The sequence below is a fragment of the Arachis hypogaea genome, chromosome 3 (assembly GCF_003086295.3).
Source record: "Arachis hypogaea cultivar Tifrunner chromosome 3, arahy.Tifrunner.gnm2.J5K5, whole genome shotgun sequence".
Classification (NCBI taxonomy): Eukaryota; Viridiplantae; Streptophyta; class Magnoliopsida; order Fabales; family Fabaceae; genus Arachis; species Arachis hypogaea.
The window spans coordinates 132,093,262-132,156,698 of NC_092038.1; the positions used below are offsets into that span (position 1 = coordinate 132,093,262).

Consider the following 63,437-nt stretch of genomic DNA (forward strand, 5'->3'; position numbering starts at 1 on the left):
TAATTATTATTATAAATATTTTATAAAGTTATAATTAAAATTTAATTTTTAAAATTTTTAATATTAAAATATTAAAAATAATTAGTATTTGTTTTAATCAATTTGAGTTTGTTAAGTGATCATTTCATTCGTCCGCTTAAACAATTATTAGGAGTTAGAATCTCGCCTCGTGTATATAATAATTCATTGGCTAGCGATAAACCCTTAATAAATGGAGTATCAATACGTGGTTAGACTTGGCAGGAGTTTTCGAATACGCGGGTATCCGACCCGTCTATACCCGGATGAAAAGGGTAATAACTTGATCCGAATCGGGACAGATTTTGTTCAAGACAGGGTATGGTCGGATTTAGGGTGTACCCGTCCCAAATATATACATATAAACACTTTTTAGGAATTAGGATTTGCCTCACATCACACATGATTCATAACTTCAGTCTATACTCTATAGCCATGCAAGATAAACTCAGTAACCCTCACCTAAAATCTTCTTCTTCTCTTCTCGACTTCTTCACAAAAAAATCACATAGCTCCCGTCATGTTGTTGTTGAGTCCATTGCCACTTACCTATTCATAACTCCCATCTTCCTTCACAGCCAGAGACGGACCCACGTTTAATATAGCGGGGGCATTTGCCCCCACAATTTTTAAAAAAAAAGTAATACTTATATACATATATACCACTTATTATATTATATTTGTCTCAAAATAAAATATAAATAGTTCTTTTGTATTTTATGTTAAAAAATATTTTGTTAAACTTAACACATAATAATAATTATATTGTTAAATTTGATTTAGTATGAAAAATAAATAAATACACTAAAAAATTAGTGATAATTAATTATATTATATTAGTTAATTAATTAATAATTAAATTAAAACTTAGTTTTCTAATTAAATACAATTTAAATTATTAGTGATTTTTTAAAAATTGTTTAAGATAAAAAATATATTATCTATGTATTAATATATTGTAATTATTTTGGTTAAAAAATTTATTTATACTATAAAAATTATAATAAGTAGATTTGACAATTAAGTAAAATAATTATTTAAAAAATATATAAAAAATAATATTTAATCATGTTAAAAATTAAAAAGTCCTTATAAATATTTTTTGTTATTTTAAATATTATACTATGTGTATAAAATTATATTTTATTATTTTAAATATTATAATACTGATTGTGTGTATATTTTTAGTTCTTATCAATATGTATTAGATAGTTCTAATTTTAAATTTTGAATATATCTAAACCAATTTAGATTGATCAAGTGATCAACTTAGTCGTCCGCTTAAGTAAGTATTGAGGGTTTAAATTCTGTCTCGTATGTATAGCAATTCGTTGCCGACCAATTGTAGGTTCTTAAATGGAATTCAAATTCATGACGGATTAATCCTTAACTTGTTGAATATCGTAGGAAGCAAAAAAAATATCTATACCTAAATTTTATTATATTTTTTATCCCCATTACTAAATTTTTCTGGATCTGTCATTGTTCACACCTTATGTCATCATCGCTGCTCATCCCGTTACCGTCATTGTTGAGCCCGTCGCCACCATTCTCCTGCCGAGTTTCTTTTCTCTAGGTAAATTTTTCTATTTTTCTCTCTCATTGTGAGTCTGTTAAGTTCTTCTCTTCTTCTTCCACAGACTCATCACTTAGTCGCCTTCGCTATGAGCCCGGAAGTTGCCGTTGCAGTTTCATCTGAGTCTGTCACTGAATAAAATAGAATTTTTATTCAAGTTAAAAATAGACATGTATGAGATCATTTTTGCATTTAATTTATAAATTTTCTCATCCAAATTTGATCTATGTGGTTGAGTATTTTAGTATGGGAACATCGTAGTTTTGTTGTGACACTAATGTGATAAAAGTTTCGGTAATTTTATAACTAATATATGAGATAGACCAGATTATTAAAGTAATAAGAGAAATAACATTCAGATTTACGCATAAAATTTATAAGAGGTTATCTCAGGAAAATATATATTTATAACCCAAGTAGAAGATTGTTAGGAAATTATTATTTCTTAATATATTTATAGATAATACATATATTAATTATAATCGTAAATTAAGTAATTTCACATTAAATGATTTATATGACGGTGATGTCATTTATTGTCGTAAATGTTAAATTAAATAAATCATTATTACTTTTGATTTAGATAAATGAGATTAAAATCATAGATACTATTTTATTTGAGTTTTAGGATTTAATGAGTGTCACACTCAAATATAAATAATAACTTTAGAATTTTGGTTTTCAACACATCAAACTCGCCTTCGTAATTCTTTTCCCACAGTAAAATTGTGATTCAGCCCTATCAAAAATACAGAAGATTTTAGTTGACGAAGATCAAAGAACCACAAAAGCAAAGCTCTCTGATCTCAATCATACTCTCGAATGAAGAAACACTTCTGTGCTCTTAGTTATATTTTTTAATGATTTAACATGGATGATATTGAGACTGAGAAATCCTAAACTTTTCAGCTAAAATAAAAATTTTATTCTATCAAATGATAATAAATAATTTTATTGAATTAAATTATATTAATATGATCATTAGATGATAAAGAATGCTAGAAAAATAAATAAAATAATATTTTAAGAGTATAGAATATTAAATTGTCATTTCAATTTACTTTTTTAATCAACGATAATAAATATCTTAAATTAATTAAATTTTTACAAAAATTATACACCTAAAACTATTTCATTTTTTCAAAAATCTTTTGAAAATACAATGGTTCAATAAGAGGTTGACTATTGAGAATTGAATATAATATTTTTAAATTCATATTTTCAATAAAAAGATGTACTTAGTTCTATCCATCCTAAATAATTCTATATTCACTATTACTTATCCATCTAAATAATTCTAATATTGATAGAATATTATTTTTAGATGCAAAAAATTTAAATATATTTATTCTATTTCAAAAATTAATATTCATATTTAACTTAGAATTCCAACAAATATGACAAAAAATATTATATTTTTTAGTTATTAAAAAATTAAAGTAAAATATCTATAAATATATTTTTGTGCTTTAGCTTTACATTTTTCAAAAAAAATTGGCAAATTAATGGAATCAAATCATATTTCTATAACATATATAAGAATGTATATTACACATAAATAAAAAAATTAGGTATAGTAAGAATAAATACATAAATTAAAATAAAATTTAGAAAAATAAGAACCAATAAAATATTAAAAGAAAGAAATATAAATAGAACCAATAAATTTTACTTTTATCTTTTTTATCTAATATAAATTATTTTTGACAAAAAATAAAGAAAAAATTTATTAGACTAAAAAAAATATCCGATCAAAAAATTATTATAAGAAGATTTATAATTAGAGAAGAAAAGAATAAAAGTATTAATAATAATTAAGAAAAAGAAACGAAGCTTGTATTAAAGAATGTTAGAAAAGAAATAATAAAATTCATATTAATAATAATGTTGAGGAATGATGTTGCTGCTTTAGGTTTCTAACCTTCGTCTTTGGCCATCTTTTTTTTTTGTTCTTTGCCTTTTTTTTAAATTATCAAGTCATAAAAAAATAAAGAACAATTCAAGAAAACAAAAGCAGCAAGATCGAAAACAGCAAGATCAATAGTAACTATACAACTCAAAATACGTAGGAGAAAAATAAACTATTATATGATAGAATTAACATAAGTATATTTCATAATTAAATAAACAAAGTTAATGCACAACAAAATTACATGTAAAGAGAAAAAAAAGAAAAAAGAGTTAAAATATCCAAAGTGATAAAAAGATTATTTTATAGAAGACTATAAAATAATAAACTTCTAACTAAATTAATTTGTACTTATTATTATTAGAAAGGGTAAGAGAGAGTAGTAGAAAAAAGGTTTGTGTGTATTCAAGTTGTGTAAAATGATACAATATAGAAGGGTATTTATAGGTACTAAGAGAATTGAAATAATAAAGACGTAATATTCTATAATAAATATTTAGATATGTTAAATAATGCTTTTTTTTGTGACGTTAAATAATGATAATTGATCTAATTGATCCTAATTATACTCTAACAAATATATTCAATTAATTGATATACATAATATTAAATTGTGAGATACTTAAATATCTCAATTAGTTGATATAATTAATCCACCATAATGAATTGTATTTAATGAGTTAAAAGAAATAAATCAGAAAACATTCTAAGAAACATACCATGTCAATTTTATCATTAAGTGCAAGAATTCAATTTTTATATAATAAAATAAATAAAATAGATAGATATCTCATTATTCATTATTTTAACTTATCTATTATATATATTTTTTTACATTTTTTTGTGTGTTTTTTCAAATAAAAGACAAGCCTATAGCAAAAATAGGAAGAGATTGTAGTATTTATTGAAGAGGAAAAAAAAACAAATATAATTAAAATTTATACATTTAAAATGTGTTTGAACTTTGAAAAATGAGATGAGACATGAGAACCCACAGACACTTGACTTCAATGAATCTGTTTACATCATTCAACTTAGTGTTCTTTAGTTTTTTATTTTCTTCTTTTCTATTTCATATGAATTTATCAGTGCCAAACATGTATCACATAGAGTATTTTTTTAACTCCATCCTAATCCATATATTATCTTTGCTAAAAAAAATATAAAAGAAAAAAGACAGTAAATAAATTAAAGTTATTATTATTTAAAGAGACAGTAAATATATTAGTATTTTTGTATTTTAAATTAATTAAGATCTAAATGAAAGATAAAATTAATTTAAAAAAGTTAAATTAAAATTAACTCAAACATTAATATTTAAATTATAAAAAAAATTAATTTTTATATTTTATAAAATATCATACTGGCGGTAATTGTAAATATGACAATACTTAAAATTAAATAAAGCAATACAGATAAAATAAATAAAAAAATAAAAAATAACTAAATCTTGTATAAAATTTACTTATAAAATTCTGTACCAAAAAATAAATTTAATTTTAGTATATTAATAATATAAAATATTTTATATAATCATTCAATTTAATTAGATTTATCTATTTAGGTCATTATTGAAAAATAAATTTAAGATACTAACATATAATTACTTTAAATTAAGCAATAATTATCAATACTATATAAGAGACACACTATTCTACTAGAATGATTGTCATAAGGAATAATTTTCCAATTTTCTATACTAATATTAGAAAGTTTATATAATACTATATAATAATATTATTATCAATACTATATGATATCAAAACAAAAAAAACACCGTACTAATATAATATTATCAATATTATATAAATCATCTTTGTATTTATTTTTCTGTGCGTATATAATATTTAATTAACACATTAAAACATATATAATATAAAGTAATTTACAAATTATTTTATTGAATATTATAAATTAGAGTAATTTATAAATTATTTTAAATTCGTATATAATGTATAATTAAATTTAATAAATTTAATTAGAATAAACAATAAATTATTTATTTTATTTTAGACTTTATAAATGAATAAATTAATTAATTAATATAATAAATTACAATTAATATAGTAAAATTAATTAAGTAATATATATTATAATAAATTATATTAATATTTAAATATCTAATCAAATCAATTAGATAATATAATTAAGTCATAGTAATAAATTGTATTGAATGAGTTAAAATAATTAAATCAAAAAACACTCTCCGAAGCATGCCACGTCAACTCCATCATTAAGTAAATTAAGTACAGACATCTGAGTTTTATATAATAGAAAAGATCATTCTATATTTGCAAATTTAGATTAGTTAACTTTTGAACTAATAACTTGACTACGTACAAAACATTGCGACAAATAGATCAAAAAAACAAAACAAAAAAGAGGAAATGCACTACTTATTTTATAGTTATAAAGGTTCAACAAGAAAATTAATTGTGTTTAATCAATAATTGATCAATAAAAAAATTTAAATATATTTGTTAACTAACAATAAAAAATAACAAAATTGACTAAATATTAATTATGAAACATTAATTCACCGAATATTTTTAAGGATTTTGCTTATAAGTTCTTCGAAGACTTGTTAAGGATATTTCAATTGAAAATTTTTAAAAGTTTTGTTTTCATTACATATGTAACAAATGCTTCAAAAATATTGAAAGTTTTAATCTTGTAATACACAGTTTTTATATTAAGCAAGGATGGATCATGATTCATGAGTATAAATTAACAATCACACAAATCCTCAGTTTCAATTATCAACCATTTGATTATTATTATTATTATTATTATTATTATTATTATTATTATTATTATTATTATTATTATTATTATTATTATAAATCTTGCTAACATCTATTCTAAGAACATATTTTAAAAGTACTATATATAAAAGAAAATATTTTATTTAAAAATGTTGACAAGATAACTTTTTTATTTTTTTTCAATGTATTGAATATATAAAAAATTAATATTTTTATCATTATACTATTAAAATATATGCTTTTAAAGAACAAGATTGCTAAATCATATATAATAATAAAATAAATAAATACTTAAATTTTTTATGTAAATTGTTAAAAAATAATAAAATACTAATTAACTCATGGAAATATTTTTAACTGATTGAAAGTTTTTTTTTTAAAATATTAAATAAAATTTGTAGAATTAAAAGACCAAATTTATAAATTTTTAAAAAAAATGTCATGTTACAGTTTTTTCATTTTTCTTTTCCCCTAATATTAAAAGCTAATAAGTTTATCATTATAAAGTTTTTTAAAATTATTCAATATTCTTTCAAATTTTATGAATACATTGAAAAATGTTCCAAAAATTTAATTAGCTTGATATTTATTTTTTCTTATATACCTATAATTTTCTCACAAATGTTTTTAAGATCATGTTTGTATTACTTGTTACGGAGCACACAATTTAGGTGGGATCCACAATGGATAGGTTCATATTAAAGAAAATCAAAATTTACATAAAATAAAAAAATAAATTAAACACCTAAAATATAAAATTATAATAAAATAAAAATTAAAGTTAAATCAAAAGCAAGTAAATTCTTGTGTGTATAAAATTATAACGATAAATATTCATATGCAGTGATTTTTACGTAACTTAATAATTAAAATATATTAAATAATAATTTAATAAAAAAATATCAAATTATTTAACTCTTTTTAAGTAGCAAATTTTACTTAAAAGAGAATTGCATGTGATTTTTGGCCAACTATAAATTGGTGTTTCTCTCTTTCGCATTTAGCTCTCGCAATAGTTTTGCTTCTTCTCACGAGGCACGCATAGCCATTTATGCGCAACCGTTTTTCTGTGTCCCTATCTCCTCTAACTAGAATCTCCTTCTCTCATCACTCTAAAAGATCAAAGATGTGTGGAGGTTCTATCATCTCAGACTTCGCTGGGGTCAAGCGTGGCCGGAAATTGGTCTCTCAGGACTCATGGTATGATGAGCTGGACCCTTTCTTCGACTTCCTTGGTTTTGACACCGCCGTAGCTGCCGCCACCAACCCCAACAACAAGGTTCAGTCACCACTTCCCGAGATCCCAGGAGATAACAACAACAAAGGTATTGTTTTTATGCTCTGGCCTATTTTTGGATCATATATTTTCCTTTAATTTGTATATAACTTTGTTCATGGGGTCAATCACTTTTTCTTGGCTTTATTGTCTTTTTTATGTATACATATTTTGGGGGCTAAAAAGGAGTTCAAGAATTTTTTTATTTTTTTTATTTTTTTAAAATAGAAAAGTATAGGGTACCAACATATTATCCGCCAACTTCTGTCAATTCTTATTTATATTTGTGTTTCATGGAAGTGTGTTCGTAGATGTGTCTAGTAATTAATATATTTTAAATACATATATAAAGAGACACATCCAGAAAATATATCTATAAAGACACTTCTATTAAACACAGCAGAAGTTGACAAATATGTTGTTGGTAACGTGGCAGAACCATTTTAAAATTAGATGAAACGCAAAATAATGGTGAGAACTCTATATTTTCATCTTGTTTTTATCTACCAGCTTTTTGGGGTTTTGGTGGATTATCGTGGTCGATATGGGATTGAATGAATTAAGATGGAGTTAATTTCAAGCATTATATTCACTTGTTTGACATTAACAGGACATGAAAATATCCTTTTTCTACTCTGTTTTTTGGTACCATTTTCTCTGTTTCTTTAACGTTTGCTTTTTCTCTGACAAGTAACAAGCCTTGTTCCTTTTCAAAGGTATGAATTTTATTTATTTCTTTTTTAAATAAAAAAAAAGCACTGGAAAAGGTGATATAACTGGATTTTTCAACATTAAAAGCAAAAGAGTATTTGATGAAATTAATTAAAAAAAAATAAATCAAATACATATACATTGCTAGGCATAGCTCAATCTCAATTTCCTATGAGGAAAAAGAATAAAAGACAATTCTTTGTAGACTAATGTTGTATCAAAGGTACAGGCACCTTCTTTTCATGAAAAATAAAAGCAATTGCTCATAAAAATTGCGATAACGATCTGACATGTACTAAAAAGTAACAAAATGTTTTGATAATTAAAAAAAATTAGTCAAAAATAGTCATAATTTATCTTATTTAATATTTATTAATTATCACAGTCATAATTAATAAATATTAAATAAAATAAATTCTGATATTTTTATTTTTTTATTTTTTTTGTTTTTCTAATATTACCGAAAACTAAAAACATACTTGAGATGATGAAAATTTGTAACTTTTTTTTAATTCAAAAAAACAACAAAAGAAAATTATAAAGCTTTGTGTAGTTTAGTTGTGCGAGGTGGGTTTATAACGTATTAGTGATCTTGTTCATGTGTGGCAGTGGCAGCATGTGACGAGGTACTAGGAATGGAAAAAATGGTGGTTGGTGGTGCAGAAGATAAGAAGCAGCCCGGGAAGAAACTTAAGAACGTGTACAGGGAATCAGGCGCAGGCCCTGGGAATGGCCGCAGCAAAGGGGCCCGTGTCTGGCTCGGCACTTTCAACACTGCCGAGGAGGCTGCTAGGGCCTACGACGTCGCTGCTATACACATCCGAGGAAACAAAGCCAAGCTCAATTTTCCGAATACTATCAAGGACAACGGCGTCGAAGTCCTTCCATTGGCTAAGAAACTATGCCTTAGCGATCAGACCCAATTTCCCATGTTAACACCTATCTCTGCCACGTTTGACAGTGATGATGGAAGCATGGAGGGATGGGAATCCAACCTGACACAGCAGATGTCGGGTCTTGAATGGCTCCTTGGATTGGAGAATGAACAACCATCCCAAATGGGGGGTGATGTCTTTTCGAACAACATTAACAACAACAATGATAGCACCAAAAACGATAACAACATGGACCTGTGGATGCTAGCTGACGTGGTTATGCCCAACCGTTATGCCCAAACATTTTGCGGACAATAATCGTCACTTGGAAAATACAACACCAGTGGTGCATGGATTTTACTTAGGCTTATTAGTAGCATTCCGTATCTTCTTAGAGTGGATACTATTGTATAAAACTATGTGAAAATTGTGATAGTTGAGTGCTCGAGTTTTTGTTGTTGATGTTGTTATCTGGCTTTCTTTTCTTTTTTTTTTTTCTGACGTTCAAATGATTTTCGTTTGGATTGTAATATGGTGATGATTATGAGTATGTGCGATAAATAGAAAGGGAATTAAGTATTACACCATGGGGGTATGCAGTATGCCGCGGGTCGTGCATGTTTAATTAATTAAAGTATATATCATTATGATGTGATTTGTGTTTCGTATACATTATATTTTTTACGTGGAATTTGATGAGTTAATACTCAATTTGGTCGTTGAACTTACACACGAGTCTTAATTTAGTCATTGAGATTTTAATTATTTCTATTTAGTTCTTAAAGTTTATAAATGTGCCTCATATTAGTCTCTGAGATGATTTTTAGTATAAAAACGTTAATGGAACGTTGTTATAGACTATCAAATGTCGCGTTAAAACTTGTAAAATGATGCAGTTTTGATTTTGGCATTTAAATAACTTAAAAGCAGCATCGTATCACTTATTTTATTAGGTAAAATTTTAATAAACATTATTTATGATATTTTTTTATTATTTGAGTGCCAAAACTAAAATAATATTATTTTACAAAATTTAGTGTAACATTGGCTGTTTATAATAATGTTCCGTTAACGTTTGTATGTTAAAAATTGTTTTAACAACTAACATGAATTATATTCATAAAGTTTAAAGATTAAATATTAAAATTTTAGGGAATAAATTGAGATTTGGATATAAATTCAGGACTAAATTATTATCTTAAAATTTAATGCTTTCGTCGTTATATAGCGTGCAAAGATTTGGATTATATATATTTAAATTGGTGGCTAAGATGGCTAGAGGCGTGACATTGCATGTGTGAGATATGGATACCTGGAGAGTAGTAATGTTGATTGTGATTATGATCCTTTTAGAGGGCGATAAATTACTTAATCAAATCGGATAAATATTCTGACTTGGCTAAATAATATTAGAAGATAAGAAGAAATAAACAATAATGTGATGAAATACTAAGTGTAACAAAATTATTTTGCTCGAAATAACTTGGACGTAAGTAGTGAAACTTGAAATAGGGTTTTGTTGGATTTTTTTTTGTTTGTGAGGTTTAAATCTAATTTTTTGGGTGTATTTTTGTATTTGGTGTCTTAATCTTAATCTAATTTTTGGAGTCATTGAGAGGTAGAGAGTATAATCATTAAAGTGACATAGAAAAGGAAAAACAGAATTTTGTTTTTATACAAAACAGTAAATTTTAAATGACAGTTTTTCATTCGTTCACTGTTGGATCGGCTTAAAATTTGAACTACATATTTCTGTCATCTTGTTCTTCATTCTGATTGGTGGAGATGTTAATTGAAAATTTACAATAGGAAAAATTGGTTTCGTAAGAGAGAAAATAGGTTTTTCATTTTTACACAGAGCAGCAACTTTTAAATAGTAGTTTCTCATTATTTCACGGTTGGATCGATGTAAACTTTAAACTGCAGATTCTTCTCATCTTGTTTTTCATTCTGAACGGTGAAGATTTAAATTGGTGGTCTAAAGAGGGAGAAATAAGCATCAAACAGCAGTTCTGTTTTTTGGGTATTTTTCATCATCTTGCTTTTCATTTGTAAGCTTTGGTACTTTGATGTTTTGGCTGGTTATATGCATATTTTTTGTGCTTTGTTTAAGACTCTCTTGTATCTCATTTGATTATAATAAAGCTATTTCATTAGTTTGGATGACTCGTAATTTTTACCTCTCACATTGAGGGAATTTTCTATATTAAAATCTCGATATATTCTTATTATTGCTTTACTTGCTATATTTATTTGTTATAGTTGCTGCTATATTATTCTTGTATTAAATATTTGTATTATTTTTCCTACTAGACTCTTTCAAATTTGATAAAAGGATGACAGTGGTAGTTCAGAGATGGCTCAAGGGTTGATTTTGTTATGGAAACGAGGTTGAAGATGCAATCTAATGTTGACTTTTCCTTTTCAAGATTGGCAGCGTCATGGAGCTTTGATTTTCTTTCGAAGTTGCCGTTTAGATTCACGTTGTTCTATTTGTTCTAAACCATCTTGATAACCACATGGATCCAAGTTCATGATGTCTATTATATTTTTATCCTCGATTTTTTAGGGATGTAAATTTGAGAACTCATCTTTCGTCTTTTTAAATTCCCTCTGTCCTTTTTTTTGCTATATCCTATCTTTTTTCTGAGTTTTGGGATATAGACAGTATTTGATCAGTGTTTGGATGACTTCCATGATGAAATTTTGATTCTCGCATAGTACATTCATCTCCTGGATGATTATTCGTTATGATGGATGTTGATTTTCAGGTCCTCAGCAATGGTATTAATGTCTCGAGAAATTATCTAAAACTAATATAATATGAGTTAAGACGTGACGTCTAAATTTTGTTGGATGAAGATTTTAATTTGTTTATTGATAAAATAAAATTGTCTAACGTTTTTAAACGAGGATGACCTGAAATATTTATAAAGAATTTTGATATTTAAATTAACAAAAATTTTAGATAAATTTTATTAATTAAAATCTGAAAAATATTTAAGAAAATATTTAAGTTAGATAGAATATTTATAGAAATAGAATAATGATTTCGCTATTAATCTAAAGTTTTGCCACTTGTAATAGTGGATAATTAATACCGAGAGTTATTCCACAGTTAGAAAAATAGATGAATTATGAATAAATCTGTTGTGATTTGGCAAGATCTAATCTTATTTATCATGCATGTTGGGTCAGATAAAGAACTCATATTCAAGGAGATCGCCGAAACGACTCGTATGAATATATTGGGCTCTTTTTAGATTCTTTGCAAAAGTGGACTAATTTATGTAGACTTTGACTTTTGTCTTTAGACCATAATATGAACAGTATTTATTTTTGTGTTTATTAGCCAACTAGGTAGTAAGGTTGTTAGATTCACACATATAATTTCTCTAGATAGCCATATTTCCAGCTAATAATAATGAGAGTTTTATACTTTTATTCGCATAGCGGGTGTGTTTTCAGAAGGAAATCAAGAAGACAAGAACCAATAAAAATGGCCGTTTGAGGTGTGAGGTCCGCAATAAAATTCACCTATCTACTATCTAGCCAAATCGAATGGAGTAAGCATATTCGTAATGTTGTAGAACATGAATAAACTGTTAAAATAATATTTAAAATTTTATATTACTTACAGAAAAAATTTTAAAAGATGTTAATGATAAATAATTATCTAAAAAATTAAAAAATGCATAAAAAAATTAAATATTAAATATTAAATATATATTTTAAAAAAAGATTTTAAAGATAACATTTTAATGTAAATTTTTTTTAATTATTATTAAAATATAAGATCTTTTTATTTTTAAAATTTAGTAATTTTATATTAACTAATTTTTTAAAAGATTTTTTTAGTGTAAATTATCACATTTTTTTCAAAAAATAAAAAATTTAAAAATTAAATTTTATATTAAATGTATATTGATATCAGAAAATTAATAGTAAAATGTAAAGAAAATTTGTTAACGAAAATTTTGGTAAAATTATAATTTAATAATTAAAAAATTATTAAAGAGTATCTAAAAAATAATTTAGTTATTAAATTAAAAAAATTATTTTGATAAAAATATAATTTAATTAATAAAAAATAATTTTAAAAATATTTTGATAAGTAAAATTTAATGACAAAAAAATAAAATTTTTACTAAAAGATATTTTTATAAAAAATAATTCTTAAAAAAAAAGGATAAAGTTAATATTAGTTAATACAAAAAATTTTAAATAAATTAAAGAGAATTTTTAAAAAATTATAAAAAATGTATATTTTATAAATAAAAAAATATAATTTTAATATCTCTCAAAAAAAATAAAAATTTTTCTAAAATTTATTATAAAAATGTTGGTTATTATTAAGTTTTTAAAATTTCATAATATTATTATGGTAAAAAATACTAATATACCCGTATAGATATCCAAAATATGCACCTCATCAGATCAAGTAATATCTATGCAACAGATATATATGTAAGGATAAGAATAAGAAAAAAAATTAGTCTTCAAGTAAATCTAATTAATATGACTTCATTCACAATAAACTACTATTCATGTACGTCGTCCAAAAACTTAAAAGCGAAAGGATTGAGGTTCATGGAACTTGGCTGATATTCGGTTAATCTTGATCCCAGACTTTTTTGGTGTCTAAGAATAAAAGGAAACAAAGAAGAAAACAATCTAGATCATAGATTCTAGTCTAGTCAGCCAAAGTTCGTGGTGGAAAATAATATGTCTACTTGCCAACTAGGCATATCATATCATATCATCTTATTGGCGATAAGCGGATATTAATGTGTATATTTAGATTTTTTTCCTGGTGTAAAGCGAAAGAAAAAAGCGGAGAAGGAGTGTACATATATTTACATGGTTATTGATATTGATGTTGATATTGTTTCATTTTTTTAATTATATAATTTTAAATAGTGAATAAAACTAGTATATATTTCAAAATCTTTAAATTAATTCATTTTTTTATTTACTGATTGCAGTGTTTAGAAAAAAAATAGTAGAAGTAAGATAATTATTATTTGCCATATGTTATATATGGAAGAATTTTAAGTGTATTAAGTACATTCATGTTTTAATAATTTTAACTATTAATTTTAATTATAAAAAATATATAGATAAATATTACATAATTTTTTCTAAAATAATATGTAAATTATTTTTTATGATGTGTCAATTTCTAATTAAATATTATCTTAATTTGGTAACTAACTATACTTGTAACTTGAGTTACTTTAATTTTATGAGAGTTCACTACAAGAAATTATCGGAATAGCGACTAATTCTGGTGGTCGCTAAAACCTTGGTCATAAATTAGAAATAGCGACCAACTTCAGTCGCCAACCGTTAGCAACCAATTTTTGAACAAGGCCACCAAACTAATATCAAACGATATTGATCGCTAAATTGGTAGTTGAGAGAATTGATCGCTGATGTCTGGTTTGAAAATCTAAAATCGGTCACTGTTACTGATTTTTTAATTTTAGATTTTTACTAATTTCACATATACCACTATTAAAATATAATTTTTATAAATAATTATATTTCAATAAAATATAAAAGAATCAAACATAGATCAATTTTTTAAATAAATACAAAAAATATTCACAATATCTATATCGAAATATAAAAATTAAAAGAGACAAAATTTATAAATATATCAAATTTATAATTTACAATCCAAATGTACATAGTTTTATAGCCAATGACTTTAAATGTATGCAAAAATCAAGTAAAGAAAAATTTTTATTTACATATAAAGTAAAAAAAAAACCCTTAAAAAAACTAAAGTAGAAAAAACCCTTAAAAAAATTAAAACTTCTTTGACTGAGCTGACTTTACTTCCTTAAGGATTAATGGCCTATATTTTGTATCAATTAAAACTGCAAAAGTCATTAGAATATTTTTTTAATATAAATTATGAAAAATATTTAATTTCTCAAAACTCATTTTTAAATCTTTATTTATCAAAATGTACATTTTTTTGTATTTAGACAAATTCACTGCACCCCACGATAAACTCTATAAAAATTAGCAAGTTTGCCTTACCTCCAATGAACTTTATAAATTTTATAGAGTTTGCCTTACTCCTCGACAAACTCTATAAATTTTATCGAGTTTGCCTTACTCCTCGACGAACTCCACTTCAAATACATTAAATTGAGTTTGAAAAGTTAACAATGATAAACATTATCATCGTCTCCAAAGTACATAAGACAACGTTTGGTTTGAAAGACATAAACGCAAAGATACAGACATGTTAGTATATGTTCATCGTTTGTTTGTTGAGACACATCTTTGATGGACACGTTAATACACAAATACACATAGAACACGTATTTAGTGTACTTCTAATATGTTAAGACACAAAGACACAATCAATTGGACACAATTTTTTACACTTTTATCTTTTATTAATTTTTACGCAATTAAATTTTACCCTTTTATTCTTTACCATATTTTTAAACTTTTATCCCTTATTAATTTTTTATATTTTTATCTTTTATTAATTATTACAAAATATAGACATTTTCTAATTTTATTGTGTCTTATTCAATATTTTACCAAACACAATACATATACACGAATAATTTGTGTCAATATCTTTAATGTCTATGTCTCTGTGTCTCTATCTCAAAGAAGACATAAATCAAACGCAGCCTAAGAGTACACAACAGTACACAGGAATAAGTCGTATTTTATTTTTGAAAAATAGTTATTTTTTTAATTTATAATTAAAAAAATATTTGTTAAATATGACTTATTCCAGCGTATCTATAAGACTCTGGATTTTCAAAAATTAAATAATAAGTTATTGTATGATTTAATATATTTACTCAAAATTATATTTTCAGATAATTTTATATACTATATTTTGAATAATTAGATTTTTAATCTTATTCAATAAATAAAAAATTTAATTTAATTATCTTCATTGAATTAGTATATATTTAAAAATAATTTACAAGTTGATAATAAAATGATATTTTAAAGATAATTATTTTGTAATTAATTTGGTTTTAGATTTATACTCTATCCCTTAATTTTATTAAAAATCCCAAATTTTACTATTACCCTAATTTCACAAACTCTAATTTACAGTCACTAACCAAAACCCTGAGTTGCCGCCTTCCCTCACTCTCATCTTCCTCACTAAGCGACACACACACACACACACCATGAGAGGGTGGTCAATTAGCTAGAGCAGCAGGTGCTGTAGCGAAACTGATTGCAAAAGAGGAGAAATCGGCCACATTAAAATTACCTTCTGGGGAGGTCCGTTTGATATCCAAAAACTGCTCAGCAACAGTCGGACAAGTGGGGAATGTTGGGGTAAACCAGAAAACTTTGGGTAGAGCCGGATCTAAATGTTGGCTAGGTAAGCGTCCTGTAGTAAGAGGAGTAGTTATGAACCCTGTAGATCATCCCCATGGGGGTGGTGAAGGGAGGGCCCCAATTGGTAGAAAAAAACCCGCAACATGTCCCGCTCGTTCAGCTCGAAACAATCCAATTAGCTCGTTGGGTGAAAAAACATTAGACATTCCATCTTCTGAAACCAATACTTTTGATGTTATTTGGCGTACGATAATCTCAATATGTCTATTATGTATATGCACTCCTTGAGATCGATAAACCCTTTGGATTTTATTAACCAAAGAAATTCGACTTTGGACAATAGTTAGCTCAGTACAAATAAAGAATCCCCAAGGAATGCCGAGAATTTTGGTTATATGTTCGTTCCAAGCGTCAACCCTCTTCCCTAGGTTAATCGATATTGAATCAATTGAACAAACTTCTAATACCTGTTCCACTACCCCCTTTTTATTTTCGTATGTTTTTTTTACTATCCCTGCTGCTGTAGCATTATACACAGTATTATTACTCTTGCTCCCGTCGGGATAAATTTGACCCCTCCCCCTGTTCCCGCCTACATATATCGGATATTTTAAGAAGTGAAGATCTCTCTCAGTAGCGGGATTGGGAGAAAGGATAGGAAAGGTGATTTCACTATATTTCTGGCAATAGAGACAAACAAAAGACAGGGGGAACATGTTACCTACTTTTAACGGTCAAAGCGAGCCCAACCCTTTCATTTCGAATTAACAGTACATCGAAGCCGTATGAAGTTTTACCATGCGCAGATTGTATCCATTGGGCAAATATGGGTTTGATCAAGATTTGTTTTTCCGGAGTGCCAAAAGCAAGCATGACATCATTATGGACATAAAGTCCTAAAGTATGGAACCCCAGAAACAGGCTAGCCCAACTTAAATGCGATATTATAGCTTCTTTGTGGTCTAACATTCTTGGGATAGGTGAATTCTTATTGATCCATCCTCCGAAAGAACCGGACATGATAATTTTGCATCATCCGGCTCGAGCATCAATCAAACGAACCGAGTATACCTATAGAAAAGTTTATATGTAAGAAAATGGACTCGATTCTGTTTTACGGAGTTACACAACTATCTATTATGAAAAACTCATTTCTTATTTTTGCGGTTCCGTAGCTAAATCTGCCCAATTTCCCCTTCATGTATGGTTACCGGATGCTATGGAGGGGCCTACTCCAATTTATGCTCTTATACATGCTGCTACTATGGTAGCGGCCGGAATCTTTCTTGTAGCTAGACTTCTTCCTCTTTTCATAGCTATACCTACCATAATGAATGGAATAGCTTTCATTGACATCAGGCACTAATATATTTTTAACGTCCAATTAGATGGGGTAATCATTCGATTAAAAAGAATGAAAGCTCGTTGCTTTTTGTTTCTCTATAATTGGAGTTGCCAAGTTCTATCCCTTTATTACTTAAACCCAACTGATTTTGTTCACGAATTCAAACAAAAAAATGGTAATAAAGATTGTACAAATTTTAAAGAACAAAATATTTATTATGCTTAATATCTTTAGTTTGGTCTGTATTCATATTAACTCCGCTCTTTATTCAAGTAGTTTTCTGTTACATAGTCTTCTTTTTTTTTTAAAGGACTCATTGGCGCCAAGCGTGAGGGAATGCTAGACGTTTGGTAATTTCTCCTCCTGCCAAAAGAAAAGATCCCATTAAAGATCTCGCATTTTTAATCCTCCCTTTTTCTTTATTTTAATTTCTACGCCGAGCTATTTTTCCGTAGACCTCCCCTACAGTATCGTCACCGCAGTAGAGTTTAACTACCAAGTTCGGGATGGATTGGTGTGGTTCCTCTACGCCTAGGACACCAGAATATCGAACCATGAACGAAGAAAGGCATGAGATAAAAGCATATTGGCTATTCATTGTGAGGCCCTAATTCTTGACTGGAAGGGGCATTAGAATGGTCTTAATTCTTGAATATTTAGATAATAAAAAAAAACATTTAGACAGTTATGAATTCCATTGAGTTTCCCTTACTTGATCGAACAACCCAAAATTCAGTTATTTCAACTACATTAAATGATCTTTCAAATTGGTCAAGACTATCCAGTTTATGGCCGCTTCTCTATGGTACCAGTTGTTACTTCATTGAATTTGCTTCATTAATAGAAAACTTGGTTCGAAACGATAAAAGCAACGTGCGGCTTGAAAGACATAATTAGATTAGCTGTGGATTCTTCTATCCACTATTTTTTCTAGTATATGGAAATGGGAGTGCTCTTGGCTCGACATCGTTTGTTTTGTTCCACTGGAACTGGGTGTTTGGGGAACAGGAGAGGGGTTGATGATCTAAATAATACACGATGGAGTTCGAGTTGATTTTTATTTTCTCAGGGGCAAGTATGGAAGGGTAGCGAAAATTAATAAAATAAATTAGAACAACTTATTAAGTATCTTTTTTATAGAGAAAGCGAAAAGATAAAATTTGAGCAAGGTAATGCTGTCCATAGATCAAATTATTTCGTGGATTGGATTTGACTTGACTGTCTACGGTTCCATTGCGTGTGCTACAAAGATAGTTATTAAATCGTTAGCGTCGCATAAAAACATTCCTCCTAGAGTAGCTATTAATACGAATAACAGAAACTCTGTTAGAGCCATTTATGTACATTCGATGTACTCTACGGATAGAGGAATACATAGAGTTGAACATAGTAAAATAAGAAATTGAAAGATTTCGTTGAAATTATTCGTTTGGAAATTTCCGGAAAAGCTAATCATAGGTTCTTCTCCCCATCGGAACAATAGGGCCGTTATGCTCATTACTAAACTTGTTGAAGAGATCAAATAGAACCAAGATAGATCTTTTTGATCAGAGGTAAAAAACGATTAAATAAAAAAAAAGATAAAAAAATACTCTTTCTTTATTTAATTTCTTTTGTATTGATGGATTCATTTTTCAATTGATTTGGCAATAATGATTGAAGGGATTACAAGTAATCCATGTCGATCTCTAAAGTGCGTATTAGAATAAATATATTTTCGAACTTTTTCCTTCAAATTTAAAGTGTATGTTCCCGTGCGAATCTCGGCAATCACTTGCTTTGATTCTACGTATTGATTATTTTGAACTAATAAAAAGCTTTTCGGTGGAATTCTAACATTATGTAGAATGTCATCACTTTCAATAGTTACATATAAGTCTATATAAGATAAAAAAGTAGGATGACCGTGACGTGTACGCGTGGGATAAACCAAATCTTAATTGAATCTTATTTTTCGAACCTGATGCTTACATTGCATTTGCGGGTAAAAGAGTAATTGAACAAACGTTGAATACGACAATACCCGAAGGTTCACAAGTAGCTGAATATTTATTCCAAAAGGGCTTATTTGATTCAATCATACTGCGTAATCCTTTAAAAGGGGTTTTAAGTGAGTTATTTCAGCTCCATGCTTTCTTCCCTTTGTGAAAAATTTAGCAGAGACCTTGTTGCCGCCGACCTACCGCCGGACAGCCGCACGCGATGAGCTTGGTCTGCTGCCGCTGTCGCACATGTTCCCATCGTCGTCACAGTCGCACGCAAGGAAGCTTCGCCATCACAAAAACCCAAGATCGAGAGGAGAGAGCGCGAGGAGGAGTCGCTCATGTCGGTTGTTGCAACCTTGCTGTCGGGCTCCCTACTGTCAGGCTCCCTACCATCACGTACTGCCGTCATTGTGGGGAAGTCACCATCAAGCCCAAGTCCAGAGGAGAGAGAAAGAGGCTATCGCGAATCAGAACTGAGGAAAGGGAGAGAACCATCGCGAAAGAGGAGGGAGAGGACACTGTCTCACCGTGCGCCGTCGCCGCTGCAATCTCCTCCTCCGGCCGTGGTAGTTTTGGTTCTGTTCTAGTCATGGTTGTCGAGGAATACCGCTGTTGTCGTTAAGGTTTTTCCGTCATCATCAGAACCGCTACGGATGTTACTGTCGCTCTGTTTCCCACAATTTTCCTTTATTACAGTAAGCATCTCTATTCTGAAACCCTTACATCTAGTGTATATGTGTTATATTAAGAATTTGGTGAAATTTTGAGATGTTGGTTACGTAGGGTCGAGTTCCGAGTCTTGCATGTTGAGTTTTATGGTTGTCGCATGTAACACCTAGCTGCTGCATCGCCATCAGAGCTCTCTGTCACTGTGCGGATCGTTGGGAGTTATCACTGGAGCTGCTATGGTTCCATTCTCTTGTTCCTCTGGTAAGGCTAATTTAGTTGTACCTTGTGCCGCTATAATGTTTCATTAGTTAACTATGTTCCACCTTGCAAAAATGTTCCTTCACATCCTTGCCCCGAACTCTTTCAGTTACTGTTCTGTTATAGATTATTGAGTTTTAGGCGACGATAATATCTCAGGATGGAGTTACTGTTGTTGGCTGGTGCCTTTGTGGCTGTTGCCGCTGCGAAATCTAGTTGGGGTTGACGTCGTTGTTTCCGAGCTAAGGGAAAGGAGTTCAATTGACACGTTGGGTTCGGGTTTCGACTATTTGAGGTATGATTTTTCTTAAAATTTTTTATATTACAAAGTTGTTATAAATAGATATTCATGTGAAAAATACATTTCTGTGAATATATTTGTCTTATGGATGTGGTTACTTGTTGGATTGAATTACTGATTGCTGAGAGATGCGTGGTTATTGATAAAAACTTAATTTGTAAAGTCTGGTTGAATGTTACGAAAAGTAATTTTTCTTGATTTTGGAGTTAATTTAATAATGTAAATGAATAAGTTTTGGAAATAATATGAGATATGAAAACGAATTAATTTTGAAAGCGGCTTGATTTTGAGTTAGTCTGATTTTACAAATGATTTAGTATTTGAGCTGGTTTGATTTTAAAAAGAGATTTATTATTTGCATTGATTCAATTTGAAAATAATTTGATATTGGAACAGGTTGAATTTTGGAAAATGATTGAGATTTGGAAATGGTTGAGAAAGAGTTTGAGTAATGTTTGGATGGGACCCGAAAAGGGTGGCAGAGTCCGAGTTTTAGAGAAAATGCTGTTGAAATTTTGTAAAATTGGAAGTTTCATTTGAAGTAATTTTTTAAAGAGATTTGGTTTTAAATTTTGTAAGTTTTAAGATTGATTTATTTAGAAAAGAAAGAATTATGTTTTGGATTGGGATTGTTGATGAACGAAATGGAAAGAAGGATGACGAAGATTGACTTTGAAATATGATTTTTGAATGAATTTGGAAATGAGATATGAATTTACGAATGATGATGATGATATTGAGAATGGCCAAGATATTGATGAATGTTGAAAGAATTATTCATATGGCTTATGAATTGGAATTATTTGAGACAGGAGTTTCTCTGGGTAGATGCAGTGGCTTGCCACCACTTGCTCCACGTTGAGACTCGATACTCTGTTGACCCTACGACGTAAGGGTGACCGGGCACTTATAAATTCCCAGGAATGTTAACCCCCATTGAGCAATATTGATTATTTGAGAAAAAGCTATGTATAGACTCTTGGGGATGCACGTCGAGGGACAGTCTAAGGTTTTTGGACTTGTCGGGTTGGCTGGATAACCGACAGATGAGCTCATTAGCCATAGGAAAGGCATGCATCATATGCATTTGTATGCGTTGTTTGGGTTTGAACTTGTTTTGGCTTGCCTAATTGTTAAACTGTTGTTAATTGCTACCTGAACTATTTGTTGTAACTGCTACCAAAACCTGTGCTTTCCTTGTCTGTTTTGCTTGTGTTTGTCCTGGTGTGCTACTTTTGAGAATGAGTTTTGGTGCTGAATTGATGATTGTGTTGGTTGATTGCGTGGTTGGTTTCTGATTTATATTGTTTTACAAGAAAAGAAAGGTTTTGGATTTATGAAAGATTAAACATTGTTTCTTTGAAAAGATTTTGAATGATTAGCTATTGGTTTTTAAAAGATTCATAAGGCAATGATAATCACTGAGCTTGAAAATAATTTTCTTATTAAATATCTTCTTATGATAATTTTGAAATTCTGTGGTGAGACCGTGTGGTTAGATTCTTACCCCCCTACAACTTTACCTTTTCAGGAATCGAATGAAGAAGCTATTGATTATTTGAAAAAAAGCTATGCATAGATCTAGACTCTTAGGGATACACGTCGAGGGACAGTCTAAGGTTTTCGGACTTGTCAGGTTGGCTGGATAACCGACAGATGAGCTCATTAGCCATAGGACAAGCATGCATCATATGCATTTGTATGCATTACTTGGGTTTGAACTTGTTTTGACTTGCCTAATTGTTAAACTCTTCTTAATTGCTACCTGAACTATTTGCTGTAACTGCTACCAAAATTTGTGCTTTCCTTGTCTGTTTTGCATGTGTTTGTCCTGGTGTGCTACTTTTGAAAATGAGTTTTGGTGCTGAATTGATGATTGTGTAGGTTGATTACGTGATTGGTTTCTGATTTAGATTTTTTTACAAGAAAAGAAAGGTTTTGGATTTCTGAAAGATTAAACATTGTTTTTTTGAAAAGGTTGTGAATGATTAGCTATTGGTTTCTAAAAGATTCATAAGGCAATGATAATCACTAAGCTTGAAAACAGTTTTCTTATTAAATATCTTCTTATGACAATTCTGAAATTCCGTGGTGAGACCGTGTGGTTAGGTTCTCACCCCCTACAGCTTTACCTTTTCAGGAATCGAATGAAGAAGCATTATAAAGAGTTATACTGCGTTTTCGTTTATATGATGTATTAATTAGATTATTTTTCTTCCCTAATCTTTGTTATTACAATTTTGTAAGAAGGATAGGAGTTGTATGATTTGTATGCATATAATATGTATAGGGTACTTGAGTAAGAAGTTTTGTACATGTATATGCTTGTTTTGTTTTTTTTTAAGTATTCTTTTTCCAATTTTCAAAAAGAACAGTGATACGATTTCGAGTTAAAGGTTCCTATTTATTATTAAGTATATGAAGTCGTCGTAATACTTCTTTCTATTAAAGTAGCGCAGCCGAAAGCGTGTCATTCTGATAGTGAGGGTGTTACAGTACCTGTATATTTTTTGAGACAATGATAATGGTTGCCATCGACCTGGAGAATTATAAAAATTTGGGCAAAAATAATTATTTTTTGATAAAGAGAATTGTGGTTGTTTGATGTAAATTGTTAATTTTTTTTTTTACAAATTTCTTATCTCTCACACAATTTTGGCAAAAATTTAAAATTCGTTAATTTGAGTTATATTTCTTATAGATTCATTAATTATTGAATTATAATTTTTTGTTGTATTATATAAAAAATAATCAATAATAATATAATTTGACAGATATGAGATACTAAACAAGGTATTGATATTAATAATAAATATATCATACAATAATACTAAAACATTAAAATGAGAAAAAATATAGTTAATATAAATTAATATATTTTTTAATGTATTAATTATATTTATTAAAATTTGACTAACTATCATACTATAAGATTTAAATAACTAAATATATTGATATTATTTTTTTATTAATTTTATATATTATTTTGCCTCTACTATTATAATTTTCTGGGTCCATAGCAACTATTATCATCGTCTCCAAAAATATACAGATACACTGGAATAAGCCATATTTAACAAAAATATTTAATTATAAATTAAAAAAAAATTATTTTTCAAAAATAAAATACGACTTATTCCTATGTACTCTTATATACTTTGGAGGCGATGATAATGCTTACCGTTATTAACTTTTCAAACTCAATTAATTTAATGTATTTAAAGTGGAGTTCGCCGAGGAGTAAGACGAACTCTATAAAATTTATAAAGTTCGCCGGAGAGTAAAGTAAACTTGCTAATTTTTATAGAATTAGCCGTGAAGCGTGGCAAACTTGCCTAAATACATAAAAAAATCGTACATTTCGATAAATAAAACTGAAAACTAGGTTTTGATGAAAATAAATATTTTTCATAATTTATTATAGAAAAAAATCCAAAGTCATTAACATAATTAGAACTCAAAACACAATTTATAAATAAACAAATTACCACTATAGTATATTAGCTTATGAATATAATATAAGTTGATGATCTACACAGGAACTGTTCATGACTTCATGTTATCATGCCAAATTACCACTATTCGTATTCTTAATGTTTATAAAAGTAATTTAATGTTATTTTATTATCAATTATACTAACAAATCAGATTATATTTTTCAATTATTCTCACTTGGATGTATTCATTCTCAATTAGGTCTCACTTGAATGTGTTCGATTTTAATATTATACTCACTCTTTGTGTTTAGATTCAATTATGTCCCTAAAAAAGTGAATTATATAAATATTGTAGGAATTAGTTTCAACTTTCGATGAGTTGTTTTTCGGAGTGGATCATCGATTCTATCCTAGACATTTTTATTCTAATTTTAAAAAGAGATTTTTAAAATTGAAACTAAAGCGTTCATGATGTGTAATTGACGACAGGATAACATTGAATCACTTTTACAAACGTTAAGAATACAAATATGACGATTTAAACGTTAAGGACACAAATAGAATTTACCCCAAATGTTGAGGACAAAAACGATACTTTACTCCTATTCATTACTTTACAAAGATAAAACAATTATTAAAAATGTATAGGATTATTGCAACTTACGTTCTCCACATGAATTAGCCATAACTGCTTCTTGCTTGGCCTTTTTCATATCTTCAAATCCAACAACCAGTCCACAATAGCATCTGGATGCAAAATAGAATAAATTAGTTCTTGCACATAAACCAGTATTAGCTTTTAAAGTTCAGACTAATACAAAAAAACAAAATGAAAGCGTTGAACGTATCTCATAAACCAAATTAGTTTAATATTTCTATTTTATAAAAACTGAATAATATAATATTAAATGTTAATATTTTATTTATGCATAATCATCATATCCTACTATCTGCACCTGCCTGCAATAAATTCGATGCGTCTCTTATTGCATTACAAACAATTCATAGCCTTTGCCTTCGGTAAACAATCTCCATGCCTGCACATTTTTTATACATTTAGTTGATAATAAAACTTAGAAGTATATCAAGGTTGATTAATTATAATTCAAGTCCATGCTTACATGACCAAGAAGGTTAAAGTGGTGATCTTGATGATTGAAGTCTCTGTTTCTCTTCCCACTTATGATTTTCAATACCAACACACCAAAGTTAAATACATTGGATTTTGTCGAGTACACTCCATCGATTACATACTCTAGTGATAGATATCCACTGCACATTCATATTCCAAAAGTTATTTAGAAAAAAGAAAGAACATAAACATAAAAAGCAAAAGAAAAAAGAAAGAAAGCCTTGGAAAAAAAATCTTGAAAAATGCTACCATGCTGAAGGGATTTTGTTTCAGCAGGTGAGGAATAGATGTAGAAAGTTTCGATATTGGATGCGTGTATAGAGGTGTGGGTACGCACCAAAATCATTGCAGTTTGACTAAGACTGAGACGCTATCGGTAGAAAGTAGAATAATTTAGTGAGATTAATGTGGGAATAATTATTATCATCAAGGTATTCAACTTTTTTATAAGTACATGTTTTTTGTTTTGGTTTATAAAATTACGAAGATAATGAGCATGTGTGGCTACTCGCTAGAGCGTTATGAGAATTCAGACAATTGTAAAATTAATTAATAAAGATTTTCATTTCTAAATTAAAAAAAGAATTTATTATTATTATTATTATATACTTTTTTACCGAAGATAGGGAGACTCGAACTCGCAATCTCTTAAGTGAGTATGAAGAGACTATATCTTTTAAATTATAATTTATTATTATTATTATTATTATTATTATTATTATTACTAGCGGCTCAACAGGCACTACCGTGCCTGTTCAGCCGCTTTTTTTATGGGATTTAAAGTTAATTATTTCAATGAATTTTAAAATTTTAAATTCGAATAACATAAAAATAATAATATAAAATAATCTATAATAATATAAAAATGTTCAAATTAAAATAATCATATATTACCTATCTATAAACAATAACAATATGAAAATGATTTAATTATAATGAACACATACATCACCTATCTACAAATCTACAAATAACATAATTCATATAAAATAATTATTACAATATTATTTTATCTTCTTCTATCTAACTCAAAGTCATAAAAATAAATAGAAAAATACGATTGTTTACAAAAAATGAGCCATATTTAAAAGTCACTTTTTTTCTTTGTTTAGGGACCTTTTTTTTAAGTGGTAAACCAAAGTACGGATCTGTATTTGAAGAATCTTTCTTGTGCCTACAAAAAGTGTAAAGAAGAAAAATAATTATGTCTTTTTTTTGTGATTATATATCAAACTATAAGTAAAAACGTTAAGATAAATCTAAAGTAATTTCTGAATTTGTACCGAGAAAAAATCTTTAGCAATTCCTCATACATCTCCTTATCAATAGATTCTTGAGCTTTGAAGAACTACAAAATTTAGAAATCAATAAAATATACCATATGCCAATACAAATTTCATTATATTTGAACGAAAAGTTAACAATAAAAAATATAAAACCTGCAAAATTGAAATTTCTTGTTTGAGGTTGGATTTCCTACACATGCACAACAAAAGAAGCCATTAAACCCTCTGTAGAGCATTCAAATCTATAAGTATCCGATATTACCTCTATTTTGGGTGGTTTCTTAATCTAATGATAGGTACCTGCAATGTTGTTCTTTACTAACATCAGTTGGTTCCGCTCCTATGAGTTTGTTGCTGGAAAAAGAAAAATGTTTAATTTATTATCCGTAGTTTAAAATTATTTTTTGTAACTTTATTCAACATGAGAAACATAATCTCCGTTACAATCTCAGAGTAACCTTTTAATATTTTAGGCATATACTTTTTTCCTTCATATTTTATTAGTAAAAGAAGAACATAGAAGGGGATAGATAATAGGCATATCAACAACATTCTAATTACGATGATTGTGTTACCTTGTATGTTGTTGGAGTAGTATTTCCTTTTTTATCATCTTCCAGAATTGGGTCTTGTCTGTTTTAACCGTTCCTCCCCAGCCAATAGAATAAATTTGAAGGGAATGAACCTATTAGATAACATATGATTATGATTACTAACATAGAAATAGAAGTATGTATATTGAATGCAATTTTGACAGTAATTAATTTAAAAAATTACTTTATTGTCTATTGGTTGGATTGATGCAATTGCTTGCTCATCTTTCCATGCACTCCAGAGATTTTGGAATCCTTCTTCCTGTAATTGATATTTGTTAATATATTTCTAGTATATATATAGTATGTCTTAGTTAATGATAATTAGTACGTACCTGTTGCATAAAACAAATGTTCAAGTTGGTTGTCTTTATCTCCTGGCATATATTGATGAGCTCCTCTGAAATCAAATTGTCTATTAAAAAATTATTAGTCGTTAATCCTCAATAAATTAAAGTTTGTATACATAGATATATATATCAATGAAAAAGATTTAAAGATTAAAATTATATGTAGACTGAATTGTACCAAGAAGTAACTACACACACTTACTAAGAACATAAATTACCTGTGGGGAAGGTAACAATATTTCTTTGAAAACTACATGATTCACCACTTGTTCCATCTATTTTTCCTTCTTTGACTAAAATTTTTGTAGTTGACTGAGAAATACTTCGAGACAGAGCAATATATAATTGGCCATGGCTAAATACATGTTTAGGGAGATAGATCCCTACTTTAGGAATTGTCTGTCCTTGTGATTTATTTATTGTTATTGCAAAACTCAACCTTACAGGAAATTGCTTTCGGATAAGTATAAATGGCAGTCCTGAATTTTCTGTTGTTTTGTGTTTTATCCGAGGTAAGAAAGCTCTTCTTCCACAGTGATGACCGGTTAAAATTTCTACGTCCAACATGTTTTGAAAAGTTCCACGACATAGTAACCTTGTACCATTGCATAAGCCGGCCTTAGGGTCTATGTTTCTCAATAACATCAAAGGTGCACCTCTTTTTACCTTCAACACATGAGGTGGCAACCCGCCTGTAGAAACTGAGTTAAGATATTCTTGTTGATATAAATTATTAGCATCTCCTTCTACTTCATCAAATGAGACTAAATTTCGTTCTTCTCCTGGAAACTGGTTGATAATTATATCATTAAGCTGTTGCACATCATGATTTTTTTGCGTCAATATTGCCCTTTCTACCATGTAAGAAGCGTCCCACCCATGAGATTGTAAGTTTGGAAATATTTCTTCTATTAACTTGTGTAACGATGTTTCACCCTCCCACGGAATTGCCATATTTGCTTGTATCCGTACAAAGTCTTCATGTATGGTGGGTTCAATTCCATCACCAATGCGCATAAGGTACTCAGCAAAACATGATCATTAGAAGATCGCATATTTTGTCGCAAATGGAGAATTTTAGTGGAAGCCCATAATTGAGACTTAACTATAGAAGCTAAAATCATTTGTGACTTACTACCTTTCGGTACCACAGGCAGTACTTGGCGGAAATCTCCTCCCATCACCATCACTTTTCCTCCAAATGGCATATCGTTTGCTAATATATCTCTCAGAGTGCGGTCTAATGATTGCACCGATTCTTTATTTGCCATAGGTGCTTCATCCCAGATGATTGCCGTTGTTTGTCTAATCAGCTTTGCAAGATCTGATTGTTTGCTTATGTTGCAAATGGATGATGGTTCTGTATTAATTGGGATCTTAAACCTAGAATGAGCTGTTCGACCCCCAGGCAATAATGTTGCGGCTATTCCTGATGATGCAGTTACCAAGACAATATGACCCTTATTTCTCAATTCTGCAATTATAGCTCTGTAAAGAAATGTTTTGCCTGATCCTCCTGGCCCATCAACAAAGAACACTCCACTTTCTCTTCGATCAATTGTATTCATAATGCACTTGAAAGCTTTAGACTGGTCATTGTTCAATCTTGTTACGGAACACAGGTCTTTCCGGGGTACTTCGACAGACAGTTCTTCTTGGATAACTCTGGGTATCGAGTTGTCATTGTCATTTTCATGAGTTAAAGCTGGCAAATTGTATTGTGTAATCTGTTTTCCGTGCTGAAGGAGTATATCATTTATATCCCTGAGTAGCCGATTTGTGAACGCTAAGGCTGTTGTGGTGCTGGTTGACGGATAATCATCCACCATATATGAAAAAAATTCATCCCATAAGCTTCTTACATCTGTAGGCTCACAAAATATTAAAATGGTTGCAAACAACCTTCGTAAAGCACATGGCAATCGTAAAACAGATGCCTCAACCAAACATTCACGGATGCTACTGTCACTCTCTAACAATCCTCGATGTTGAGCAGATTGCTTGAAGGACGAATATTGGATCCCATTCACTGTTAGCAAGTCATCCCAACTGATTGGTCCTCTGACATTAGATAACAGAATACGCAAATAGAATTTTTCTCCTTCTGAAGGTGATACAGTATAAATTCTACCGATGGATCTCCTCTGTGTCTTGCGCCGACGCCATTCCTTTTCCTTGTTGTGCCAAGTGTAATACTCTGGAATTTCCCTGTACAAAAGATGCCTAGATTGTTGGTCCTCCTCACGATTTAGAGCAAAGAACTCAGTGAGCATTGTTCTAGAGAAATAATCATCATTAAGTATTTTAGGAATGGTTTGGTGATCATAGAAGCTCACTTGATGTTGATTTGGCAAATGAATTTGTAACCTTTCCACTGATGGATACATTCGGTAAAGGTTAAATTTAAATATTCTCCAACATGCCTCTGGAGCAGCAATCCATCTTGCATCAATAAACTGTTGGACCTCGTCAACATTAGAACTGTTGTGAACTTCCATTGCAACCCGGTCTGGACCCTTGTAGCAATATTTGTAGAGATACTTTATACTCTTGATGCTACTACATATCTCAACATTAATATGGCAATCATACTTTAGTAGTAGCCAAGGGTTGTACGGAACTACCCATCTATTGTCAACCGTGACATTTTGGTTAATTTGTACTGGAGTGTCGAATCGTCGCCTATATTGCGGATATGAGTCGTCACCTCTTCGTGTTTCTGCTGCGAACTCTTTTGGGTAGTTGCGTTTACATTTGCCATTTTTCATGCAGGGTGAAGATTGATCAAGTGTACCGCAAGGACCATGAATCATATGTTTTAGCACAGCATCATGTAGGTGTGGTTCTACTTCTTTAGATGGTATCTCTGCACGTACCAAACTATCATAATGCTCCGGGTCAATTAACTTGTCATTGTTTTCTAAGATTAGCAACATATGTACATGTGGCAACCCTCTTTTTTGAAACTCAGTGACATAAATATAGCTCTTCACCTTTCCCAAGACACCCTTAGTAATTACATCCTCTTTCAGCTGTTCAAATTTGGCTCGAAAAATTCTTGTTGTTAGCTCTGGACGATCTTGTGGAGTTTGAACTGGGTTGAGTTCTGAAGTTATTTCAGTCCAAGATGGATTGCATGTCATTGTGAGAAAAATATCTGGCTTTCCCTCTTTAAGAACAATCGCCATTCCATCTTCATATCGTTGGGTCATGTCGCGACGGCTACCAATGAACGACGATGGTAATATTGTTCTTTTTCTTCCAACATTTTCTGAAGACAAATATATAGAGAAATATTATTAGTTTTAATAATTATTTTGGGTAATTCTTAATGATTTTTGAAGTAGCAATTAGATACAACAATGTTTACCTGCATTAGTTTCTCCTGTGTGCAAAGCATCTTGTAAACCTTGGTATAATTCAGCCCGTAATTTCTTCTGTCTATTTCGAACCCATCTTAACTTTCCGGTTTCAATTTTCACATAGTTATCAACAACATATTGTTGTAGTAGTCGTCCTGCTTGCAATACGGTGGAATGATCATCGGGGCGGATCTACAAATTTTTTAGAATTTACAAAAAAATTAGATACATTGATCAATTTTTTGGCATAATTTTATTGAAGTCTATACTGCGTAGGAAATGGAGATTTGTACCTGGAGCATATAACTATTATATGTTCGGCATGATACTTTGCCGCCACTTTGACTTCGGGTATTGATATCCCATTCATGAGTTCCAAATGGAAAAAGAAGAGGATATTGTAGTGGATCGTAATAGCCAACGAATTCCTGAATCCTTCGTAGGCTACCAGCATGAGTTTGCACCTTAATATCTCGCCCACGAATCATTGTTTCAACGTCATCACCAACAATTATGGCTGCTACCTGCGACGCAGTTGGAAGACTATATTGTGGCTGATTAGCAGGTCGCTCTCTAATGACCAAACTACACTCATGTACATCTGACCGTTGTGCAAGCTGGCGAAACACATGGAGAAAAGGATTATACCGGTGTAGCAATTGTTGTAACTTGAAAACTAATGTTTCATGTAGTTGTGTGTTCTCCAGCATCCTATTCTGCAACTCGTGATCAGTATCATATATGTACAGTTGCAAAAACCGTGGCCGCGTGCCCTGATCCGGATGAAATCCTCCTATACTGTGATATATTGAGCCTTGAGCACGAAATGTATATATACCACGACTTGTTATAGCCAGTTGTTCGTCTATGTGCACACCACACGAAGTGAAGGAAAATACATGATTGTATCCACGAATATGTTTTCTAAAATGGTTTCCTTCTGCAGAGGGGTCCAAGAAGATTTCAAGCAATTCCTGAGGAGCATTTACTCGGGGAAGAGAGACTTTTCCCCCATTACAGCACATCTCGAACGTCTCATGGTGAAATAGACGTGTGCTACAGTAATGACATGTCCTTGGGACTGGTAGTGGATTTCGAATTATTGTTCCATCCTCTTGAAAATTTCGAGCACAGTTATGGGATGCTCGAACATTTTGTCTAATTTCTGTACTCGTATTAAATTAACATATATTTGGTTACATTCATAATGAAAATCATAAAATGATGAATTTTGTAACAACTAAAAAAATAGTTCTTTGTTGATTATAATTACAAAAAATTACTTCCATTATAGTAGTCATCATAAAAAAGAGATAAGTAGCTATCAAATATTTAAGTGATGTTTCAAGCATTTTTCTTGACTTTGTTACATTGTATGATATATTGTGATGTTGTTTGACTTTATTTTTTTTAAATTTTGTCATTCAGATGTATTTAACAACTTTAATTATAAAATATTTTATTTTATTCTTTCTAAAGATGTTTTTTATTCGTTAAATAAATGTTTTTATTCTTTTAATTATAAAGAAATATTATTTATTCTGTAGCAATATAGTTTTATTCTTTTTTTAATAAAATCATTTTGTTTAAAACCTTTTATTCGAAACTGTTATAACAAAGTTAAAATCACTTACGATGTATAACAACATTATATTATTCTAAATGTTTATTATTTTCTTGTTCCATTACATATTTTTGTTTATATGGTAACACTATGTTTATCATGGATTATTTTTTTTAGATTAAATAGTCAATACAATATAGATTGAGTCTGAAATAAATAATTTTTTTTAAAAAAAATACTTTCTTTATATATCATAATTTTTTTTTTGTATAAAGTTCTCTGTTCATCAATTGTCTTATAGCATTTTTTAGTGAATTATCTTATATAGGATATGACAATTTTTGCCTTTGGCCAAATTTTTTAGCTTGTATGTTTTGTTTCATGTTTTTTAAATGTTTAGATATTACTGGTCGAAATAATACAATACATGACGATAATATTTGTTCATATTTTATTTATTCTATTACTTCAAATAATTTTTATTTTGTATGCTTTCGCCTAGAGTTATCATTTTAATTTTTACTATTTATTTTATTTCTTAAAATATATTTTATTTAATCATTTTATGTTGTCATATTTGTGTGAATTATAATAATAAAATAATTCAACAAAATATAAAATTTTTTAAATTAATTTTTTTTCGTTTTCGCTTAAGTTTCCATATTTTTCATTTTGATAGGCAAAAAATATTTTAAGTATTATATTGGTTTTTATAATTTTTTTGTGTATAGGTTTTAATTTTTTTTGTTAGGCATGGACACTCTTTTTTTATAATTAGTTCTTGTAATGATCTTAAATAAATAAATTTTTTAACATTTTATTTAATTATTTTATTTTGTCATGTTTGTGTGAATTATAACAGAATGATTCAACAAAATATAAAATTTTTTAAATTACCTATTTTATTATTTTTGCTAAAGTTTACATATTTTTTATTTTAATTGGCAAATAAATATTTTAAGTATTTTATTGGTTTCTATAAAATTTTTTTGTGTATAGATTTTAAATTTTTTTTTGTTAGGCACTGGCACTCTTTTTTTATAATTGGTTCTTGTAATGATCTTAAATAAATAATTTTTTTAACACCAATTATGCTCACACTTAATGTTTACTATGAATACATTAATATGCTAACAGATAAGGATAAAATAATATTTTTTTTATAAATTTATTTACCTATTAAAATTATGTCACAATAGTAAATATATAAAGAAAAAAAAGTACAATACTAACCAGTTACATTTTCTTCACGTCTACTGTTTTGATCAGATCTATTTCCATGAATTTCTGATAGTATGTAAAAAGAACACATCAACAAAATTATAATTAAATTAAGTCTGTACAGTGGTAATTGAGAGGTTACTTTTAAAGAAACAAATCATACCAAATTAAATTGATTGGAAGTAATAGAAAACGTAGAATACCCATTAATATCACTAGCGGCTCAACAGGCACTACCGTGCCTGTTCAGCCGCTTTTTTTATGGGATTTAAAATTAATTATTTCAATGAATTTTAAAATTTTAATTTTAAATAACATAAAAATAATAATATAGAATAATCTATAATAATATAAAAATGTTCAAATTAAAATAATCATATATTACCTATCTATAAACAATAACAATATGAAAATGATTTAATTATAATGAACACATACATCACCTATCTACAAATCTACAAATAACATAATTCATATAAAATAATTATTACAATATTATTTTATCTTCTTCTATCTAACTCAAAGTCATAAAAAAACTCATAAAAGTTATAATAGCATTTTTTTTACCCGTTATATAAAAATAGGTAATTTAAAAATAGGTAATTTGTTAATTATCTACCGTTGTTATATAAAAATAGGTAATTTAAAGTTATTCTGACTAAATTATATAACTACCATTATTATTAACATGAAAATAATGTATATTGACAATTTAAGAGTACATTCGATAGATAAATTACAAATAAATAGTACTAAGAGTACATTAACATAGAGATATTGTAGAAATAATTCAAATTAAATGGCAAATTAAATTGTAGAAAAAAAATTTAAAAAATACCAGAATTATCTACTAAATTTTAATAATAAATATATTATTAAACATTGAACATATATATATTTTTTATAATAATACAATTATAAAAATTGTTTGGCAGTATAATATTATATTAAAAAATTATTAAACTATTTAATAATTGAGATTATAATTATATAAAGTACATTAAGACAATATAATAATATCTATAATAATATTATTTAGGCCAATAATAAAAGATTTATGGAATCAAAATTTAAGAAAAAATAAATAATTATTAATTAAATAGATATAAATATAAATATATAGAATTTCTTCTCATATTTGGACTGTTTGGAAATGACAATAATATATTTTAAATGATTATATTTTAGGGTGTATAATTTTTCTTTAGAGATAAATAATTCGTGAATATAAAAATTATATTAAACTGGTAGCATCTATAACTTATAATATTGAAATAGTAAATTTATCAATTTAAATTTATGTAGTGAAAAAATAATCACTTCTGATATATTTATTTTTTAGAAGGAAAAGTATAAAAAAAATATTGAAATTATCAACTAATTTTTTTTGTTATACAGTGAAAAAATTTAAGCTACAATTATAATATTAAACATATATCTAATTTAATTTTTTTATAATGATACGGCGCGAGAAAATTTTAGGACAATAATGGAAGATCTATTGAATCAAAATTTATGAAAAAATAAATTACTATTAATTAAATAAATATACAGGAGTCCTATCCATATTTATTATCATTCGATTTCTTACTTGAATCAGTTTTGCTTTTATTATGAGTATTAAATTGTTAAAAAATTTATTCTTAAGATGAAAATAATGTAGGCTGAGAATTTAAAAGTACATTCGGTAGAGTACGGTAACATAGAGATACTGTAGAAATAATTCAAATTAAATGACGAACTAAATTGTAGAAAAAAAGTTTAAAAAATATACCAGAATTATCTATTAAGTTTTTTTTTAATAACAAATATATTATTAAACAGTGAATATATATATTTTTCTTATAATAATACAGTTATAAAAATTTTATATTTGTATGATTTTATATTAAAAAATTATTAAACTATTTAATAATTGAGATTATAATGATGTAAATTACATTTAAGATAATATAATAATATTATTTAGGCCAATAATAAAAGAGTTATTGAATCAAAATTTAAGGAAAAATAAATTATTATTGATTAAATAAATATAAATATAAGATTCCTACCCATATTTGGATCGTTTGGTATATTACTTGAACCAACTCCGGTGTTATTGTGAGTATCTGTATATGTAAAAAAATCATAATTAAGATGAAAATAATGTAATTTGATAATTTAAGGGTACACTCAAGAAATAGATTATACATAATTGGTACGTATTAAGAGTCCAGTAACATAGATATATCGTAAAAAATAAATCATATTAAATAATAAACTAACAATATAAATTTATTACTGAGAAGTATAATTTATTGTTGAGGAGGTATATTTGTGATATCTTGTAATGGTGTTGCCATGTTAGTTGGTCCACTTGATGTATCGATTTGTTTTCCTCGTCTAATACTCTCTCGGTAAGGTGTTGCTGCCTCTATTCTTCACTCATATTTTGTCTTCGTTGTCTGGCATAGTCTTGCTAAGTTCGTCGACCACTCCCACGTGAATCTTCCATTGGTATGTTGTCAACTATAATTAATCAAAGAAACATATAAAAACAATTATACACTTTTATTTAATGACAAAAAATAAATTACAGAAGATTTTACATTATATTTAGGCGAAGTGAGAAGAATGCAGGAGAAGACAGAGGAAAAATGAAAGAAATTTTTTCTATTACGGAGAGATATGGAGTAACCAGTGAAGTGATAGAGATTAAGAAAAAAAAATGGGAATAATACAATTGACGGAGTAATTGATGTGAGAGGAATTAACAGTGGAGAATTAAGCAGTAGAATTTTGTAACTGATGCAGTAACGTGATGTGAGAGAAATTAACGTGGAGAAGTTATATTGAGGTGAACGTGGATGGAAATGAAATAGCAGAATGTTGTAACTGGAGGTAGGTTACTAAAAAGGATAAAAATGGAAAGAAAAATTGGACACCAAAAATGGGTTTTCCCGTTATTCAAAATACTCGTTATCTTTATGTATAATTCGAATAGATAAAAATTTTTTTTTAATCTTATATTAAACATCTTTAATTATTTTTAATTTTATTATTATTTTAAAATTATTAATTTTTATTTTGATTATATCATCTCATCATATTATACACTATCATTTTTTCTTATCATTCTTTTTACATGGATAACTATTATCGTCTCACCGTCACTATTATGTTGTCTTATTTTATTTTTTTCGCAATCAATTACCGTAATAATACCATTATCGCAACTCTCATTTTTTTCATCACTTTGTATGTGAAAGACAGATTAAAAATATATAAGAATGAGTTAACAAAATAATTTATGAGAGTTCTTCGGTTCATTATTGATAGGTTTATACATGTCAAAAAAAATTAAAAAATAAATATCAGATAAAAAAATAATCATTTTTTTTAAATTAAATTGATGAGAGAAATTTTGTATGTGAAAGATAGATTAAAAATATATAAGAATTAATACAGTTTGGTAAGTAAACTGAAAAGAAAGGAAAATGAAGGTGAAAGTTATGCGTGAAATTAATATCAACAATAAAATGTTATAAAATTTGCAATTGTAGTAAATGAAAGCGAGGAAAAGATGGAAGCGATACAATCACGATATTCGGGGAATGAGAATGATGGCAACAGTAATAATATAGAAGAGTGCACCTCATGGCAAGAGGAGAAGCACTAAAAATTGAATAATGAGATCAAACTTGGTATAAAGTACTCACATAAAGAATATACCCAAAATAAAACGATAAGATCTATAAAAAATTATTTATCACCCCTAATTATTTTTTTCCTCCTTTCATACATGGCGTCGAAAATCAACATTTGGCATAGTCATTATCTACTTCAGAAAATTACAAAAATTCATCCAAATAATTGTTACATACAGAGAAACACATTCAGACTTGGAAAGAGAAGTAAGAAAAATTGAAAACGGATAAAATTAATTAAATGGATAAATTATTGGAATAAAGAATTGAAGAACAGGTTACGGTTCCTACAACTATTAGTGAAACAGAATGAAAATAAGATAGAATAACATGTGTTGCTGTTAACGGTGAAAGTTCTTTTATTTAAAGTAAAAGACGCATGTACGGGAGAATCTCTATCATTAAGGGCAACATTAGAAAGCACATTATATATTGTTATAGATTTCTGTTACTTGTGCCTGTTCCATTGTCATACGCTTCCATCCCTGTATGTTTCAAAAGTAAAATATAATTATTAAAAACTAATTGAATTCATAACAAAGAAAATTAGTTATCGTGTTACCTGTATTAAATTGATAATGGGTGGTAGCTCTGGTCATTTGTTTAATTGTAGTCAATTGGGCTACTCCTATGTTTGTAGTTAATCGAGTACCTCTACCTGCGTTTGACATTGGAGTTGGAATTGGAGTCAGTTGATATAGCAACTTGTTTTCCTTGTCGAATCATTTACGGATAAGTTGCACGTCTTCTAGCTAGGTGTTGCTGTCTTTGTTCTTCGATCATGTTGTCTTCTTCGCCTAGCATATTCTGTTCAAGTGGGTCGACGTTGATTGTTGATTTTGTGAAGTTTCCAGTTCTATTTGTCAAAAAATAGCAAAATGTAGAGAATCAAAAAGGTTTGTGAGACCAAAATTGAAAGTGAAAAAGTATTTAATTCTGTTGGGGTTTCAGTTTTTAAATTGAGTACGTAGTGGGAGCAGTTTTTTATTGGAAGTAAATCAGTTTTAAAATATGTCGTGGGTTGAAAATGAATCAATTTAATCCTCTGTCGTGAGATAAATTCTTTTATAAAAAAATAAAAAATTGAGGACGTGGTAACAGTTTGTTATATTAAATTTAATGTGTAACAAAAATAAAAAAGAAATAGAGATAAAATAGGGAGAAGGAATTGGATACCAAACTTTTCTATCCCATTATATATTGGTATAGATAAAAAAAGTTACTATGACAAAAATAAAAAAATAGTAAATAGAAAATAATAGAAAAAATAGTTATTATAATAGAAATCAAAGTTGTCAATCATGCAATGGGACTATTTCAATTCGAAAAGAAGAAAAGAAAATTCAAAGCTAAATTTATTTGATACTAAATAAAATAAAATTACATAAAATATTATTATTTACCGTATAAATTAAATAAAAAATTACTAATATTTTTAAATAAATATTTTATACAACAACTGTCAAGTAGAACTCACTGAATAAAAAAAATTGAACATCAAACTCCCATATTTTTTGTATATTGTTATTTTGTTATAGTATAAATAATAGTTTTGGAATTATCTAAATATTTTAATATAAATTAGTTAATATTGTCAAAGCTAAAAAATTTAAGAGATAAAATTAATATTTCTTCTAATGATTATTTTTAAAATTATAAATACACAATAAAAAATTAGAGTACATTAAAATAGTACAATAATAAAAAATAATTCAAAAGATAAAATTAACAAACTAATGGAATATATATACACAACTAACCAATGTTATTTGGACCAATTCTAATACTTGAATATCTAAAAATAGATTTTTAACATATAAATAATATTTTTTGAATTTCGTAAATCTTTTAATATAAATAATTTAATATTATCTGGACAAAAAAATTAAAAAATAAGATTAATATTTCTTTTAAGAATGATTTTTATCAAAATTATAAATACATAATAAAAATTTAGAGTACATTAAAATAGTACCATAATAAAAAAATTCAAATATTAAATTAATAGTGTAAATTTTTTAAGTAAAGAATTAACAACAATAAAAAAAATTCAAATATTAAATTAATAGCGTAAATTTTTTAAGGGAACAATTAACAACCATAATACACTGTCAAGAGGTGACAGGTACGTCAAGTGGCCAAGTGGAGTAATTGGAGTTTTTCAGAGATAACTGACATTAAGTGGAGAAGTTAATTAGAGAGGGTAATACTGGAAAAAAAATTTGGACACCAAACCCATGTATTGCTATTATATATTGTTATAGATTTAGGTTCATGTCATATTTTTTTCTGTTCCATATATAGTTCATAACTTTATTATCATATGGTATGGATCACGTAATGTTCAGACCAAACCAAAAAAGTTAGCCCAAACTCTATATACCAAAAATTTTATGGGATTGCAGGAAAAAGCCTAACAAATTAATCATGGGATTACCAATTATTCTACAATGATAATTATCAATACTTTTAAATTCAAAAATCACAGATTTTAAATTTTTATTTTTCAAATTTTTAATAATTTCAAATTTTAAATTCATTTTGTTACCTTTGTTTATTTTAAATTTTCTAATTTTACACTAATAATACTATTAGATTTATATTTTAGTTTAAAAAATTATAAACTAAGATCAACTTTAAAAAATTCTAAACAAACATCAGTTGAATAAAAATTATAAGATCTTTAATTAACTAAATACAATCTAATTTATTGTATTTTTAAATTACAATATCAATTTTTTTTAGAGTATTTATTTTTAAATTATTTAATTTATACTAAATTTTTTGTCTATTTTAAATTAATATTTATTAATTTAAAATTTATAAACTAATTTTTTAAAAAACTAAATACACATCACTAAACCTTAAATCTTAAACCCTTAATATCAATTCTAAATCGTAAATTACAAACCCTAAACCCTAACACATAACTTCTCAACCCAAAACCCTCAATAATATATCATAAATTCTAACTACAAATCCAAAATACCTCAATCATGACCTAAATTATAAACCCTAAATTACAAAATCTAAACACTTAATACTAAATAAAAAATATTAAATAAATAACACTATACCCTAAACCTTTTAACTTGCTCATAAATTCTAATCCATCATTCTAAATCCTAAATTCTTAACCCTTCAAATTTAAACCAAAAATTATAAATTATACACTAATAATAATAATAATAATAATAATAATAATAATAATAATAATAATAATAATAATAACTTCTTTTTTTAGTTTAGAAATAAAAATCTTTATTAATTAATTTTACAGTTGTCTAAATTCTTACAAATAGAATATTATCTTAATTCTATTTATTTTAATTTTATTTTTTTAACTCATCTAAAAAATGATTCTAATTAATAACGCTCTAGCCACACATGCTCGTCATCTTCATAATTTTGCAAACCAAAATAAAAAACAGGTCCATATACACACAAAAAAGTCCAATACCTTAATGATAATAATTATACTCACGTTAATCCCACTAAATCATTCTACTTTCTACCGACAAATTCTATTCTACTGCGTCTCAGTCTCAGTCTCAGTCAACCTACAATAGTTTTGGCGCATACCCACACTTCCATACACACGTTCAATACCAAAACGTTTCACGTCTATTCCTCACCTGCTAAAACAAAATCCCTTCAACGTGGTAGCATCAAAGATTTGAAATAGGTCAAGGTTGTGCTCTCGTTTTTGTCTTTATGAGATACGCTCAGCACTTCCATTTTGTGTTGGTTGTTGATGTCAAACAAAGATTAAACAATAGAGCTTAGTTTAGCTAACTTATCTGCCTACTTGCCTTTAGGGATCATAACTCTTTTTGAATTTGATAAGCAAAATTATGACATTTTGGCATGATACGACAAGTAGAATCACTGAAAATGTATGATAAAAATAAGTTTGGGCAAAAATTGAACTGCAGCAACCCCCCAAATTCAAGACCTAGCCTCTTGTTAGAGATGGTCACAAACAAATATTGGATCTTAGCAATAATGAAATATCTAGCACCATTGCAGACATCATAAGCATCATTGGTGTTCTAAATATTCTTATCTTGAAAGGGAACAAACTTATAGGAAACATACCCAATGAATTGTGCAATATTACTAGTGTGTTATCAATTATAGATTTCTCTCATAATAGTCTTTCTAGTCCAATACCTAAATGACTTGGAGATATCAATTTTGATAATCTAGATTTTTTTCCTGCTGAATTGGTCAAAGGCGACCAACTTTGCTGTATATATGCCATTTGATATAATCTATCATACATTTCAACAAAATGCCTTTAGTAGTAAATAGTGCTTATATAGTTATGTTAATCATATTACTTACCATCTCTTTTTTCTCCTTGCAGGAGTCAAATCAAGAAAAAATAACACAGAACAAGTCGTAACTTGGTGTAGACCCTAAACCTCATCCAATAAAAAAGAAGGATGAGTCAGTTCCTTTTATGCGAAAAAGAGTGAATACAAATATTATTACTAAAAAAACATAAAATTAGCCCATAAAACATTATTAATCACAAACTTACAATTAACTTCAGTCTCTCTATAAGCTTCATGACAAATTGATCACCTTGAACCTTGAGATTTTCCAACTTATCATAGATTGAATGCAGCACCTTATCAGGAGTATTTTCCCCCAAATAAAAAACTTGGCAAATGAAAATCATATATATAAATTGAAGACTACAAACTTCAATTGAACATTTAACTAACAATTGTGAAATATTTTATATATACTTATTTTGTCTCGTATATAAAACTAACGAGACATTACAAATAACACAACTCATAAAAAATTTACCTGTGTTTCTCATTAAGAAGAGTTCTATATGTTTTCAAGAGTTCTCCTCCGAAAAATTACGAAGAACATCATTATTGAACAGAAAATTATGCATTTCATGAAAAACACTAAGTCAAGAAATGAGACTATGACTTTCAAAATTGATTTAAAGAAAGATTATGACATGGTGGATTAGTTTAAAACTTAGTATGGTCTGTGTGACGTCATCTTCCTTGACTATTTTGTGGAGTGGTGAGAGACTTCAGAATTTCAACTCGAAGAGGAGTTTGAGGCATGGGAATCCCATGTCCCAATATCTTTTTGTATTTCGTATGGAGGCTCTTGCTTGTTTTATTACTCATCGGATTTTTCAAGGATTGTGGATACCTGTGTCGGTCTCCAGACATGGCCCTAAAATCTTTCATTTGATATTTGCTGATAATCTCCTGATTCTCTATAAAGCTATGAAAGTTCAGGTAGGGAAGGTTATGCGGACTATGGAGTTATTTTTCAAAGCATCAAAATTGAAGGTTAACCTTAGTAAATCTAAGGCTCAGTACTCAAAGAATATTTCTAAGAAAAGAAAAGAGGAAGTTTCTACTATTTATTTTTGTTAGGACTCGGAAAGATATCTAGGGGTGAATATTGGGCATAAAAGGTCTTCCAAAAGGACGGCTCAGGATATTATTGAAAATGTTCAGAAGAACCTTGCTAGTTAGAATGCTGAATAAGGTAGGAAGATTTTGTTTGGTTAAATCGGTAATAGCTTCTATTCCAGTTTACAACATGTAGATTTCTCTTTTTTCGAAGTATGCTTGTGAAAAGATAAATTATTTGATGAGACAACTTTTATGGAGAAGCCAAACTAATGGGAGAAGGTTGCCGTTGGTTAAATAGGATGTTGCTATAACTCCTAAAAGGGCAAGTGGTTTGGGTGTTAGGGATACCCACTCAGCTAACATGGCGCTTTTTGGCAAATTAGTTTGGGATTGCTTTAATAATAAAGGCAAGTTGTGGGTTCAGGTTATGATGTATAAATATTTTTAGAATTCAATTTTTCTTGGCAAAAACAACCGTCTAAACGCTTCAGCCATTTGGAAGAACAATCACAAAGCATTTGATTCTTTCAAGGATGGGTTTCAGATGAAATGATGGGGATGTGCATCAATCTATGTGGTATGATGAGTGGACTCCTTTTGAAAGGCTTTGTGATCTTATTCCCTATATTCACATATTTGAGTCTAATTTTATAGTGGCGGATTTATGACATGATGAATCTTGGGAAGTGGAGAGACTTACATCGATAATTCCTCACGAGGTCAAGCATTTCATTCACTGCCTGCACTATCCAACTTTGGTTGACATAGAACCGGGGTGGAGTTGGTGGCCTGCAGGGACAAAAGGATATAGTGCAAGAGAGGGTTGTCGCTGGTTATTAAAGAATAAATTGAATTGGAATGAAAATAGCAACAGAAACTGGTTTTACCACTTGAATTTTCTGAAAAAGATCAAATTGAATTGGGGTTCATAACGCTCTCCTAACAGAGATCTTCTGCTTGAGACGACATCTAGCTAATTTGGTTATGTGTCAGAGATGCAATGCGGTTTCGGAGACATTAGAACATTGCCTTAGAGATTGTGTATATTCTAGAGTTATTTGGTAGATGCTAGATCCTCGAATTATTGATTCAGTTGAAGGAATCTATGGAAGCCTCGTTTCGGAAGGTCATATCTAGTAAGGAGGCTCTTTTAGGGGCCGGAATGTGGTAGTTGTGGAGGCATAGGTATAATGACATTTTCAATGCTGAAAATCATTGGACAGATCGTAAAATGGTTGCTCTCATCAAAAGCACAGTCTTAGATCTAAGGTTACATATGAACAGGTATACTTTTTTTAGTAATTTCAGGAACAATTTGTCATGGGAATCTCCTGTAGAAAATAATTTTAAAGTTAATTGTGATGCTAGTTTGTTTATTGATTTGAATTGGGCTAGATTTGGTTGTCTTATTAGAAATTTTAATGGGGTTGGAGTGCGGATTGTTCTAGTAGTTCTTTTTTCTGATCCATCATCAGATATGAGCTTTTTGCAGTTTGAAGGAGTCTTATTTTAGCTTGAGATTATGGCTTGAGAGATATAATGTGTGAAATGGATTATTTGAACATTTTTCATCTTGTATATGACTTTTTTTATGAGCATATAAATTTAAAATTGTTGATTTATTAACAAGATTCAGTATCAAGACCTTGGTACATATAATTTGATTGGATATGTAAGGAAGCAAATAATGCTGCAAATTGAATAATTAGATATGAAACTAAAAATAATTTTTATTATGTTATTTGATTTGAGCCATATAAAATTTTTTTTAACAAATTATTATGTGTAATTTAAGATAAATATTTTATTTTATATTTATCTTTATTGTTTAAATACAAAAAAAAATTAATTTAATCAATAAAAATACATAAATGTATAATAAGACCACTTTAATTTAAAGAGGACGCTGAATGTATTTGCCGAATAAAAAAAAAAACCGTGAATATAAAATTTTGTTTCCAGCCATCTGTAAAATTTAATACAATAAAATCATACCTCCCCAAAATCATACCTTTATTTGCCTATCTTGGTTTTGGACTTTCTTTAACTTGCTTCATGATAAATTTTTTTAGACTTATATGTTACATATACATTAAAATCAGCTACTAAAGTCAATTATCAGTATAAAATATATGATGAAATATAAATATATAATTGAAAATAAATCAAATCGTAAATATATTTATATACAAATATATTGATGGTTGATTTTAGTGACTACTAATTTTGATATACAAATAGCATTTTTTTTTTTGTTAATAACAATTATCAAATTTTAGATTTTTCACTTATAATTTTTTATAATATATTATAATATTATTTTTAAAAAAATTAAATTAATAAAAAAATACATAAATAATTATATACCTAATCTAAATAACTAAACTTGTTTGTTCTACTATTTTCATAAATGTAATAAGATATACATTTATCTTGGAATATGTTGAATAAAAAATTTAAATAATTATTTTTTGATTTTATGAGGTGAAAATGATTCTCTACGTCACACCACTTTCTCCTGTTTAATATATATAAGTATTTTTTGTGCAAGTATAAATCATTGGACCCGTGTAACGGTTTATTTACGTTACTAATTTACACAAAAACGATTAGACTCTTATAACGATTTTTGACCATTTGCGAAGTCAATGTAAACTGCGAGACCCCTGTAACAGTTTATGTTCATTTGGAAACCGTAGAATCTCTGTCGCAATTTCCATAAAATAATGAAAAATTGCATTTTTTATATACAATTTGCAAAAGTTGTATTTAGATAAATTTGAGGTCCAAATAATTTATTTTAATTATTTTCCCGATATACATTTATCTTGAAGTATATTGAATAAAAAATTTAAATACATTTTTTATTTTATGAAATATTTGTTTTTCTTTTATAGTTTTTTTTCTTATATTCTAATAAAGTAAAATTTTAAAAATTTCTATTTTACTCTTAATAAATGTGTTATGTGAAGATTAACTATTGAATCAAAATAATAAGAAAACTAAAACAAAAATCTTTTAAATTTTATTAGATGAAAAAAAAAGAAAAAAAATTATAATAACCAAAACAGGAAACAAATATTTTATAGATTAGTAAAAATAAAAAGTTTACAAATAAATCATAATGGCATAGCTGCAAGATTGGTTTTAGTAACAGACCTTGTAAAATAGGAGATGAGAGAAATGAGTGTGTGTACAAATATGAATATATGAGATGGTCAACATTCCTATGACCCTTGAGGTGGTTTTGAACGGTCTTCCCTCCTCAAAGAATATACACCCTTCAAATTTTGCATGTCACCCTCCCCTCATTCATATCATCCTCTCCTTCTCCCCCTCTCTCCCTCTCTTCCTCTCTCTCTATCTTTCTCTACACTTTCTTTCATACCAACACCAAATGTGAAAAGAGGAACCTTTTTTCCTTTTTTTTCCCTTTCTTTTTTTTTTTTTTTTTTACGTTTTCCAACCAGGAAAATGCTTTGAACCCAAACAAGTTGTTCCTTCTTTTATGAGATTGGTGCTAGCATGGTGGAGTGACTGGGCTCACGAATCTTCTTTGGAATAAACTAAATACCAACAGCCATTATTATTTTCAAACACAGATCAGAGAAGATTCAAAAGCACCGCGTGCGTTATCTTCACAGCTCCATGCAAGTTACCATCCTATCTATCATCATTCGAGAAGAATAGCTAAAAACAATCACAATTGATTACACGTAGTTGCCATAAAAAAATATATAATAAAAACAAGAAAAGAAAAGAAAGAAAGTGAAAGAGAAATAAGAGGAGGAAAGAAACCATGCAAGGTAGATTTTGTTGGTCGACTTGTTTCTGAAATTAAACCATGCAAAAGAACTAAGCGTTTTGAATCCTTCTTTGTTTTGTTTTGTTTGTGTTGCAGAATTTAGGGGTAAGTTGCAGAAGGTGATAAAGAAAGCGAATCCAGATATAGATTGGGGGGTTTTCAATAACTACAACAACTACTACTACAACAACAGAAAGGAGGAATCTAAATCAGGCTCCGATGAATTGCCATCGCCTCGGGGGATGTTCGAAGCTATGTCGACTGCTGACTCCGACTACAGCTCCCGCGGGAGCAGCAGCAACTACAGCAGCCTACATTCCCCGGGGAATCGCCCTCCCTCGCCGCCGGGTCCGGGTTTGCCAAAGGCGAACTCGACGAAGGGGGACGTGAACGGGCAGCAGCAGTGGAAGGTAATGATTGACGTGCTGAGGTTCAAGAACGTTAGAAGGTTCTCGAACATCCCCTTGTTAGCCGCTAGCTACGAGATCTCTAGGAAGAACCTAAGGAAGAAGGTGGCTCGCAAGAGAGACGGCGAAGACGATGACGATCTTCCCATTGATCTCGATAGCATCCCAACGAAGCCTTCTTGGCGAAATTTCCCTTACGCTGATCTCGCTGCTGCCACCGATAATTTCTCCCCTGGTAAATCCACGCATCATGCTTGCATTGGTGGTTACAAACTCGATCGATATTATTGGATTAGTATTTTGAACGTGTGATGATTGAACAGAGAACATGCTTGGAAAAGGTGGTCATGCTGAAGTCTATAGAGGATGTTTACCGGACGGTCAAATTGTAGCAGTGAAGAGGCTGATGATGAATGATGAGAAGGAAATTGAGGACCAAGTTGGTGATTTCTTGTCAGAGCTTGGAATCATTGCTCACATAAACCACCCAAATGCAGCACTCCTTCTGGGATTTGGCATTGAGAAGGGCCTCTACTTTGTCCTCCAATACGCTCCTCGTGGCAGCCTCTCTTCTTTACTCTTTGGTACGCCGCCTCTCTTTCTTTCCCTTGCTTCTCAATTCATTATTCACAGCTTTTCCATCTCATGTTTCAGGTTCTCAAGGCTTGGAGTGGAAGGCAAGGTTCAAGGTAGCTTTGGGGGTCGCCAAAGGATTGAAGTACCTCCATCATGATTGTCCAAGAAGAATCATTCACAGAGACATCAAAGCCTCAAACATATTACTCGACAATAACTATGAAGCTGAGGTATATCTACACTTGTAAATGACATTATTCTTAACTTACCTTCACATTTGAACCTTCATCTTTTCCTTCTCTAGATTTCGGATTTCGGATTGGCAAAGTGGCTTCCAGACCAGTGGGAACATCATGTTGTGTTCCCCATTGAAGGCACATTCGGGTTGCTTTAATTATTTCTGTGTCTTACTTAATTTGGTCTCTCTGTAAATCATTACCTCTAATAGCTGCTTGCATTCATGGCTGCAGGTATTTGGCTCCAGAATACTTTATGCATGGACTTGTGGATGAGAAGACTGATGTATTTGCATTCGGGGTTTTGTTATTGGAACTCATAACTGGGCGTCGCGCAGTCGATTCAAACAGCAGGGAGAGTCTTGTGATCTGGGTATGTCTTCATAGCAAGAAAAATACAAATTTAACGTTACATTATGGCATGAACAACTGAAATTTCCTTTTATATCTATGAGTAGTCTTGCACAGTAGCTAGGACTAGATTGACAAATAGAGAGGGACCGTGGCTTATATATATTGTATGGTTTAGGCAAAACCACTGTTGGATGCAAAGCAGATTAAGGAAATAGTGGACCCAAGATTAGGAGATCAGTACGATCTTATTGAAATGAAGAATGCTATGACAACGGCTTCCCTATGTGTCCACCACAAGCCCTCCATGCGGCCATACATGAACAAGGTAACAATATGAATCCTTTCACGCCATTGCAAATTAAAGACAAAATATTAAATGATGACTTAATTTGAATACAGGTTGTGAAGCTGCTCAAGGGCGAAGAGGTAGCAGTTGAGATCACTCAAAAAACAAAATCCCCAAGATCATTATTGTTAGATGCATGTGATCTTGAAGACTATACTTGCTCTAATTACTTAAATGATCTTAATCGCCACAAGCAATTAATAATGGAGTGATGATGCATTATTTGACCTGCCCTCTGATTTTTTGTTTGCCTCTCTGTTGTATAATCTTGATATTCATTGGAACTTTGTAATATTTGTAGCTCTGTTGTGTGGGGTTGAAGTTAACAATTGAACTTGCAAGCTTGTCTCAATTTCAAATTTTGCAAGGTAATTTTAGGCTTGTAATTTGCCGTGAACTTCTTGTACTCTGCATTAGTCAAGAACCAAGCAATGTTAATAGTTTGTTTAGATGACTGACATTTTCTAACGGACATACATTTTCATGCAAAGATCTACTTTTTACAGATTTTGCATCACAAGTTGTTGCTACAATTCTTCAATCTTTACTTGCAAACATTTTTACATTCCAAGTTATTCGAACTCGATATTAGAGTAATCCAAAATCTTTGATACCGGTTATGTCTAAGTACATACAATAACAAGTTAACAGCACAAAATATATATATAGGAATTGATTTATTAAAAAACGAAAAGATACAATTTGATTTACTTTATACAAGGACGTGTCTATGTCTTATCTTAATATCTACCATAGTCTATACAGTGTCTATACACTTGATTCCATCATCTCGCTCAGCAAAAAATAAATAAATCAAAAGCAAGTAGCACGCCATAACAGAATGGCAACGGAGGCGTTGCTCCAAGTAGGAATCTTAATCCTAACATTATCCCTCTTCTTAGTAATGACCTATCTCCGCAACCAAACACTTCACGCCAGAACCCGAGCCCGAAATAGAGACCCTAAGCCAGAGGCCAACCGCCACCTGGCCCAAGCATCCCGCCTTCTCGCTCTCGCTCGCCCCAGAGACGCCAAGGCTGCACTCACAGAAGCCGACCGGGCCCTCTCCCTCAACCCCAGGGAGCCCACGGCACACATACTCCGGGCCCGGGCGCTCCGAATCATGGGCCACCACGCTGCCGCCCTCAGATCCATGGATTCCGCACTTTGGCCTCCGGCGGTACGGCTGCTCTCCACGGAGGATCGCGCGGACGCGCTAGTGGAGAGAGCAGAGCTGAAATTGGCGGTGAACCGGAGGCGGCGAATTGACTCGGCGGTGGAGGACCTGATAGCGGCCGTGGAACTGAGTGAAGGAGAACGAGTTGACTCGGAGGCGCTGTGTTTGTTAGGGAAGTGTTATGAATCGAAGGGGATGAAAGATAAGGCCAAGGAAGCTTTCCGGAAGGTTCTAGATGTTGAACCCGATTCTATTGAGGCTCGTAATGGATTGGACCGTTTAGGCCCATGAACTATTTTTTGTTTTGGTTATCCATTTCAAGATGTAGTTCTCTTCCACAAATTCGAATTATATGGATTCTTTGGATAGATTATTTGTGCAATACCAATAAGTATTTAAGTTAATTATAAAAATGGAATGTAAGCACATTCCACGAAGTCACACAATGATGTACTTTGTGATTTTATACTAAAAAAATGTATATGATTTAACTGGGTTGATATGATTTGTGTTTGTTATGCTAGAGTTGCCACATTTTTGCAATTAGAAACTTGTTAAAAGCTATATTTAAAATGCACGAGGCAACGCATTGCTCAATGCTCATCTCTGAGATGACAGGTTACTTGCATAATCCTAGTATAGCTCCTGCTGGAGCTGTAGTTACATTGGCATGATGGCATCGTTAACGGCATCGGGGGAATGAAATTGGTAGCAATATGGTGTCACAGAATCAAAGTGTGCAGGAGGAGCCGGAATGGTTGACAATGTCATGATGCTACTCTCACTCTCGGTCTTAGGTGGCTGGTGAGTATGAGTAGTAGTAGTAGAAGTAGCAGCTTCTTCCTTCTCTGATTCTAGGGAAAGCCTCAACCGTTTGGCTACCCCGCCAACGGGAAGAGAATTATTCATTATGGCTTCCACGTTGTACCTACTCGTCTCAAAATTGGTTACTGCATTTAACCCTCTGAACTTTATTGCCGCAATATCGTATGCCTCCGCCGCTTCCTCTTCACTTGCTGTCACAAAAGTACCATAATTTGTAGATTGGAGATTTTAATATTACAAATTGGACAGAAAGGGCAGAAAGGAACTGACCAAATGTCCCTAGGTATAGATCTTTGTTCCCTGTAACGCGGCCTATTCTCGCTTGCCATCTACCTTGTTGATGATGCCTGCTGGATCCAAAAAAATAAAGGCATGTATGAGCATCAATAACATGTTGAATTGCTAATTCGAATATTGGAAATAACCTTGTAACACCCCTGTATATGGAAGCTCCCCTGGAGAAACCACTACTTCTCCTGCAACAAGGAGGAACAGCTACACAGGTTTAGTTGCTTGCTGCATTAAAAGGCATTTAAATATGTATAACAGGCCAACTCAGGCATAGCAAAACCTTCGTAGTGATGCAATAAATTCAAGCTTCCCCACATCTTTCATCTCTTCCAATTCCTTTATATAATTAGAAACCTGACAAATCAAATAACGTAAAATTGTCAAGTCATATTGATTATATAAAGTCTATGCCTTAACTTCTTATGCACACTGATTACTAACAATGATCTAAAAAGAATAGAAGCAAAAGATTATTACAGGGAAGTTAGTGGTAGCTGTGGGGCCCCAGTACTTTAGAGCTGCCAAATCATAGGCTCTTGCGGCCTTTTCTTCCTTGTCATATCCACCTGACAAACCATGACATTTTACTATACATTACAAAATCATAATTCAAATAAGTAGATACTATCAAGCTTAGAATGAGAAAAAAAAAATATTGGTTATAAAAATAATTCTTACCCAAATATACTGCAGTAGTAGTTAAAAGATATCGGTGACGTGCATCGAGCCATAATCCATGCAGGAAAAAAAAACCGAGTAAATCAAATTTGATCTAATAGAGTGGTCAATATATTCTGGCAAAAACTAAACTTTACTAACAGGAAAAAAGCGGGGTCAGAACAAAAGAAAAAGTTATCAAATGCATGCAACCACTTGCTTCCTTCTCTTCTTTTCACTGTGCCATATAGGAGTATATCCATCAATCCCCATTCCCCACCCTTTTCTCTTGTTTAAGACGAGTACAAAAGGGCCAATCAAATGTTGATTTAGAAAGGTTAATTAGCAATACCTAGCTTCCTAGAGGTTAAAATTCAATAATCCCACACTAGCTGTCACATTGTCAAAGTCTATACACCCTTAAGGCCTTAATTTAAGACAGCACAGACCCATCCTCCTAAAACCCGGCGAAAAAATGGCCTACTTCTACTTAGCTAAAATGCTAGCTAATAGATTAGGACAAAACACTTTTTTTCTTTTCTTAAAAAAAGTTATCATTATAAGCATTTTTTGTTTTCTCCCTTGTGTTATTCATATTTTCTCAGTTAAAAACACCTATCTATGAATGGAAGAAATCCCGTGAATTTGTATCAGAATCACTAGTAGGATATCATTATGAGAGAGGGGCCACAGAGTCTCAGGAAAAGACAAAAGGACACTCCCACTACATTCATGTAAGTACAAAATTTCAATGTGCAGAGAGCCGAGGGGATTCATCGCATGTGGTCAAACCCAGCTTTTGTGGCGAATAGAAAGCAAAAGTTAAAGTGAAAGCTAAACTCAGCAACACAACACTTTGCATCATCATAATGCAGGGCATATGTATGTGATTGAGAATGTGAGAGAAGACAGAAACAGAGAAAGTGAAGTCTACCTTAGCTAGCTGACATATCTGATATAAAAATTTGTTGTTGAATAATTATCAATTTATTTTTATTGTTAACGGGCAGAGATTTATGCAAGGGAGTTTAAGAACAAAAATGGCGGCACATTGGATATACAAAATCAAGTGAAAGAAAGAAATGACATCTAACATTGAAGCAACAAATGACAGATGCTTTAATATGGTGTATGCATGCATGAGCATGATGTAATACATTGAGAAAGTGTGTGTATCCTACCTACCAACACCACCTGTAATCCATTGAAACACTGTTGAGTCTTGAGAAATAAACCCATCATAATTCATCAGGTGTCCTACCCTACCACCCCACATTCATATTATACTTTTCGCCTTTTATTATTATTATTTTCTTATTAGTTCTATTTTAAAAAAAAATAGAGAGCGAGAGAGAGGATCGGACCTTGACGGCCTTTCCTGGCTTGACCCTCTCGGCGGCAGCTATTATCCCACAGGTGAGCTTCATATCGTCCCGTCCATCGGTGTCTGAACAAAGACAACAAAACCAACAATAAAGAAATTTAAAATAGCAGCTGAAATCTATGACCTTCAAGATTGAGACAGAAGTGAATTGATTATTACCCATATCCGTACCTGGTAACACCTCTGTATATTGAAGTTCGCTGGCCAAATGTATCACCAACAACCTTCTTGGAGTTGGAGGAGTTACCGCCTTTACTAGCGGAGAACGCGAAGTCATCGTTCCGGGATGAGTGAGCATCCAGCACCTGAGAGACCGAATTGGCAGAGGAGAAAGCTAGGAAGGCAGCGTCAGCAGCAAGCGCTTTCAGATCTTGGGTGAGGGAAGAGGAATCATCATCATCATTTCTGTCGGTTTGAAAGAAATATTCGAGCTTTGGCAGGAGGGGTTGTGGTGGCTGAAGGTTTGGGTTGATGAAGAAAGAAGGTTGTTGGGACATGATGTTATGATCCAGTTGGGAAGTACCGTCGAGTCCCTCAGGCTTGAGGTCAGTGGTACCTGTGGAAGGAAGAAATTAAACTCGATTGTTAAATGAGTAGAAATGGAGAAATGAATAGGATATAGAAGTGATAGTAGAGTTATTAAGTACCGTTGGCGTAGAGGAAGTAGTAATGAGGAGGAGGAGTAGGAGGCAGAGATTGATGGTAGATGGAGGAGGAGGTGGTGAGCGTTTCCATTGAAAGGAGGGAGTGAGAGTGCATGGTGCAATGCAGGAGAAGAAGAGGTTGACTCCTTGAGTTTATATAAATGAATGGCAGAGTTTTAGCGGTTTCGCCTCCAACCGGCGTATAAACAAACGACACACGCCACACGCTATCACCGCCTCGCTTTTTTAATTCAAAAATATTATTTATACATTAAAATTAATATAAGTAAATTTTATAGTGTCTGTAATTTTAATGTCTAATTTTTGTCTAACTTATTTTTTATAATAATTTTTAAATATTTAATAATTATTTATTTTTATACTTTTAAAATTAAATATTAATTTTTAACCCTTTTTAATAAATTAGACAAATACTTTTAGGCACTATAATAATCACCGTAAATATATGTGTGTTTTAATTTCTTTTTAATATATATTTATATTTTAACATATATTTTATATTAATAACTGATTTTAACGGCTAATTTTAATATACGTGTAATATTATTCATTTATAATTACTTCTTTCCTCTCCAAATTTTTATATTAAACAAAATGGATTCAAAATTATTTTTAATTTTTAATTTATCTTTTTAATATTTAAAAGAATAAAAATGTAAATATTATTTTTAAATACATAAAAATTAAAAAAAAAAAGTTAACATTTTTATTTAAAAAATAAAAATGAGTTAAGATCTTTATTATTTTTCAATGAATTATCTATATTCTATAGTCTAAATTTCATACATCACTTTTTTAATTAAAGAATAATATTTGATGTAACTTTTCTAAACACCCCCCACAAAACAATAAAAAAAAAAGAGTAAACACCTAACCCAATTCCTATTCATTTCTAATTAGGATAACGCGATCCTTCACCAAAAAAATAATCTACGTCGGTCTCTGTCTATGCAAAAAAATAATTCATAGCGTTTCCTCCCGCGTATTCCCTGTCCATAGTTGACAAAAAAGTCTGATGTATCACTTACGGGCTTTGATCTGGCAGTTAGTTCAAAGTTAAGTGCCAACGTGGATAAGGGAGAATGGATAGGGGTCGATTTATCCCCCTATCACATTAAAAAACGACGCCGTTGCTAGGTTAAAAAGAAGTAAACGTTTATTTCATCTCTTCGTTCCCCAACCGCTGCACAAAGTATTCATAGTCTAAATAATAATAAAATTCTAGGGGACCATGGTTGGAAGTGGAGAACGTTGCACATCCTCCGACCTGCGAGCTGGTGATAGTTAGAGTTATAGCATGAACTTTAATGAGAGTATTGTAGGTAGAAGGAAGAAGAGATGGGTCTCCCCAAATTGCTGTTGTGGGTCTGATGCTGTTCTGTTCATGTCTGGGACCAAAAGTAATCCGAATAGGTTATTCTTACGTTGTCCTAAATTCAAGGTATGTTCATAGAAAATTTTGTGTTGAATGTGTTTGATTTTATACTTAGTTCTAGGTTTGTTCATGGTTTTAACCTTTTTGAATTTATCTCTATGTAGACTGCAAAAGGATGTTGCTCATTTTTTATATGACTAGATGATTATGTTTCTTCCTTTAATGAGCATGTTTCGAAGACAACATCAAAGGGGGTATTGTCGTAGAACCAGCATCGATTTGAAGGCCTTAGTGATGCGGTCGATGACAAAGTAGAAGAGCTGGAAATTAGGTTGATTCGATTCAAAAATCAATTGGAAAAGAGTAGAAAAAAATGGGTGAAAGTAGATGCTTGGGGGTAGGTTGTAGTATTTTTGCATTTTTGATTGGGTTATGGTTGCTTGTTTATTTAGGACAACTATGTATGCAACCTAATGAATAATTTTAGGGTATCTAAGAACTGTGTGGCAAGATGAGATTGGATATGTAAATATTGTGGATGTAAGTTATATGAAGATGAATTGTTATAATGACTGTTTAAAGTTTGTTACCTGAACTTAATGCAAATTAGAGCAACAAATATTTGTGCATGTAACATAGATTGAAGTAAACCTTGTAAAGCATAGCAATTCATACCATTATATTTATATTGTCAAGAAACATTTAATTCATATGTTCACAGTGATAATATCATTGCAGAGGCAACATGGCCCTAATCAAAACTTACACATTTGTAAATATCAAAATACCAAAAGAACAGCAAGACATTTGTTAATATAACTGTATCCTTCAAACTAAAGTCTTAAAATACCAAAATAAAGTATCACATATCTAAATCCCTATTATAAGTATCACCCCTGCTTAGGAGGCTTGAGTCCTGGAAGCCTGTAGTCGGGTGTTGGCACAAATTTCAAAAGTCAGGATGCAGTAGTTAATTTTGCAGCTGCCATCGTCTCTTCAGAAATCACATCATGACTAGTTTCTGGAGTAGTCTTCCCAGCTATTGAGTCATTTGATTAGAGCTGTGAAGTATCAGGTTTGGCGCTTGGGAAGGTTGAGATTTGAACCATAAGGTTGGCCCCAGTGTTAGTATGGGTGGAGGCACGAAACATGGAGTTGGAGGCCTAACAATCTGCTGCTTCTCCCTAAATGTTGTAGGGTTGTCATTGGAGTTTTATCCTGCAGCCTGTAACAATGTAGATTTAACAGTTATATGAATAAAAACTTTAAAGGATTGAGATGTAATAATTTCTTGGATGAAACATGTTTTGTTTTTTTTAAACAACAGAAAAAAATATCTTCTCAGCTGGTGGTACAGATTGCGAAACTAAAATTTCTTCTCTCTAATTTTTGGGTAGTTTCTTCTTAGCTTTTCTGGCTTTGTTCTGTGACAAAATTCAATATATTATAGAAAGCAAGCAACAAAAGACAATTCTCAAGCACAACCATTGTACATAACACAGCCATACTCAAGCAAGCAACATATAAACCTAATCAGTACATAACACAGCCATTGTACTCCAATTCTCAAAATTAAAGTAAATAAGTTATTATTTAGAACAAGTCAATTCTTAAAGCTAACACATTGTACCTGATCAGTGTTTCGGGCTGGAGCAATGTTTGTTGCTGGATCAGTGCTTGTTGCTGGATCAGTTGATGATTTGTGCGTTGTTGTCTTCTTTTGTGCTCGTCTCTCCTTTTTAGTCATAGGCTTCCAGTTGGGATCTTGTGCTGCATTCGGACATGTCTTGTAGTAATGGCCCATTTGGCCACACTTAGAGCAAGTAACGACAAATGTCTTCTTCGCCTTGGTGGTGCTCATCTCTCTCTCAACTAGATCGGCTCTTCTCTTCATCTTAGGTCTATGAGCAGCTCTCTTGATAGTGGGAGGCAGTGCCCTTGGTGCACTGGTAGGTGTCCAGTACTCTTCACTGTTGACTGGTTTAATGCAATGTGAATAAATTGTTCTAATGGCTTCCATAGTTAGCCACTTATGCATGAAATCCTCAACCTTAAGACCCATTTTAGCTAGTGCTGCAACGACATGTCTACAAGGCATTCCTATGTACAATAACAAATTGATGCAGAATCAGCAAAAGACAATAGACAGATAGTGATAAACCAAAAATTATAACAACTAAACAATTATCCAATAACTATATAACCAGACTTATCAATCAACTGCCATACATTGCATGTACATGTCCTCTTGTGAAGATTCACACCCACTTTATGGTTTTAGGAATGAACCTCAAAGAGGACTCTTTCCGAATCACCAGCCCATAGAGCTCTCCATTTATGACTCTTAGGCTTGATAAATTGATCCAACTTCTTATGTTGGATTGGTGCAAGTGGTCCAATGTGAGCCTCCAACTTCTTCTTTGTGCGTTGCCATCTTTCTCATTAAGTAGCACTGCAGTCCTTCACACATGGTTAGAATAGGCTTTTTCCTATGCTCCACAATCTTTGCATTCCATATTTCGCACATATTATTAGTTATGTTGTCCACTTTCGATCCATGACTAAAGTACGCCTTATACCATATAGCCAGCTCAAATTTTTGCATATACTCCCATGCTGGTGCACTTACTCGCTTTAACTTCTCCATTGCAGCAGCTAATTCAGTGTGTGTGGTGCACCTTGCACATTTTCAAACCAATTGCTTCGTCTCTTCATATTTGAAGTGCTTGATGAAGTTCTTCCAGATATGTAGTACACAATTTCAGTGGTGAGCTCTCGAAAATATATCTTTCAAGGCCAATGACAACCCCTGTATCAGTCCAAGGACATGATATGATTATAAAATTCTAATTAGCAATGATCCACACTTCAAATGCTAAGACTCAAATTAAAGTAACTCAAATTAAATACAATATCTAATCAGGGAACTGCAATACAACATATTTAATTATCAATTGATGATGAATGAAACAGATTCTTAGCTAACATAAGAATTAATTCATCAACTAATAAACTGAAAAATAAGAAAGTTTTATCTCAATGGAACAGAGATTACCAACCAAATCAGAGCGCAGAATTATATATAATTATAATCAAATTCATAGCAGAGTAGTACAAGTCTATGATACAAAACAGAGTATATCATACATAAGTATTCAACACAAGTAACTAAGATCATCTCTAGTAGGGAACTCATCCCAGTCCCTGTTTATGGCCCACCTGTCATAAAAAGTAATTCCACATCAACTTTTGCGTCATAAATAGTAAATAGGAACTCAAAACATCTCTCTCTTCTCCATTAGAAAGAACTAACTTTAGTCCTTATTGTGGTCCCACTTAATTAATTAATTAAAATATTTAAAATTAATATAATCATTATTTTTTATAATAATATTATTTAAATTTATTATTTAAAATAATTTAGTATTATAAAATATTAAAATAGATAACTTAAATTTGATTAGTATTTTAAATTTTACAATAAAAATAAATAATCAAACTAAAAATTATTTTATAATATATAAAAATTAAATTTATTTTTTATGTAAATAAATTTAATTTATTATGATTCAATATAACAATATAAATAATATTTGATATTGAGTTAATATAATTATTTATATTAATTATGATTTAATATAATTAATTATTAAATAATTAAATATATATATATATATATATATCTAATATGTTTTTAATTTTTTTATTAACTTACCACATGGCATGATTTTATTGGCTGCTGTAAGTCCCTCTTTAGAGGGACTCTCAGTCTTGATCCACGTGAAGAGTCTTCCTTCCCTCTTTGCTCCAACGGTAATTGGGTCCCTATATGTCAGAGAGGGGACTCTATTTTTCAGCATTGGAGTTGCTCTAATTAGCAGGGTTTAGAGTTGACCTTTTGTTGATCGGAGATAAAATTTAGTCCCAACTCAGTGTAATCCCCTAGATCCTGCTTCAGTATTGACAAAAACCAGCTCCAGGTGTCTTTACATTCGTTCGGAAACACATCATACGCAATGACAAAAAGTGGTTGTTGGCATCTTGCCCCACTACAGATAATAGCTATCCACCATAGTAATCTTTGAGGAAGCACCCGTCCAACTCGATTAGAGGCCTGCACCCATCTTTAAAACCCCTTTTACATGCATCCAAACTTATATACAATTTGTTGAACAGTGGCAGCGACTCTGGCTGAGGTATGACATCAATCATAGCTGTGCTCCCTGGATTACTCATGTGAAGTTCCATCAGATAGTCGCGGAGCTTTCCATACTAAACTTGTTTGTTGCCTATAACTATCTCTCTGGCAACCTTCAGTCCCCTACTTATCATTTTCTCATTAAGATGTACATTGTACTCCTCAATCATATACTCCTTGGCCTATTTAGGCTTTAACTCAGGCTGAGTCAGTAGCCTCTTCATCAACTTTGATGTCACCCATTTTATGCTAGCTAGATTATTACCAAAATCTCTAGTACAGTTGTGCTCATTAACCAGTGTCTTCTGATAACACCCCCAACACTGTTCCAAGAGGTCAGAATCAACCAAGGACAGTTCTCTCCTGCACATGTAGCCCTCACCCTCTTCTTTTCATTCTTTAGATACATCACATCCTTCTCTTCATACACAAAGTAGTCCTTTAGTGCTTTCTTAAAATTTTTCATTGTGATGAATGTTTGCCCCACCTTAAATTCAACTTTCCCATATTTTGTCTCCTCATTGAAAACATCAAATGCAATCCTGTTTTCATCATCATCAGACACCGAGCTGTTAAATGCTTCACTCTCATATTCATAAGGCTTGTCATAATCTGAGTCTAGCTCTTCCCCAACAATATCAAAATTTGACGCTTTTGTATTTCCAGCCAGTCCATGTCTAGCCTCCACACCACCAACTGCTTCAAGCCCATCAACTACTGCACCTTCTGCCCCAGTTTTTTTATTCCTCATAATATGTTTCCTCGTCCTATCTGAATACCTCTTGGAAGCCCATTTTTTGATTGTCTTTGGAGAATAACATGGACCACATTTACTTGGTCCAGGCTTATCCCTATTTTTTGGGCCAGACTTCACCTCACCATCTGGTCCATCCTTCACCTCACCAGCTGGACCACTCTTCACCTCCCCAACTGGACCCTGACTAGCTCTCTTCATGTTCTTCTTTTTCTTCAATCTCTTATTCCTTTTCTGTACGTCACTATCGTCACTGTTATGAGTCTCTTCATATTCCGGAGGAGGTGGCTTATATGACTCGTCCTCAGTTGTTTCATATCCATCACCTGAGGAAGATGAGTCACTCATAATAACCTCCTCAACTTGCATCTCCTCATCCACAACTTTTGGCACACTAACCGGGTGATCAAAGTAGATATAAATCTCGTTTGTTTCCTTGTTTTTAATCTTATTATTCCTCATGTCATTTATCTTAGTATCACCCCTCATTACATGTAAGCCAGATTTCAAGTCAGGTGCCATGCTATCAAACCAAAACATCGTCTTGTACTCCCTATAACACAACCCCTTCAGTAACATTTCAAAATCAAAGAAGGTCACCAAATCAATGTCTAAAGGTGGCCACTTCTTGACTTTTTCATCAACATATTCTAATTTGCCTTGTGCATTTCTCTTAAAATTTCCTCCATGATGGAAAACAGGAACTCCTTCAAACTCATCCATCTGAAAATTATTTTTACTAATCAAAATTCAATTCATGACAGTTTAACATCACTGTGTCAATCATCTAAACTACTAACAATTAACATTAATTATTTAATAAATTAACTAAAAAACTTCAAAATTTATTCACGTCCACAATATTTATAAAAATAAACAACCAGGAAACCCATTTCAACCTACTGAACACTAAGACACCAACATGCAATTTAGGAATAGAGATTGGATTATAATAATGTTTTAGATGCCCAAATTTGTCACTAACCTGAATGCCGACACAGGCTGCCTCCACTGCACGACGTCAGTGACTCTGTCAAGTGCGGCGTTAGAGGAGTCCTCCGAGTCCTTCCTGGTGGCCTTGTCAGCTCCCTTGTCAGCACCAACACTTGCTATTTTCACCACTCTCTGTCCTATCGCACGAAGAAGGTTGAGGAGTTTTGGTTATTCTGTAAATATGAGTTAGGGCTTGGGGGGTTATCAAGGAGAGAATGACGTTTGCTTCTTCTTAACCTAGCAACGACATCATTTTTTAATATGACAAGGTGACAAATCGACCCCTGTCCATTCCTCCTTATCCACGTTGGCACTTAACTCTTGACTGACTGCCAGATCAGTGCCGATAAGTGACACATCAGACTTTTCCGTCAACTATAGACGAGGGATACACGGGAGGGGGCGCGATGAGTTATTTTTTGCATAGACAAGGACCGGCGTGGGTTACTTTTTTGGTGAGAGATCGCGTTGTCCTAATTAAAAATGGACAAGAACCAGGTTGGGTGTTTACTCAAAAAAAAGAAACACAAAGAATGTTTACTTCGCCCAAACTATCGCGGTTTGGAAAAATAATTAAAACCGTTACAATATAGATCTCTAATTAAGATAATTTTGGTCGGTACAAATATTAACGGTGAATAGTGCTCAATTTTAAAAATTAGAATCAATATTAATAAAATTTAAAAAGTAAATTTTCGAGGCAAATATAAATAAGTATAGTGTGAGACATACAGCAATAATAATTAAACACTTCTCTCTCTTTTATACAAGGGTAAAGTACTAAATTGTCCCCTAGGTTTGGGCGTAATTCTGTTTTGGTCCTTAAGGTTTAAAGTTGTTCTATTTGAATCCAAAAAAGTTTCATTTAGCATCAATTTAGTCCCACAATGAGATCAAAATTAAATAATTAACAAAATGTCCTACATAACAACAGTACAAGAACAAAATCGATAATTTAGAGAACAAGTACAAGCACTAGAGGCATAAAATCAACCATTGATACATCAATACATTTATTTATTATATTTTTTATAATATAAACAAAATATTTTCTATAAAACTAAAGAAAATGATAAATAAATGTATTGATGCATCAATGGTTGATTTTGTGCCTCTGAAGCTTGTACTTGTTCTCCAAATTATCGATTTTGTTCTTGAATTGTTGTTATGTAGGACATTTTTGTTAATTATTTAATTTTGACCTCACTATGGGACTAAATTGATGCTAAATGAAACTTTTTTGGATTCAAATAGAACACTTTAAACCTTAAGGACTAAAACAGAATTATGCCCAAACCTAGGGGACCAATTTAGTACTTTACCCTTTATACAATTATACTACTACATATAATATTAGTAAATTTATATGAATAATTTCTATTATTATATTGAGATAATAATATTAATAAATATTAATATTAAAATCTTTTATATATATTTTTTATTTTATATTTATTTTTCTTTCCTTATTTATTTAATTTATAGCACATTATCAACATAAGACTCTGATCTAAATTTAGAAAGACTCAGGTAATAAATTTTTATTATGTCAAAATTTTCTCATCTTAAATTTAATACTCTTAATATATTTAGAAACAACTACTTATCATGGATATTAGATGCCAAAATTCATCTTGATTCAATAGATCTTAGAGATATTGTTAAAGTTAAAAAAATGCATTCCAGAAGAATAAAATCAAAGCCATGATCTTCCTTTGTCGTTATCTTGACAAAAAATTAAAAAATGAATATCTCACACTAAAAGATCCTATAGATCTGTGGAAGAATCTTGAAGAAAAGTATAATCATCAAAAGACATTGATACTTCCTCAAGTCAAATATGAGTGGACACACTTGTGTCTACAGGATTTTAAATCCATAAATGAATATAATTCAGCAATGTTCTAAATTACCTCACGAATGAAATTATGTGGGAAAAAGATAACTGATAATGACATGCTAGAGAAAACTTTCTCAACCTTCCATATCTCGAATGTGCTTTTGCAGTTGCAGTATCGAGAAAAAGAATTTAAAAAGTATTCTGAGCTAATTTATTATTGCCTTTTTGTCATTGAACATAATAATGAAATGCTTTTAAGAATTCACGAAACGTGCTCAAATGGCGCCGCCCCATTTCTTGAAGCAAATGCGGCAAATTATAACCCCATAAGACGTAAATGGCAAGGATTTGGTAACAAAAAAAGTTATGAAAGAAAAAAAATTATGTTCACAATAAAAATTTCACGAGAAGTGGGATAAAGAAAGAAATAATAGACAAAATAAATCAACAGAGAATAAATGTTTCAGTTGTGGTAGAAAGGGTCATTGGGCACAT

The 63,437-nt window shown here is 30.5% G+C and overlaps 5 protein-coding genes across 5 annotated transcripts; 3 read left to right on the top strand and 2 right to left on the bottom strand.

Moving 5' to 3' along the window:
* The first annotated feature begins 7,209 nt into the window (after positions 1-7,209).
* Positions 7,210-9,712, top strand: LOC112791723 (ethylene-responsive transcription factor RAP2-3). Its single transcript, XM_025834657.2, has 2 exons — positions 7,210-7,593; positions 8,865-9,712. The coding sequence occupies exons 1-2, from the start codon at positions 7,320-7,322 to the stop codon at positions 9,446-9,448; spliced, it is 858 nt and encodes a 285-aa protein (XP_025690442.1). The 5' UTR covers positions 7,210-7,319; the 3' UTR covers positions 9,449-9,712.
* A 19,023-nt stretch (positions 9,713-28,735) lies between these two features.
* On the bottom strand, positions 28,736-32,211 carry LOC114924070 (uncharacterized). Its single transcript, XM_029297476.1, has 3 exons — positions 31,480-32,211; positions 31,195-31,378; positions 28,736-31,095 (listed from the first exon to the last, which is right to left on the bottom strand). Exons 1-3 carry the CDS (start codon positions 32,209-32,211, stop codon positions 28,736-28,738), a joined length of 3,276 nt encoding a protein of 1,091 aa, XP_029153309.1.
* A 14,183-nt stretch (positions 32,212-46,394) lies between these two features.
* On the top strand, positions 46,395-49,237 carry LOC112791724 (receptor-like cytosolic serine/threonine-protein kinase RBK1). Its single transcript, XM_025834658.3, has 8 exons — positions 46,395-46,865; positions 46,961-47,506; positions 47,595-47,855; positions 47,926-48,077; positions 48,152-48,231; positions 48,318-48,456; positions 48,613-48,762; positions 48,837-49,237. Exons 1-8 carry the CDS (start codon positions 46,859-46,861, stop codon positions 48,993-48,995), a joined length of 1,494 nt encoding a protein of 497 aa, XP_025690443.1. The 5' UTR covers positions 46,395-46,858; the 3' UTR covers positions 48,996-49,237.
* A 208-nt stretch (positions 49,238-49,445) lies between these two features.
* Positions 49,446-53,925, bottom strand: LOC112791726 (AP2-like ethylene-responsive transcription factor AIL5). Its single transcript, XM_072233553.1, has 8 exons — positions 53,765-53,925; positions 53,289-53,673; positions 53,098-53,180; positions 51,554-51,663; positions 51,357-51,430; positions 51,211-51,261; positions 51,056-51,135; positions 49,446-50,976 (listed from the first exon to the last, which is right to left on the bottom strand). Exons 1-8 carry the CDS (start codon positions 53,874-53,876, stop codon positions 50,621-50,623), a joined length of 1,251 nt encoding a protein of 416 aa, XP_072089654.1. The 5' UTR covers positions 53,877-53,925; the 3' UTR covers positions 49,446-50,620.
* LOC112791727 (uncharacterized) lies at positions 49,625-50,460 on the top strand. Its single transcript, XM_025834662.3, has one exon. It carries the CDS (start codon positions 49,625-49,627, stop codon positions 50,249-50,251), a length of 627 nt encoding a protein of 208 aa, XP_025690447.1. The 3' UTR covers positions 50,252-50,460.
* Positions 53,926-63,437: the final 9,512 nt, after the last annotated feature.

Excerpts from the sequence above, each read along its gene's own strand:
- LOC112791723 (XM_025834657.2), top strand. The coding sequence starts at position 7,320 with ATGCGCAACCGTTTTTCTGTGTCCCTATCTCCTCTAACTAGAATCTCC. Across the intron at positions 7,594-8,864 it reads AGGAGATAACAACAACAAAG|TGGCAGCATGTGACGAGGTA; the intron begins GTATTGTTTTTA and ends CATGTGTGGCAG.
- LOC114924070 (XM_029297476.1), bottom strand. The coding sequence starts at position 32,211 with ATGTGCTGTAATGGGGGAAAAGTCTCTCTTCCCCGAGTAAATGCTCCT. Across the intron at positions 31,379-31,479 it reads ATAATAGTTATATGCTCCAG|ATCCGCCCCGATGATCATTC; the intron begins GTACAAATCTCC and ends AAAAATTTGTAG. Across the intron at positions 31,096-31,194 it reads CACAGGAGAAACTAATGCAG|AAAATGTTGGAAGAAAAAGA; the intron begins GTAAACATTGTT and ends ATTTGTCTTCAG.
- LOC112791724 (XM_025834658.3), top strand. Across the intron at positions 48,457-48,612 it reads GGGAGAGTCTTGTGATCTGG|GCAAAACCACTGTTGGATGC; the intron begins GTATGTCTTCAT and ends TGTATGGTTTAG. Across the intron at positions 48,763-48,836 it reads TGCGGCCATACATGAACAAG|GTTGTGAAGCTGCTCAAGGG; the intron begins GTAACAATATGA and ends ATTTGAATACAG.
- LOC112791727 (XM_025834662.3), top strand. The coding sequence starts at position 49,625 with ATGGCAACGGAGGCGTTGCTCCAAGTAGGAATCTTAATCCTAACATTA.
- LOC112791726 (XM_072233553.1), bottom strand. The coding sequence starts at position 53,876 with ATGCACTCTCACTCCCTCCTTTCAATGGAAACGCTCACCACCTCCTCC. Across the intron at positions 53,181-53,288 it reads ATATACAGAGGTGTTACCAG|ACACCGATGGACGGGACGAT; the intron begins GTACGGATATGG and ends GTCTTTGTTCAG. Across the intron at positions 51,664-53,097 it reads AGCCAGGAAAGGCCGTCAAG|TAAAATGTCATGGTTTGTCA; the intron begins GTCCGATCCTCT and ends TGTAATGTATAG.